The 71923-nt window shown below is 44.2% G+C and overlaps 3 protein-coding genes across 4 annotated transcripts in view; all 3 read left to right on the top strand.

The window, feature by feature from the left end:
* The window catches only part of LOC120722522 (butyrophilin-like protein 2), a 43062-nt gene extending 37022 nt beyond the window's left edge, over positions 1-6040 (top strand). Inside the window, exons 7-8 of the mRNA XM_040013535.1 lie at positions 4400-4735; positions 6009-6040. Coding sequence (XP_039869469.1) covers positions 4400-4735; positions 6009-6040 — 368 coding nt within the window. The remainder of the gene's footprint in view (positions 1-4399; positions 4736-6008) is intronic.
* Positions 6041-40179: 34139 nt separating this feature from the next.
* On the top strand, positions 40180-71327 carry LOC120722515. 2 transcript variants are annotated; one of them, XM_040013528.1, is made up of 5 exons: positions 40180-40190; positions 52801-52966; positions 69184-69525; positions 69709-69807; positions 70253-71327. In XM_040013528.1, the coding sequence occupies exons 2-5, from the start codon at positions 52930-52932 to the stop codon at positions 70657-70659; spliced, it is 885 nt and encodes a 294-aa protein (XP_039869462.1). In that variant the 5' UTR covers positions 40180-40190; positions 52801-52929; the 3' UTR covers positions 70660-71327. The 2 variants fall into 2 exon arrangements, with proteins under 2 accessions (XP_039869462.1, XP_039869461.1); XM_040013527.1 differs by lacking the exons at positions 40180-40190; positions 52801-52966 and adding an exon at positions 63733-64499.
* LOC120722504 (zinc finger MYM-type protein 1-like) lies at positions 54009-58338 on the top strand. The gene is made up of 2 exons (XM_040013515.1): positions 54009-57658; positions 58222-58338. Exon 1 carries the CDS (start codon positions 55087-55089, stop codon positions 57274-57276), a length of 2190 nt encoding a protein of 729 aa, XP_039869449.1. The 5' UTR covers positions 54009-55086; the 3' UTR covers positions 57277-57658; positions 58222-58338.
* Positions 71328-71923: the final 596 nt, after the last annotated feature.

Genomic DNA, 71923 nt, shown 5'->3' with positions numbered 1-71923 from the left:
TCCTCACAGGACAGCCACTACAAACATATGATTTTATAGAATATGATGCATTACTGCAGATTCAACACAATAGAAAGGATTTGAAATGAGCTCAGCCTTAAACATTTGCAGCAGTAATATTGATCCACAGACACTGATGGGAACATTTTTCTGCACAATAAGTACTTTGACTTTTCATACTTTATGTACAATTTGCCAGTACTGCAGTTTTGTGTGTAGTGAGGTGTTTTCATGGTGTTTTCTTGGTGCTTTTACTAAAGGAAGGCTTCTATCAAATTCTTCCAAATGTTGTCAAACTGAGCTGTGTGATGAAGTGAGTGTGACAGAAACACTCAGACTGTGTTTCTCTGCTTCATCAAGTCAAATCTGGTCCTCAGAGACTGAATAAAGTCCTGTCCCACTAACAGCAGCTCCAACAGTCTGTTCACTGCTTTCTTCCTGTCAGTCTTCATCTTTCTGCTGCGTCTCCTCTTCACACTGACCACTTTCTATCTAACAGTGAGCTCCCAGTGAAGCAGCAGCATTCAGCCTGTTAGAGTCAACACAAATGTCTCCATCCAAGCTCATGTTGTGCTTTGTTGTCCTCTCAGTCCCCCAGGTGGAGGTGGATTCAGGGGTGGAGTCTGTGCAGCTGCCCTTCAACACCACACTTCACCTGCCTGAAGACGCTAAAGTGGAGTGGATGGACAAATATGAGTTGTACTACAGGAAGGTCCACGTGTATGAGAACGGCTCTGACCAGCCTGAAGAACAGGACCAGGTTTACAGAGACCGAACAAAGATGAATGAAGACCTGCTGAAAACTGGAGACCTCAGTCTGACCCTGAAACACCCCACAGATGGAGACAACAGGACCTACACCTGCACCGTCTACAGGAAGGGAAACATCCTGCTGAAGAAACAAGTGGAGCTGAAAGTCAGAGGTCAGTGCTGTAGACACAGGGCAAAGGTCAGAGGTCATGTAGGAGTTTATTCTCTAAAAGCTTTTAGTTTGAATCTATTTTCAGTTCATTCAAATAAAATAAATTCTTTGATGTTTTGATCTAAAAGCCAAAAATGTCAGGCGGAGCAACTGTGTGTTTAAATGAACTAAGAAGACCATTAAAATGATCCTAACTTCAAAATAAAAGCCTCTGGCATGATTTGAGTTTGGATCAAATCAATAGTGTTGTTAGTTTAATCCAAATCAATGTAAATGTATAAATATCAATAGTTTTAAAGCTGCTGAGATCATTCAAACACTTTGATCCAGTCATTTGGATGTTGTCACATGTCAGGGTGGAGCAGCCATAAATATGAGGCTTTTATTGTGAAAATGCTGAGTGTGATGATCCAGAGGAGCCCATGGGGTGTTTGTGGCTGGATGCAAAGGTTTGTAGCTCTCCTTGTAAAGAGAAACAGCTTGAAGCTACAGAGGAGCGTCTGCAGAAGAAGACAGGGGAAAGAGGAAGAAGCTGAGGCCGCTGGAGAAAAGACAGGAAAAGGAAATCAGCTTCATTTGTTGGAGGCCGTTTGTTCATCACACTGAAATATTCCCACTTTAGAGACAGGAAACAAAGTGAAGTGTGGATTGATGTTTGTCTCCATGATTTGGGCCCTGGAGTCATTTCTTCATCTCCCACTTTAAGACATATTAATGTCAGCCTCACACGTCCCACAGTGGACACATTTCTATTTCTAGATGATATTTGGAGGATGCTCATGTGTTTCTATGCTGTCACAGCATTCTGCTTAAGGCATCTGACATCAAGATTCAGTTAAACAACAATTATAACTAAACAATTTGACGTAATGTTAGTTTTCATTAACATTAAATTAAGTTACTGGATTGGCAATCACACTCTATTAATATTACTCATTTTACCCCAGTTACTAAATAAGAAATTAGCATAGAAATAGAAATAGAAGAAAAAGAAATAGAAAAATATAGAAATAGAAATAAATAGAAAAAATAAAAAAATATATAAATATAATATATAAATATATAAAAAAATATATATATAATATAATAAATAAAAAAACTAGAAATAGATAAAGAAAAATAGAAAAAGAAATCGAAAAAAATATGTTGTTGGTTTTACTTAATTCAATAGTGGACAACTGCTCGCTTTAGTTGCGAAGCAAAAACGCTGAAACCGGAGAAATAAAACGTGCGAGGGGAACGATAACGACGACAAGAGTCTCCCGATCGTTTACTCTTGCTGTCCTGTGAACAACATCGGCGTGGTGTTAATTGTTTGCTGTTTTCGCGATCGCGTCGCGCATGAGGATATCACCAGGTAAACTCGCCACATTTTTAAACATTTTGTTGTTCAACAGCATCAAGACTGACGGAGTGTGTTTGAGATAACCTCAGAAGTGTCACAGATGACACATTTGGCATTTTTTTGCTGGTTTGTCGGTAGCAGCTCCTGAAACGCAAGACTGCCACACATCTGTTCGACCAACGCCAGTTGATCTAAACGCCAGTAGATCTGGAACACCGGCAGCCGAGTTCGCTAAAAGGCCTCTGGTGAACTTCAAAACATGTTGAGGAGGTAATTTAGCCATTTAAATCAGCTGTGTTGGATTAAGGACACATGTAAAACATGCAAGACACCGGCCCTTGAGGCCTGGAGTTCCCCACAATATGTTTTTCACCTTGTGGCAGAGTCGTCAAAATGGATGGTTTTACCACTTTCATAATGAGGGGTTATGGAGAAAAAATTGAGTGTTTGGACCCCTTGTGTGACAAATTTAACTTTTTGTTTTAATCTCAGTACTGAAATCACTTTGCCAAATTATTAAAGAGGACTACTGGTCCTAACCAGTCCAATGAGGATCATGTGGATAACTAAATGCATTTTTTAATGTTGCAAAGCCACAATCTACTTATGAAACACTAACCATGAACTCCTGCACCAAGATGCAGAGTACTTTTGACTCCCTTCAAGCATCAATGTCATAATAGAATAGAATAGAATAGAATTCAACTTTACTGTCATTGCACATGCACAGGTACAGGGCAACGAAATGCAGTTTGCATCCATCCAGAAGTGCTTTAGCCATGATATAGATATATTACAATATATATTAGCAATAGTATAGCTATGTAAGTATATTACAGAAATGGGTCTATTATGGTATGTTATAATGTACACGGTATGAAGTATGTTGTGAATATTCTATAACTATAAGTATGTACAGGCTGTAGTGAGTACAAGCTATGTACAGGATATGAACAGGATATAAATATGAAAAACTATACAGAATATGAAATAAATAACTTTACAGGAATCTGAGATATACAGTTATACAGAAATGGGAACTATGCAAGTTGTAAACAGTTGTAGGATTAAAAATTATCGTATGTACAGAATGATTATTTACACAGAGCTATACAGTAGTGCAGTTAAGATAAGTGAGGGTGTAGATAGTTTCTACAGAGGCTATATAAAGTGCTAGTGGTTGTGAGTGGTGGTTCAGTCCATGTTATTATTGTGTGTTTGAGGGTACAGTTGTCCATTGTGGGTGTGTGTATGTTCAGTCCATGAGTTAATGTGGGTCAGATGTCAGGAGGCAGAGTTCAGGAGTCTGACAGCTGTGGGGAAGAAGCTGTTCCGGTACCTGGTGGTCTTAGTCCGGAGGCTCCTGTAGCGCCTCCCAGAGGGCAGGAGGTTGAAGAGTCCATGTGATGGGTGACTGGGGTCTTTGATGATTTTCCCAGCCCTTTTCAGACACCGCTTCCTGTAGATGTCTTTTATGGCAGGAAGTGGTGCTCCGGCGATGCACTGGGCAGTTTTCAGGACCCTCTGCAACGCCTTCCGGTCCGAGGCAGAGCAGTTCCCGCACCAGACTGTTATACAGTTGGTCAGGATGCTCTCGATGGTGCAACGATAGAAGTTCACCAGGATGTCTGAGGACAGGTGGTTCTTCCTCAGAGTCCTCAAGAAGAAGAGGCGCTGGTGAGCCTTCTTGACCAGCTTGGAGCAGTTGGTCGTCCAGGTGAGATCCTCGGAGATGTGGACTCCCAGGAACTTGAAGCTGCTCACACGCTCCACAGCCGTCCCCTTAATGTGGATGGGTGGATGTGGGTCAGCATTCCTCCTGTAGTCCACGATGAGCTCCTTGGTCTTCTCGGTGTTAAGCAGCAGGTTGTTTCTGTCGCACCACTCAGCCAGACGATCCACCTCCTCCCTGTAGGCGGCCTCATCGTTGTCACTGATGCCACTAACAGCAGCTCCAACAGTGTGTTCACTGCTTTCTTCCTGTCAGTCTTCATCTTTCTGCTGCGTCTCCTCTTCACACTGACCACTTTCTATCTAACAGTGAGCTCCCAGTGAAGCAGCAGCATTCAGCCTGTTAGAGTCAACACAAATGTCTCCATCCAAGCTCATGTTGTGCTTTGTTGTCCTCTCAGTCCCCCAGGTGGAGGTGGATTCAGGGGTGGAGTCTGTGCAGCTGCCCTTCAACACCACACTTCACCTGCCTGAAGACGCTAAAGTGGAGTGGATGGACAAATATGAGTTCTACTACAGGAAGGTCCACGTGTATGAGAACGGCTCTGACCAGCCTCACAAACAGCACCAGCGTTACAGAGACCGAATGAAGATGAATGAAGACCTGCTGAAAACTGGAGACCTCAGTCTGACCCTGAAACACCCCACAGATGGAGACAACTGGACCTACACCTGCACCGTCTACAGCAGGGAGGGAAATATCCTGCTGAAGAGACAAGTGGAGCTGAAAGTCAGAGGTCAGTGCTGTAGATACAGGTCAAAGGTCAGAGGTCATGTAGGAGTTTATTCTCTAAAAGCTTTTAGTTTGAATCTATTTTCAGTTCATTCAAATAAAATAAATTCTTTGATGTTTTGATCTAAAAGCCAAAAATGTCAGGCGGAGCAACTGTGTGTTTAAATGAACTAAGAAGACCATTAAAATGATCCTACCTTCAAAATAAAAGCCTCTGGCATGATTTGAGTTGTGTGATTGAGAGTGAATGAAAGTGAGTGATGGAGGCAGCAGGAAACTAACAGGCTGTTTGTTCTGAGAGGTCACATGACTGTTGTTCTCAGCAGAGTCTGATGATTTGATGAGACCATGAGAGCGGCTTCAGTTCCTCATCAGAAAGAGTCTGACAGAAGCTCCTCCCTCTATACCCCAGTAGACTTCTATTAGACTGCTCCAGATTCCTGAGAGTTCACACAGAAAACTTTACAAACAGCCAAAGAAAAACTATTGAAAAGCTTCAAGATCACAAAGAGCTCTTTCACAGCACATATGAGCCATTAAGAAGTGCACATTTGTGTTTCCCACAGTCCATCATCCAATAATATCAAAGGAGAAACTGTGAGGTAAAAAGCCTTCAGCTCTTTTTGAAGGAAGCAAAAAGACTTTGGTCCTGAGAGATGGTTCAAAACACAACTCAGACCTACCAAAGTATTATTTGTGCCAAACACATGAAGCCTTCAACTTTGTATGTGTCCAGTCAGTGTGGCAATAGAAGTCACTGTGAGGATTTTCAATGTGCTGTCAAAGAGCATCCAAACAGTCAGGTGAGGATGAAGAGAATTAGTGTGGATGGACAGAAAATCCATATCCAGTGTGATTTAGGAGCAGTTCATATATAATGAGTGAAATGAAAGAAGAGCACAGACAGGAAGAACATGAGTGAGCAGACATTTTGGAGCTGCTGATCCACACAGGGCTGGATGGAAGGAGTGGGAGTCCATGATGGCTCAAAGTCTCTGATCTAACTGTTCCTGAGCCTCTCCCCCTGCCTCCTCTTTGGATCTTCTCCTCCTCTTCTTCCTTATCTGCCTCCTCCACCACTGCTCTCTCCTCCCTCATCTCCTCCTCAGCTGAACTGAAGTCAGGGCTGTAACATGAGGAAACGTGCAGAAATGACTGAGTCAGCATGTTGTTGAAGTGAGTTGAGTGATGGTGAGCAGATTAGATGTGCGAGCCTCCCTGTAGAGAAAAGCAGATCTTCTCCAGAGTTTCCCACCTCATGTTTTCCTGTGTCACAGCTGATTGTCACATCCTGGCTGTCACTAAATGAGTGGTCCAAAGGTGGAAGGAGGAGCACAGTTAGATTGTTCACCTCCTAACCTGTGAAATCAACCAGCTGAATGAAAAACACTGTGATCCTATGAGCTGCTATCAGGGCTGCTCCATTCTCAGGATTCTCATCTGGATGATTGAAGCAGATTATTGATGAAGTCAGCAAACAGCTTTCAAAATGGCTCTTTTTCCAGGGGAACTCCCTGAAATGTAAATCTCATTGGAATGAAGAAGAAGTCCAAAGGCGTGGTTAGGCCCAGACTTGTGGCTGTTTTCAATGTAAAGCCCATGTTGCAGGCAGCTGCTGCTCCTTACTGGCCCACAGTCTCCACTGATGGATGTGTCAGCTCACTTGTACTGTAGCCACGGGGAGAGCGATGGAGAGGTGAAGCTGACAACCAGAGGTGTAGTGCTATTTGTTGAAGTAGCCCAGCTGTGCCATGGAAGCACAAGTTTCCAGAGATGATTGGACTCTGAGCAGAAATGATCCATGTTGGACTGAATTGAAGAACAGATCATAAAGTCCTCTGTGTGCCCAGCCCGTCTGTCTGAGCATCTTCATCAGTGTGCAGCTGATCTACAGCTAATGTGCTGATTGATGAGCAGCCTGTTCATGGTGATGATGAGAAACAGATTGGATTCAAAGCACAAATGAGTGAAAAAGGAGCAGCAGCCATGATAGAGCGAGTCCTCTGCTGACAGAAATAGTGGAGTGAAGGATTTGTGCAGCGTTTCTCTGTGAAAACAGCTGATTCAGATCAATGAGAGGAGGATGAAGGAGAAGCAGCATGTTTCTGATAGAAGCATCACTGCTGTGCTACAAACTGCTGGAAGTAGAAGAAGTCAGAGCAGTCGATAACATGAAGTTACAGAGTAACTGTCAAAGGAAAGAAGGCAAGGCAAGGCAAGGCAAGTTTATTTATAGAGCACAATTCAACAACAAGGTGATTCAAAGTGCTTTACAGAGACATTAGAAACAAAAACAAATAAAAAGCATGATTTAAAATTGATTAAAACAAGCAAACAAACAAACTAATTAACAAACAAACAAAACAGTATATAAAATCAAAACTGATAAAATCAGAACAGTAGATAAAATCAGTAGTCAAATGTAAGTTTTGAAATTTAAGCTTAAAAGTGTGGATTTGGTGCTTTATTCAAATGCAGCTGAGAATAGGTGAGTCTTCAACCTGGATTTAAATAAACTGAGTGTTTCAGCTGATCTGAGGCTTTCTGGGAGTTTGTTCCAGATATAAGGAGCATAAAAGCTGAATGCAGCTTCTCCGTGTCTGGTTCTGACTCTGGGAACTGATAAAAGACCAGATCCAGATGACCTGAGGGATCTGGAAGGTTCATACTGGGTCAGGAGGTCACTGATGTATTTTGGTCCTAAACCATTCAGAGCTTTATAGACCAGCATCAGAACTTTAAAGTCTATCCTCTGACGGACAGGCAGCCAGTGTAAAGACCTCAGAGCTGGACTGATGTGGTCCACTTTTTTGGTCTTAGTGAGGACTCGAGCAGCAGAGTTCTGAATGAGCTGTAGTTGTCTGACTGATTTTTTAGGTAGACCTGTAAAGATGCTGTTACAGTAATCAAGCCTACTAAAGATGAATGCATGGACTAGTTTTTCCAGGTCCTGTTGAGACATCAGATCTTTTATCCTTGAAATATTCTTGAGGTGATAGTAAGCTGATTTTGTTATTGTCTTAATGTGTTTTTCTAAGTTTAGGTCTGCATCCATCACTACACCCAAATTTCTCGCCTGGTTTGTGGTTTTTAGATGTATAGATTGAAGTTCTCTGGTGACCTGTAATCGTTTTTCTTTGGCGCCAAAGACTATTACCTCAGTTTTGTTTTTGTTTAGCTGGAGAAAATTGTGGCACAGCCAGTCATTAATTTCCTCAGTGCATTTACCAAGAGCCTGTACAGGGCCTCGGTCTCCTGGTGACATTGTGATATATATTTGTGTGTCATCTGCATAGCTGTGGTAGTTTATTTTGTTGTTCTTTATAATCTGTGCCAGTGGGAGCATGTAAATGTTAAACAGAAGGGGTCCCAAGATGGAACCTTGGGGAACTCCACATGTGATACTTGTCTGCTCGGATGTGAAGTTACCTATTGATACAAAGTATTTCCTGTTTTCTAAGTATGAGAGGAGAGGACGAGAAACATTTGTTCAGTGTCAGCATCAGATGTCAGAAAAATACAGGAACCTCATACAGCGCTTAGAGAAGATGATTCATTGCATATGTAATAAAGTGTACAGACAAATGGAAACATATGAAAGTAACTTTGAAGGCAGCAGAGACGTATTTGCTCTCAGAGACGTGTCATGTTAATAAGAGACTCGGGGAGGACCAGCAGAGAGAACAGGCTGATTGTTGTACACTGGGACAGTTTAAGCTCAGCTTTTACAGCCCAAGTAGCAGACTGTCATCAGAACCAGTGGATGAAACCAGTGCAGTGAAAATAATTTGGTGTGGGGATTTTAATGGTCACAGTGAGCAGAGCAGTCAGTGAAGAATGAATGAAGTTAAAGAAGCTGTACAAGAGTAGATATTAGAGCAGGGACAGAGTCAGCAGCTGATCTCAGGATGGTCTCAGATTGGCTGTCAGGTGTTTGTTGATGGCAGGAAGTCACAGACAGGAAGTGACCTCACTCCTGTAATCAGTAGCGGTTTTAGATACAGGCGACTCGGGCGGTTGCCCGAGGCGGCATCGTGGTGGGGGGCGGCATCACGGGCATCGGCAAAAAAAAAAAAAAATGCTCGTACTCATGCTGCCCCGACGTCAGCCAGCGCGTATTGGGAATGTCACAGGCACCGATCGGTTTTCTGTCGCCCATTTGCTGGGAGTAAGGGCGCCCTTCGTTTGCGACGTACAGCAGCTTTTAGTGCTTTTAAAGAAGTGGGTTGCAGGTTGAGGGAGAATTCTTATTTATGCTTTTGGAGAGGAGGGCGGGGCGGTGGGGGAGTCTCTGACCGGCTGGAGCAGCATCTAATAACCAACTCGCAAAATAACACAAAATAAAAACAAACCAACAAACACAAAAACAGCAGACATTATAATACAGACTTATAATTTGCACCGATGTTTTTTCGAAATTCTATACACGAGAAGTGAGCGCGAGAGCCCTCGGTGCGCCTGCTCGCTGCTGAAGTCAAAGTAAACTTTATTGTCATCTCCGCTACAGACAGTCCAGCATATAGAGAGACGAGACGACGAGGCTCCAGTTACAGCAGTGCAAGTAAACAAACAATAAATATAAGAAGAGTAAGAAAATAAATATACACTTTAGGACCAGAGGCAAAGGGATCAATAACAATTTATAATTTACAGTTTGATGATTTAAAGTCTCACACACAACCCGTCGAAAGGGGAGGGGGGCCGGCTGCTTCCAAATAGAGCACATTTCATTCATAATGATGTAAATCCAAGTCCATTATGTATTCATGATTTGAATCCTGGGTTGTGTGAAATCTCAGAAATGCACCCTAGACAAAGTGAATCTGTGAACTAAGGTGTAGGTCTGTTAGATCATGTTGTGGTGATCCTTGGGTTGAGGGATGGGTGTTCATACTGGAGTGCAAAATTAAAACCAATGGAAGATGGACAAGAAATGTTCAAAGCCATCAGGTCCTCAGTTTAGAACAACAGTAACAGACTAAACTCCAAGCAATACATTATGTTACAGATTTTAATATTAATTAGTCAGTGTCAGTTGTTGATTTGTCCTGTTCTCATTGTGTGACGAATTATGATGGCTGTTTGGTAGCCATTTGCATACTATGCATACTCTCTCTCTCTTCATATGTGTGTGTGTGTGTGTGTGTGTGTGTGTGTTCGACAGCTTTATGTTAATGTACAATCCTTAATCCTTCAGCTATACAGAAATGTGAACTATGCAAGTTGTAAACAGTTGTAGGATTAAAGATTATTGAATGTACAGAATGATTATTTACACAGAGCTATACAGTAGTGCAGTTAAGATAAGTGAGATATAATTTCTACAGAGGCTATATAAAGTGCTAGTGGTTGTGAGTGGTGGTTCAGTCCATGTTATTATTGTGTGTTTGAGGGTACAGTTGTCCATTGTGGGTGTGTGTATGTTCAGTCCATGAGTTTAATGTGGGTCAGATGTCAGGAGGCAGAGTTCAGGAGTCTGACAGCTGTGGGGAAGAAGCTGTTCCGGTACCTGGTGGTCTTAGTCCGGAGGCTCCTGTAGCGCCTCCCAGAGGGCAGGAGGGTGAAGAGTCCATGTGATGGGTGACTGGGGTCTCTGATGATTTTCCCAGCCCTTTTCAGACACCGCTTCCTGTAGATGTCTTTTATGGCAGGAAGTGGTGCTTCGGCGATGCACTGGGCAGTTTTCACGACCCTCTGCAACACCTTCCGGTCCGAGGCAGAGCAGTTCCCGTACCAGACTGTTATACAGTTGGTCAGGATGCTCTCGATGGTGCAACGATAGAAGTTCACCAGGATGTCTGAGGACAGGTGGTTCTTCCTCAGAGCCCTCAAGAAGAAGAGTTGCTGGTGAGCCTTCTTGACCAGCTTGGAGCAGCTGGTCGTCCAGATGAGATCCTCGGAGATGTGGACTCCCAGGAAGTCCACATCTCCCAGGAAGGGCAAGGGATCGAAATTAGAAACCATAGAATAACTCACACAAGTACAATAATACAAACATCACAAAGAACTAAAAACGCTGGGTCAGGAGACCCAGGACCGTGACACAAACTGTGATTAAAGATCTCTGGAGGTCTGTAGCTCAGCTGTAGGGGAGGGTGGAGCAGTGACAGTGGAGGCTGGTGAAGTCACAGCAGTGAAAGATCAATATAGTTCAGATAATATTAGTGAAGAAAACAGTTATAGAATATCAGGAGTAGGGATAGGTATCGTTTAGGTTTTATCCGATACCGGTGCCAAATCGATACTTTTGAAACGGTGCCGGTGCTCAAACGGTGCTCAAACTGGTGCTTAAAGAATGGAGAACACAAAATTGGTCCAAAAACCTCTCATGTTCAGCTGGTTTTTTTTTGTAAAAAGATAACAATGTTAGCCTTTTCTGCAGCTATAGGGCATATATGGTATCACTCTTGGCTGGAAGCAGTGCTTAAACAATGGAAAAAACACAAACTTTGCGCAAAAACCTCTCATGTTTAGCTGTTTTCCACTTTTTCTTTGGTCATTTTAGCCTTTTTGGCCAGGGTGAAGGGAGTGTCTACCATCAAACAAGAAGACAGCCGCATGTAGCTATGATGATGTTTGCTAGTTCACCTTACATGAGTTAATGTAATAACGTGGTTAGCCTACTCAACGTAAATTCCACACGAACAACATTAAGCTACTCACGCAGAGAAGAACGGCTGCTGCTGCCATCATCATCCATCATCATTTCTGCTACACTGGCAGGGCTAGGGGCCAGGACTCTCCTCTTCGGGTTTTTGGGGGATGTTGCTAACTCCGGGTCTGATAACAGGCACCACACCCGCAGTAGATGTGCTCGGTGTGAGGTCTCGCAGCAAGCTATCAAATACGGTGCATTTCTCGGCTTTTAAAAAAAAACGCTATGCGTCGCCAGGTGTTTTATCGGATTTGAGGTGTTACCTCCTTTGACAGTATCACAGTATCACCTTAAAGCACTTGTTGCAGGCTGCTGAGTTTGCATCTTTTGCTGTGAAGTACAGCCAGACTTTTGACCGCTTCGCCTTGGGCATTTTTAATCTATAGCTCGGCACTAAAAGAACGTACGTACCTGGACCCGCCTACTATCCTTGGAAACGTAAAATGATTGGCTAGAAGTGTATCACAGCTTAGGAAAAAAAAGCACCGAAATAAAGCACCGAAATGTGCGCTGCTTTTCGGTCTGGTTACTACCGGTACCCATCCCTAATCAGGAGTTATTACAGCAGTGTTGGGGAGTAACTGAATACATGTACCAGCGTTACGTATTTAAAACACAAAATATGAGTAACTGTATTGTGTTACAGTCACCGTTTAAATGGGTGGTAATGAGAATACAGTTACTTGAAATAATGGATTACACGTGGTCTTTTCCAGTCTCATATGTTAGGCTATGCTCTCTCTAGTTTTGGTAATTCCACGTTGGTGGAAACCCAAACAAAACACGATTAAGAGGCTCTAATGTCTGTGTCTCAATCTCACGGCCCATGTCACCTCTGCTTGCAGCTGCATAATGACGTGAAGAAATATTTTTTAAAATTATTATTCAAAAAATCATTTAATATGAAAGCAACAGGCAGAGTCTTACAGGCATAGCCCTAAAGAATGTAGCCTCATGGGCAGTGTAGTCCGTGCTGCAGGGAGAACTGTCATACACGTTATGTGTCTGCGAGCGCGAGCAGGGAGAGAAAGGAGAGTGGAATAGTACGAGTTGCCACCGAGCAGAAACGGGAGCTGGAAGCATGTAAATATAATAATAACCACTGCAGCCAAAAACAGTGCCTGAGGAGCCCAGTTTGTAAGTAAGCTATTAAGACTCGACTGTACGCCGTGTTCGTGTTTTCCTCCGAAACAGTAAGTTCTGTTGGAGCAGCCTTTCAACACCTCTCTCTCACTAGCAAAGTTGACCCAGACAACAAAGTAAAGCTAGTTTTCAGCTACGAGCCCGACACAAACCCGATGTATTAGCCAGAGGTCCCTTTACTACGGTTCAGAGCCGCGGACCTGTTTTATATACGCGTGAAACAGTTTTCTACACGAGATCACTGCAAAAAGTGCAGCCTTACCTAATGTCCACCTACTGTTATATAAAAAAACACCCAGCACGCCCCTGCGGGCGGTTTATCCTTCAAGCTCGGGTCCTCTACCAGAGGCCTGGGAGCTTGAGGGTCCTGCACAGTATCTTAGCTGTTCCCAGGACTGCGCTCTTCTGGACAGAGATCTCCGATGTTATTCCCGGGATCTGCTGGAGCCACTCGCCTAGCTTGGGAGTCACCGCACCTAGTGCTCCGATTACCACGGGGACCACCGTTACCTTCACCCTCCACATCCTCTCGAGCTCTTCTCTGAGCCCTTGGTATTTCTCCAGCTTCTCGTGTTCCTTCTTCCTGATATTGCTGTCATTCGGAACCACTACATCGATCACTACGGCCGTCTTCTTCTGTTTGTCTACCACCACTATGTCCGGTTGGTTAGCCACCACCATTTTGTCCGTCTGTATCTGGAAGTCCCACAGGATCTTAGCTCGGTCATTCTCCACCACCCTTGGGGGCATCTCCCATTTTGACCTCGGGACTTCCAGGTTATACTCGGCACAGATGTTCCTGTACACTATGCCGGCCACTTGGTTATGGCGTTCCATGTATGCCTTGCCTGCTAGCATCTTGCACCCTGCTGTTATGTGCTGGATTGTCTCTGGGGCATCTTTACACAGCCTGCACCTGGGGTCTTGCCTGGTGTGATAGACCCCAGCCTCTATGGATCTTGTACTCAGAGCTTGTTCTTGTGCTGCCATGATTAGTGCCTCTGTGCTGTCTTTCAGTCCAGCTTTGTCCAGCCACTGGTAGGATTTCTGGATATCAGCCACCTCCTCTATCTGCCGGTGGTACATACCGTGCAGGGGCCTGGCCTTCCATGATGGTTCCTCGTCTCCCTCCTCTTTCTTGGGTTTCTGCTGCCTGAGGTATTCACTGAGCACTCGGTCAGTTGGGGCCATCTTCCCAATGTATTCTTGGATGTTCGTTGTCTCATCCTGGACTGTGGTGCTGACACTCACCAGTCCCCGGCCCCCTTCCTTCCGCTTAGCGTACAGCCTCAGGGTGCTGGACTTGGGGTGAAACCCTCCATGCATGGTAAGGAGCTTTCTTGTCTTTATGTCAGTGGCTTCTATCTCCTCCTTTGGCCAGCCTATTACCCCAGCAGGGTACCTGATCACGGGCAGGGCATACGTGTTGATGGCCCGGATCTTGTTCTTACCATTCAGCTGACTCCTCAGGACTTGCCTGACCCTCTGCAGGTACTTGGTGGTTGCAGCCTTTCTAGCGGCCTCTTCATGGTTCCCATTTGCCTGCGGGATCCCCAGGTACTTGTAACTGTCCTCTATGTCTGCAATGTTGCCTTCTGGTAGTTCAATCCCCTCAGTTCTGACTACCTTCCCTCTCTTTGTTACCATCCGACTACACTTCTCCAGTCCGAATGACATTCCAATGTCATTGCTGTATAGCCTGGTAGTGTGGATCAGTGAATCGATGTCTCGTTCACTCTTGGCATACAGCTTGATGTCATCCATGTACAGGAGGTGGCTGACAACTGCTCCGTTCCGTAGTCGGTATCCGTAGCCAGTCTTGTTAAGGATCTCACTGAGGGGGTTCAGGCCTATGCAGAACAGCAGTGGGGACAGAGCATCTCCTTGGTAGATCCCGCACTTGATGGTGACTTGTGCTATGGGCTTGGAGTTGGCCTCTAGTCTTGTACGCCACATCCCCATTGAGTTCCTGATGAAGGCTCTTAGGGTCCCATTGATCTTGTACAATTCTAGGCATTCCAGTATCCAGCTGTGGGGCATTGAGTCATAGGCCTTCTTGTAATCAATCCAGGCAGTGCACAGGTTGGTCAGTCTGGTCTTGCAGTCTCGGCTGACTGTTCTGTCTACCAGTAGCTGGTGTTTTGCGCCTCTGGTATTCTTGCCAATTCCTTTCTGTGTCCCACTCATGTATTGACCCATGTGCCTGTTCATCTTAGCCAATATGATGCCTGACAGGAGCTTCCACGTGGTGCTGAGGCAGGTTATTGGTCGGTGGTTGGAGGGGACCGGTCCCTTCTTGGGGTCCTTGGGGATCAGGACCGTCCGACCTTCGGTTAGCCATTCCGGGTGTCTCTCGTTAACTAGCAGCTGGTTCATTTGTGCTGCCAGACGCTCGTGGAGTGCAGTCAGCTTCTTTAGCCAGTAGGCGTGAACCATGTCGGGCCCTGGTGCTGTCCAACTCTTCATACTGGAGACCCTTTCTTGGATATCTGCCACTGTGATGGTTACTGGACCCTGTTCAGGGAGGTCGCTGTGGTCTGCCCTCAGATCCACTAGCCACTGAGCATTGCCGTTATGGGTTGCGTCCTTCTCCCATATGCTCTTCCAGTATTGCTCCGTCTCCAGCCTTGGTGGTGCTGTTCTCTTATTATTGTTCCCTTGCCACTGAGAGTACACCTTTGCTGGTTCTGTGGAGAACAGCTGGTTTATTCTCCTGCCTTCTATCTCTCTGGTGTACCTCCTCAAGCGGCTGGCCAAGGCTGTGAGTCTTTGCTTGGCAGTTTCCAAGGCCTCAGGTATGGACAGCTTGCTGTATTTCTTATGCACCTTCTTTGTCGCACCTTTCTGCAACTCCGTTAGTTGGCTAACCTCCCTCCGTGCTACTTTGATCTTGCCCTCTAGCCTCCTTCTCCATGGAGGGTACTGCCCCTTGTGGCTGTTCAACTTGTAGCCAAGCATCTCACTGATCACTGCTGCCGTATTGTAGATCAGCTTGTTAGTGTCGGTAATCGTGGTTGTAGGTATTGTCCGTAGTGCTGCATTAACATCATCTAGCAGACCTTCTGAGGGTACTTCACGTAATCTTGGTAACCGGCTACGGGGGATCCAGGTTTCAAGCTTGGCCATGATCCTATTTTTCAGGTCAGTTCCTCTCGCACTCAACGATCCTTCTCCTGTCGCACTTGGGGCTATGTACCCAATCTCGGGTGGGGGTGATGATATCTCCCCCCTGACCTGGCGTCCTGACTCCTCCTTGCCGTAGCATTTGTGTTGTACCTCGTCAATCTCTAGCTGTGAGAGCAGTCCCTTCTTTCGAATGTTGGAACACTGAGCTACTAGTTGTTTCGCCGTCATTGTGGATGTTGGCTATCGAAGAATCCATAGGTCCGTCATCCTATTCATGTAGCCCCTTCTGCCGGGGTTACTTGCGTAGTAGCATTCCAACAACGCCCTGTTTTCGTCTCTTGCCCACCGATGCCTTCTTGTTCCAGTAGGTGCCTTCTTGTTCCAGTAGATAGATAGATAGATATTTTATTTTTTTTTGTGTCCCGTTTGGATCTTTAGCCATCAGAATTGTTGTCTTAAGGCCAAGAAAGATGCCAAGCGGATTTATTTTACCAAGTGGATCATCATGGCCTTGCCATATTGGTCCATTTGATTGACCTTTATTATGATTATGAATTTATTTAATTTTCAGTTGCTACAAATGGGACAGACATGACTGGGGGATAGGACAGGGAGAAAGAATGAAAGAAAGAGAGGGAGAGAAAGAAAACCAAAGGGGAGAAGAGACGATGAGAAGGGGGGGAAGAAAGAAAAGAAAAAAAACAAAACAAAACAAAAAAAACAAACAAAACAAAACACCTGGATCACCTGTATGGAGAAAAAAACAGAAGAGAAAGCAAACAACAAAGAGCAACATAATAAAAAAAAAAACAGCACCATCACAACAAACTAGCTAGCAGTAGATAACAGTAGATACTAAATAATAAACGATATTGTGCAGCACGCAAGATAGACAGCGCACAATGTGCTTTGAGACAGCAGCCAAGAAAGGTGTAGTCCGCGTCTGTGAACACCCGTGTGTACACCTGTGTGCATACCTGTGTGGGTCAGCATGCTAGTATTCCAAAGGTTTCTCCATGTAACGATCTGCTAGGGAGTGTAGGGAGCCATAGCCCCGTCCACCAGGGTATGAAGCAGGTATGGAGGAGATCCAGGCCCCAGATATCCAGAGGTCCCAGAGTACAAGGACCCGAGGAGGACCACCAAAGGGGGGGGACCCGTGCCTCCCTCCTGGGAAGAGCTGAGTAGAGCCCCAAACGAGAGGTCACCCCGCAGCTACGGAGCAGAGGCCAGAGGGGGTTGCAGTGGCGTGCCCGCGGGCTCTGCCGGCAGCCAGCTGTGCCAGAGAGGACCGAGCTTCAGGCCCAGAGGCCAGAGGGCATCCCACCCCCCGGAAGGAGCCCAGCCGGGCCACAGGCGCCCGGCCCCGCCAATCGGCCACCAGGAGTGAGCCGGTACATACATGAGCGCCCAGCCCCAGACGACATGGACCACCAACACACCAACGTCTGAGGGCATCAGCCACCGGCAGGGAGTGTGGTGAAGGAGGATAGGCCTCCGTACTTTAGAGGGCCTGAGATGTACCCAGAGAGGTTGAGTCTAAGACCCAACCTGACATATAGACACAGACGAACAGGCGCACGCGGACACAGACGTGCATTCCCACCCCATATACACAACCAAATACTCAGCACTCACCCAACGTGTAGACAGACACAAATAGACACTGCACAGACAGTCGCACTCTCCAAACATACTCTATATGTCATGAATCACTGTGCGGCAGCCAGGAGTTGGACCCAAAATGCAGGACTCACAGACTCGGGGGGATGAACTCTAAACACAGCTTTATTTGCTGGTAGAACAAACATACAAATTAAACTAAACTGGGAAACCACAAACTAAGAACTCACAGAGAGACACAGGGAGATCCACACACAGCATGAGGGACGACGCGACTGTTACGCCCCTAGTCTAGGCGTGTAGGGACGCACATAAGGTTAGAGGAGAGAGAGACAAATCACCCGCCCTGGTTCCCAAGCCAAACATCCAAAACCAGTTGTAAGTAAGAAAAAAGTGATTTTATTGGAGGAAATGAAGCGTAGCTCCAGGGTGAACCCAGGCCAAAATAATAAACAAAACCAACTAAGTCCCACCAGAGAAAAACTAACTAAACCCTAGTAAAGAAAACAGAACAAACAAAAGACAATACTATCCCTCGCTCCCTAACCCGGAAAACAGGAGAAAACGGGTCCAAAGAAAAAGGCGGCTCACCCCTTCCGCTTCAGCCCAAGAGTGCCTAAGCTCTCAGCTAATGCACCAGGAGCGGCTCTCACAGTTCACGCTCACACAAATACACAATGAAAGCACAGGCTGGGAAAACCAGGGTCAGGGCCACGTCGGCGTTCAAGCTACTCGCTCCACTCTCTCTCTCTCTCTGGGGAGCTGTCAGAGCGGCTTTTTGAACGTAGTCACCCACTCCATGGTCCAATCAATGGTCCAATGCTCACTACTCTTCATTAGGGGAGGGACCTGTAAAGAGTCTTAAGCACAGTAAAGAAACACAGAAAGAAAACAGCCCACACAGTCTTCTCATGGCCACAGCCGTAACACCCCCCTTCCCAAAATCAAAGACATCCCCTTCGTAGATGTTTTGAACAGTTATATGTAAAGGAAAACACGGGATAGGGCATCCGCTAACACATTCTCGGTGCCCTTTTTATGGCGGATTTCCAAATTGAAATCCTGCACCAAGAGAGACCACCTCATCAGCCTTTGGTTCGAGTTCTGCATCCGCATTAGGAATACCAAGGGATTGTGGTCGGTATAAACGATCACAGGCGAGGGGCTGCAACCAACATACACCTCGAAATGTTGCAATGCGAACAGCAGAGAGAGGGCCTCTTTCTCAATCGTGCTGTACCCTCGCTGATGGACATTGAATTTCTTTGAGAAATAGCCGATTGGGTGATCCACACCATGATGGTCTTCCTGTAGCAATACGGCACCTGCCCCGTTTGCACTGGCGTCAACCTCTAATTTAAAAGGGCGTGCAAAATCAGGGGCAGCCAGCACTGGCGCACTGCACAGGAGAGTCTTAACAGCTAGAAACGCACTCTGACACGTAGAGGACCACACAAAGGGTTTCAACACGCTAGTGAGGGGTGCGACCACTTCCGCGAAGTTTTGACAGAAACCCTGTAGTAGCCCACCATGCCGAGGAACCGGCGAAGCTCACGCCTAGTCTGAGGGGCAGGAAAGTCCAGTATGGCCTGGACTTTGGCCAAGATAGGGCGCACTTGCCCCTGACCCACCTGTTTTCGTAAATACGTCACCATGGCTTTACCAAAATCACACTTGGCGAGGTTGAGGGTGAGGGATGCCCTTTCCAAGCGATGGAACACATCAGTGAGTATCTCCATATGCTCTGACCAGGTGTCTGAATAGACGACAATATCATCTAAATACACTTCACACTTGCAGACGCCGCCCAGCACGATATTCATGAGCCGTTGAAATGTGGCGGGAGCGTTGCGCAACCAAAAGGCATGAAAGCAGAGATTTTGGCCACACGTGATGTTAGGGGAACTTGCCAATAGCCCTTTAACAAGTCCAGCTTAGTAACAAACGTCGCAGAACCGACCCTATCGACACAATCCTCCATTCTGGGAAGAGGATAGGAGTCAGGTTTGGTCACGCTGTTCACCCTCCGAAAATCTGTACAAAACCGTGGGGTCTTATCCGCTTTAGGCACTAGGAGACACGGGGAACTCCACGCACTAGAGCTAGGGACAGCAAGACAATTTTCCAACAGATAAGAGACTTCTGTCTGGAAAAGAGCACGTTTAGTGGGATTCACCCGGTAGGCATGCTGTTTGATTGGAGGGTGGTCCCCCACATCGATATCATGTTCCAACACGGTGGTACAGGATGGAGTGTCCGAAAAAAGATTAGGATGATTCTCAATCAACCGACACACGTCATTTCGAACATCATCATCTACCTCAGTTAAATGTGACCTTAATACACGTAGGATTTCAGAATTTCTAAGTCGTGCGCAGCCCACAGCACAACCGAAAACCAAATCATCACCTACTGGGTCATACCGGGTTTCGGAACCTGGCACCCCCACAGTCGCAACTGTTGACACACCACCAGCAAAGTAGGGCTTCATCATATTAATATGACACACACGACACTTTTTCCTTCGCTCTGGGGTGTCGATGACATAATCCGTGTCACTCAATTTCGCCTGCACTGTATACGGACCACTGAACTTGGCCTGGAGGGAAGATCCAGGGACCGGTAAAAGTGTTAAAACTTTATCACCAACCTCAAATTTCCTCTGCACAGCTTTCACACCAAACTTCCTCTTCATCCTACCCTGCGTTGCAACGAGAGCATCGCGTGCGATTGCGCATGCGTTATGCAAACGCTCTCTGAAAGAACTCACATAATCTAACACATTTTCCTTAGGAGCATCAGTGTCGGACAGGAAGTTCTCCTTAAGCAGTCGCAACGGGCCACGCACTGTGTGACCGAACACCAGCTCAGCAGGGCTAAATCCTAGCGACTCCTGCACAGTTTCCCTCACTGCTAAAAGGAGCAGCGGCAACCCCTCATCCCACTCCTTTTCAGACTCAAGGCAAAATTTCCGCATCATAGATTTCAATGTCTGATGAAACCGCTCGAGCGCACCTTGCGACTCCGGATGATACGCACTAGATTTCCGATGTTTAATGCCAAGTGATTGCAAAACTTGAGCAAAAATCTTAGACATGAAATTAGAGCCTTGGTCGTTTTGGACAGCTTTTGGTAACCCGAAAGTAGAAAAGAAGTTCACCAACGCCTTAACAACTGGCTTAACCTTAAGGGTGCGCAATGGAATTGCCTCGGGAAAACGTGTAGCAACGCACATCAAAGTCAAGAGGTACTGGTGGCCCGATTTTGTTTTAGGAAGTGGACCAACGCAGTCGACGAGTATGTGTTCAAAAGGTTCCCCTAAAACTGGAATAGGGTGTAATGGAGCGGGTGGAATGACTTGGTTAGGCTTACCACTAAGCTGACAGGTGTGACAAGAACGACAATACTTAGCAACGTCATTCTTCAACCCCTGTCCCCTTCTGGCTGCCTCTGCCTCAATTTTATCCCACAACTTAGACATTCACATTACTCACACTCTCATTACACATACATATAGGATCTTGGGGGTGGGCACGATACACGGAATCCAAAGTACCATCAGGGTGTACACCCCACCCCTGGCGTCGTTGCCCACCTCTCAATGTTAAATACACGTAGACATTGAGGGCCAGCAGGAGGGACCATGCGCTTACCTGCTGCTCTCTGGCAGGTAGCTCCATGCCCTCCTGGGTTTTAAATGCACCTTAGAACACACATGCATCAACACTACAATGAGCGGGTGGAGGGAGGTTTGGAGTCTTCTCTCACCCCAGTTCTCTGCGACCTGCTGGAGCAGGGGGGCTAGGAGGAGGAGTTGGCCGTCCGACTGCGGTCTGGAGTGTGGGGCCTCCCTGCTGCTGCGGAGTCGGGGCAGTCTGCCTCCCCCCACCGCAGGGAAAAGGGTAACACCACCTGGGTCTGGGTGCAGTTCCCCCCCTCCAGGGGCAAGGGTACCTAGACCCGGGGCTTAGAGTATGCTTGGGGAGTGTGATCGTGTGTACAGCGTCTCTTTATGTCTGTCTCCACGTTGGTTGAGTGTGGAGTAAGTGTATATGAGAGCATGAGGGTGGGAATGGATGTTTGTATATGTGTGTGCCTGTATTTCTGTGTCTATATGTCAGGTTGGGTGTCAGGCACCACCTCTCTGGGGACATCTTAGGCCCTCCAAGGTATGGAGGCCTATCTCCCCCTACCACCACTTCCCCTGCCAGTGGCGGACTCCCTCAGGTGTCGGTGCGTTGGTGGTTCTTTGTGTCTGGGGGTGGGCGTCCAGGTACACACCGGCTCACTCCTTGGCGGCCGCTTATCGGGGCCTGGAGCCTGGGGCTTGCTCGGGCCACTTCGGAGGTGGGGTGCCCCCGGCCTCTCGGCCTGGGGCTCGGTCACTCAGGCACGGCTGGCTGCCGGCGGAGCTCACGGGCGCGTCACTGCAACTCCCCCTGGTTTCTGCTCCGCGGCTGCTGAGTGAGCCCTCATCTGGGACTCTCCTCAGCTCTTTCTGGGACAGTGGCGCGGCTGCCCCTCTGTTGGTCTTCCTTGGTCTCTTGTGTTCTGGGGGCCTCTGGATGTCTGGAGTTTTGATCTCCTCCATACCTGCTTCATGCCCTGGAGGACGGGGCTGTGGCCCCCCCACACCCTCTAGCAGATCATTACATGAAGGAACCTTTTAAAAAACAAAAAACAAGCGCGTCCATGCTCACAGGTGTACCACGGGTGATCACACCCACAAACTACACCCTTTTTGGCTCCTACCTCAAAGCACACTGTGTTGTGTTGATCTTATGTGCTGCACAATAATGTGTAATATTTAGTATTTACTGTCATATTCCCATATATCATTGTGATGTTGTTTATTCTATTACTCTTGTTCTCTTCTGCTTGTTTTCTTTTTTCTTTCTCAGCAGGTGACCCAGGTGACTGATATATGCATTTTTTTTTCTTTTCTTTTTCTGCTCACTCTGTTGGTTTTTGGTTTTTGCCCTTCTCCCCCGTCCCTCTTCTCAGCTGTTTCTCTTTCCCTCTTTCTTTCTCCCCTTCTTTCCCCCAGTAAAGTCTGTCCCATATTCAGTAAGTGAAAATAAAATAAACAATAAAAGGTGAATCAAATGGACCATTATGGCAAGGCTGGGATGGTCAATTTGGTAAAGTAAATCCGTTGGGCATCTTTCTTTGCCTTTAGACAACAATTCTGATGGCAAAAGAGCCAAACGGGACAGGCAAAAAAAAAAAAAAAAAAAAAGAAGGTTACAAATGATCTTCTTATGGCCTCTGACAGTGGACTCATCTTTGTGCTTGTCCTGCTAGACCTTAGTGCAGCATTCGATACTGTTGACCATAATATCCTATTAGAGCGATTAGAACATGCTGTAGGTATTACAGGTACTGCAGTGGTTTGTATCATATCTATCTAATAGACTCCAATTTGTGCATGTAAATGGAGAGTCCTCTTCACACACTGAGGTTAATTATGGAGTTCCACAGGGTTCAGTGCTAGGACCAATTCTGTTTACATTATACATGCTTCCCTTAGGCAGTGTCATTAGAAGACATAGCATACATTTTCACTGCTATGCAGATGACACCCAGCTCTATCTGTCCATGAAGCCAGATAACACACACCAATTAGTTAAACTGCAGGAATGTCTTAAAGACATAAAGACCTGGATGGCCGCTAACTTTCTGCTTCTTAATTCAGATAAAACTGAGGTTATTGTACTCGGCCCTGAAAATCTTAGAAATATGGTATCTAAGCAGATTCTTACTCTGGATGGCATTACCTTGGCCTCCAGTAACACTGTGAGGAACCTTGGAGTCATTTTTGACCAGGACATGTCCTTCAACGCACATATTAAACAAATATGTAAGACTGCTTTCTTCCATTTGCGCAACATCTCTAAAATTAGAAATATCCTGTCTCAGAGTGACGCTGAAAAACTAGTTCATGCATTTATTACTTCCAGGCTGGACTACTGTAATTCATTATTATCAGGATGTCCAAAAAACTCACTGAAAAGCCTTCAACTAATCCAAAATGCTGCAGCAAGAGTCCTGACAGGGACTAGAAAGAGAGAGCATATTTCTCCTGTTTTGGCTTCCTGTTAAATCCAGAATTGAATTCAAAATCCTGCTCCTCACATACAAGTTCTTAAATAATCAGGCCCCATCTTATCTTAATGGCCTTGTAGTACCATATCACCCTATTAGAGCACTCCGCTCTCGCTCTGCAGGCCTACTTGTTGTTCCTAGAGTATTTAAAAGTAGAATGGGAGGCAGAGCCTTCAGTTTTCAGGCCCCTCTTCTGTGGAACCAGCTTCCAGTTTGGATTCAGGAGACAGACACTATCTCTACTTTCAAGATTAGGCTTAAAACTTTCCTTTTTGCTAAAGCATATAAATGGTAAATGGACTAGTTCTTATATAGCGCTTTTCCACTCTTCTGAGCACTCAAAGCGCTTTACACAACTTGTGCATTCACCCATTCACCATCGCAAGCACAACTGACATTCACACACATTCATACTCCGATGAATGCATCGGAGAGCAATTTCGGGTTAGTATCTTGCTCAAGGATATTTGGCATGCAGACTAGGGGAAGCCGGGAATCGAACCACCAACCTTCCGATCAGTAGATGACCTGCTCTACCACCTGAGATACAGCCACCCCTATAGTTAGGGCTGGACCAGGTGACCCTGAATCCTCCCTTAGTTATGCTGCAATAGATGTAGGCTGCCGGGGGATTCCCATGATGCATTGAGTTTTTCCTTTCCAGTCACTAGTGATGTGCGATACCACTGATTTTCTTTCCGATCCGATACCAAGTAATATTCAGGGTGGTATCGGCGATACTGATCCGATACCGATACTTTGTACAAAAACTTATTTTATTTATTGTATCTCAAATTATAGCATCATAATGATTACAGGGCATCAGATTACTTGTTCTTATCACTTAATAATGCAGGGTTCATCATATAGAAATAAAAAAAAATGAAGTTGTGCTATTTGAGCATGTTGCCTGCCTGCAGCACTAAAGGACTCCGTGAGAGACGTCTGTCTCGCCCTAGCAGCACCTGACTCTCTCCTCCTCTTCAGTTCACCTCAACATACGCTCGTCATATTCTGTGATATGATTTACTCTGAGGTGTTTGACAAGGTTAGTGATGTTTGATAACTTAAAATTTTTTTTGGCTTTTTCGGTTTTATTTGTTCGTGAGTAAATCGGTTTGGCTGAGATTAAAGTTATTAGATTTGATTAAATGAAATTTGACTTTATTAATCCTTCGGAAGGGTTCCTCCGGGGTTTTCACACAGCTTAATAAACGTCAAACAGAAAATGGTTAAACAGAAGTGTGAGACGGTCGAGAGTTTACGTCAGTGCCCGGTTATATTTTAGATAGCAAGGAGCAGACAGCAGAGTTTCACTCCACCGAGGGAGCTCGTGACGTACTACCCGGCTTCCTTTAGACCGCGAAGGCCGGGTCCTCAGGTGGAAGCAGCCTCTGAATTTGGACACCCCTGCTGTTTCCAGGCCGGCCAATAATAACGGTGACATTTAACGTATTTTATCCGATAAATAAACCCTGTAAAATGTATTTAACCCCCAACAGCCCTTTTGAATGTCTCCCTAGTATGGCCACAACACCTCACTCTTGGAGCACTTTTTTTGCCACACGTATTGCAAACCACGTCTCAGCTGTGTGTGGAGGTAAAATACGTCCGCACATGACTTCAATTATGCTCAGCCATTGTTGTGAGTGCGCACGCCAAGGGGCTGCGAGACATTTATACAGCCGTATTTCGCACATGACTATGAAAGGCAGAAGAGAAAGTAGTTCCTTTGAATGTAGACAATCCGAATGTTATAGTTTCTTTCCACTGTGTTCCTGTTAATGATAAACTACAAATTTACTCTAAATTACTAAAATATCGATATTTTAATGTGAGAATCGATTCTAGAACATAAATGATTGGTATCGGAGGAATCGATATTTCAGGATCGATCCGCACATCACTACCAGTCACCTTTCTCACTCACTATGTATTAATAGACCTCTCTGCATTGAATCATATCTGTTATTAACCTCTGTCTCTCTTCCACAGCATGTCTTTTATCCTGTCTTCCTTCTCTCACCCCAACCGGTCGCAGCAGATGGCCCCGCCCCTCCCTGAGCCTGGTTCTGCCGGAGGTTTCTTCCTGTTAAAAGGGAGTTTTTCCTTCCCACTGTCGCCAAAGTGCTTGCTCATAGGGGGTCATACGATTGTTGGGTTTTTCTCTGTATCTATGAAGCGCCTTGAGGCGACTTTTGTTGTGATTTGGCGCTATATAAATAAAATTGAATTGAATTGAATTGAACTGCTTCCTCTGCTGACAGGAAGTGACATCATCCCACCTGAGGCTTTGATTCAAACAATAAAAGAACTAAACTGCTGAGTAGAGCAAAGATGGGTTTACTAAAGCAGAGGATCAGATGTCAGGTCAGGTAATGTCTTCATTTAATCCAGTAACAAACCAAAGTTCCAGGTTTGAGCTTCTTGAAGTCCTGTTATTAAGTCTGTTCATCATTTTCATTTCATTTGATAACTTCTACCAATAACAACCAATTATTTTCAAGCTGAGAGATTTAGTGTGAAAAGCAGAAGCAGGAAATGATGCTGTGCAGTATATTTGTGGAAAACAATGATGAGGCTGAAATCAACATCACACACACGTAAAAATAAACACAACATTTGTGTGTAAACACAGCAGGTGGAACATTTATTTGATGCTTTAGCTGCTACTTGTGATACTAAATGTTTGCAGTCGTGCTTCATGGTTACTGAACGTAAAACAACACAAACCCTGCTGATTGTTGGTTTGTGTGTTATTTGTGTTGTGTTCAGGTGACTATAGAAAGACTAATGACACAAATATTATGGATGGACACGTTTCCTGGGCTGCTTCAGGTTTTCCATACAAACACTTGATGTTTGGTAGTTCCAGGTCCAACATGGTGCATGGATATATCCAGCGTCCCTCTTCTGCACGTTTGCTGTTCATCAGTCTCAGCCTTCCTCTCTGTCTTTGTCCTGTAGACTCCTCAGCCTGAGCTGTCCCTGTCACCCACTCATTTCCATCCTTTCTATTCTGCTCACTTGTTCAAATCTTCTACTCTGCCACCTCCAGGTCGCCTCCTGTCTTTGTGTCATGTCTCCATCATCACAGCCTCACTAGGCTGTAAAGCTTCATGTTGGCTGTAGCTGCTGTCCTCCTGTCACAGATCACAGCTGATACATGTGTGCACCCACTCCATCCTGCTACACTGTCACTTCACCTCTTTTGGACTTTGCTGCTTTGTATGGAGGACTTCATGTCTTTAAACTGATCCACCATCACCACCTCCACTCCTTCATCTTCACTGTCGTGTCTCCAGCTTCTTCACACACACTCTTCTCTTCAGAGCATACCTCCACCTCTGCAGGCTCTCTTCCACCCACCTGCTTCCTGCTCTCACTACAGATCACAATGTCCTCAGCAAACAGAGCTGCTGAGACTCCTGCCTGAGCTCATCTGCCAGCCTGTCCATCAGCACTGCTAACAAGAAGGGCTCAGAGTGGATTTCTGATGTAATCCCAGCCCCAGCAGGAACCCATCTTTCCCTGCTGCTGCAAACCTTCCCACTGTCTCTCTGTCCTCATACATGTACTGCACCAACCATTGTTTGCATGCACACAGAAACAGTGCAGCTCCTCCTGACCTTCTCTGTACATCTGAAGAGCTTGTTCTTGTCATGAAGCTGCTGCTCACACGTCACTCTTCCAGCTTCTCAACACACTCTTTCCATGTCAGTACATTTCCACCTCTATCTGTCATCACACTAACCTGCTGTAATCCTTTCAGCTGGAGCTTCTTTGTAGACACGTCCCTACATTGCAGCCTGATTACAATGCAGACAGTCGGCTACAGTGTGGCTGGATTTCTTTCTTAGCGTGCTTTGCTGTAAAGTACCAGGATGTTAGGCTAAGGCTGAGTCGCTCCATAATATGAGCCGCGGCCCGGAAAGTACAAAGATGGAATATTGTTTGTTGTTCTGAGATTTGCCATGAAATAACCCAGCACTTAAAATGACTGAGCTGTACTTAAATGTACTGACAGTGTAATTATTTTATTCTTCCTGTACAAACCTACTTGTTACACAAACTTCCAGGTAACTACAGGCTGCTTGAGCCTTATTTGCAGGTGGTGTTATAAAGTGTTACTGAAACAGCTGCTGACCAAAGTGATGCACATTTAAAGGAGTCAAAGTCCTGAAATAATTCAACAGATTAAAACAAAGATAAGATGAGAAACCATGAGTGAAACAAACAGCATGGTGGTGCTGATCATTGTTGCCTCACAGCAACAAGTTCCTGAGGTCATTTCCACCACCTGAGTGGGGCCTTTCCCCCCACACTCCTCTCTGTGTGCTGTGAGTGTCTCTCTGTGTTAGCTGGGATAAGGAGAAGAGGAAGAGGATGGAGGGTGTTGAAGGTCTCTAATGTTGCAGTGGGTCTTTGTTCCACAGTTTAGGAGCAGCTGCAAAGCCCTGATCTCCTCTGTGTTTGAACCTGATCTGGAGACAGTGAGAACCAATAACTGAGGGCAAAATAAGGACACTGAAACTAAAAGCAGTCTACAGGGACGACTTGATGTTACAAAGACCAAAGCATGAAGCACTGGTGCAGCTGACTCACACAGACTCTCCTCCACACTGTCCTCAGTTATAAAGTGCTTTACAAACACAAACATTATGACTAACAGCTGGATTTTCCTGTTTCAGTGCAGCGAACTAACAACGAGCCAACAAGGCCTCACGTGACATCAGTCAGTGAGAGTTTCACTGCTGCAGCAGCTCTGTTCACTCACACTTATTAATATTAATGCTCATTACAAATGTTACAGCAGCTGATGCACAAATCTTTGTCTGTGTGAATAAAGTTGGATCAGTTCAAACAGTTTGTTGCTCTGCTTGAAAGCAGCAGTTTTTCTAATGCACCACCTTCATGTTTCCTTCATATTTGAATCCCCCTGTAGATGCTGACAGGTAACCATGTCACACAGAGCTCAAGCCTTTGAATCCAGCTGTGACTGTTGATTTTCTATTGAATGGACTTTTTCAAATCCAGCTGTAGGCCTGTGTTTGTGAGCTCATTAACAGCTGTTTGTTTAGAGAGACGTGGTCCTCACAGGACAGCCACTACAAACATATGATTTTATAGAATATGATGCATTACTGCAGATTCAACACAATAGAAAGGATTTGAAATGAGCTCAGCCTTAAACATGTGCAGCAGTAATATTGATCCACAGACACTGATGGGAACATTTTTCTGCACAATAAGTACTTTGACTTTTCATACTTTATGTACAATTTGCCAGTACTGCAGTTTAGTGTGTAGTGAGGTGTTTTCATGGTGTTTTCTTGGTGCTTTTACTAAAGGAAGCTTCTATCAAATTCTTCCAAATGTTGTCAAACTGAGCTGTGTGATGAAGTGAGTATGACAGAAACACTCAGACTGTGTTTCTCTGCTTCATCAAGTCAAATCTGGTCCTCAGAGACTGAATAAAGTCCTGTCCCACTAACAGCAGCTCCAACAGTCTGTTCACTGCTTTCTTCCTGTCAGTCTTCATCTTTCTGCTGCGTCTCCTCTTCACACTGACCACTTTCTATCTAACAGTGAGCTCCCAGTGAAGCAGCAGCATTCAGCCTGTTAGAGTCACCACAAATGTCTCCATCCAAGCTCATGTTGTGCTTTGTTGTCCTCTCAGTGCCCCAGGTGGAGGTGGATTCAGGGGTGGAGTCTGTCCAGCTGCCCTTCAACACCACGTTTCACCTGCCTGAAGACGCTAAAGTGGAGTGGATGGACAGTGATGATGATAACGTCCACGTGTATGAGAAAGGCTCTGACCAGCCTGACAAACAGCACCAGATTTACAGACACCGAACGGTGATGAATGAAGACCTGCTGAAAACTGGAGACCTCAGTCTGACCCTGAAATACCCCACAGATGGAGACACCTGGACCTACACCTGCACCATCTACAGCAGGGAGGGAAACATCCTGCTGAAGAGAAAGGTGGAGCTGAAAGTCAGAGGTCAGTGCTGTAGATACAGGTCAAAGGTCAGAGGTCATGCAGGACTTTATTCTCTAAAAGCTTTTAGTTTGAATCTATTTTCAGTTCATTCAAATAAAATAAATTCTTTGATGTTTTGATCTAAAAGCCAAAAATGTCAGGCGGAGCAACTGTGTGTTTAAATGAACTAAGAAGACCATTAAAAATGATCCTAACTTCAAAATAAAAGCCTCTGGCATGATGTGAGTTTGGATCAAATCAATAGTTTTGTTAGTTTAGTCCAAATCAATGTAAATGTATAAATATCAATAGTTTTAAAGCTGCTGAGATCATTCAAACACTTTGATCCAGTCATTTGGATGTTGTCACATGTCAGGGTGGAGCAGCCATAAATATGAGGCTTTTATTGTGAAAGGGCTGAGTGTGATGATCCAGAGGAGCCCATGGGGTGTTTGTGGCTGGATGCAAAGGTTTGTAGCTCTCCTTGTAAAGAGAAACAGCTTGAAGCTACAGAGGAGCGTCTGCAGAAGAAGACAGGGGAAAGAGGAAGAAGCTGAGGCCGCTGGAGAAAAGACAGGAAAAGGAAATCAGCTTCATTTGTTGGAGGCCGTTTGTTCATCACACTGAAATATTCCCACTTTAGAGACAGGAAACAAAGTGAAGTGTGGATTGATGTTTGTCTCCATGATTTGGGCCCTGGAGTCATTTCTTCATCTCCCACTTTAAGACATATTAATGTCAGCCTCACACGTCCCACAGTTTTGAGGAGCACTTGGTGAGGGCTAGTTCTTTAAGGTTCAGCAGCTAATAAGATGGTGTATCGGTCAGGATACAGGAAGGAGGACAACAGGCTTCCACCTTGCTGGATTGTCACCGCCAGCTGTTTTATTGCCACCTAGATGCTCAGTGTTGCCAGCAGTCTGTAGTAACAAACAAGTTGCCATGAGTATATATACAGCAACAGCTTCACTAAGATAAACATAAAGGATTAAATGAAATAAACCAACACATCCATCTGAATATACACATAACAGAACATATATAATTTGAACTATGCCAATCTTACATCTCTTGCTCCAAACACAGAAAGGTCACAATTAAACACAGAGAGAATGTCATACATAGCCGAAACATCCACTCTAACTGTAAACAAAGGACTTTGGCGCCATCGTGTGGCCGAATAAAATTACTACATAATGGCGGCGGCCGGCGGCACATGCTTCGAGTTACGAGATGAAAAAAATGCGGTGCTACAATGCGGTAGAATGTAACTAAAGCCACGGCCAACATCAGAATCGGAAAATAAACATATTTAAGGAAACTTACTTCCAGTCATGTACTTAACACTCGGAGCATCACCGTGAAGGATGGCAACCAGGAACACAGCTTACGAGGTAAACAGAACTCACTGAAAAAATCTCCCCTTCTCGAGTAGCATCGCGATACCCCCAACTTCTGCCTACGTCATTTCCTACGACTCTGCCGGCTTCCGGGGGATTTCCATGATGCATTGAGTTTTTCCTTTCCAGTCACCTTTCTCACTCACTATGTATTAATAGACCTCTCTGCATTGAATCATATCTGTTATTAACCTCTGTCTCTCTTCCACAGCATGTCTTTATCCTGTCTTCCTTCTCTCTCCCCAGCAGCAGATGGCCCCGCCCCTCCCTGAGCCTGGTTCTGCCGGAGGTTTCTTCCTGTTAAAAGGGAGTTTTTCCTTCCCACTGTCGCCAAAGTGCTTGCTCATAGGGGGTCATATGATTGTTGGGTTTTTCTCTGTATCTATGAAGCGCCTTGAGGCGACTTTTGTTGTGATTTGGCGCTATATAAATAAAATTGAATTGAATTGAATTGAATTGAATCACTCTCTGCCTCACACGCCCTCATCTGCTGCTTTCCTCTGATTGGCTGCTCTGACAGAGTCATGATTGGCTGCATGTTTGTATAGAAAGCAGCACGTTGCTGGTAGATCAGCCATCAGCTCATGTTTGTGACTGCAGCATGGCACCAGTTTGCTCCTCGTGTTTCAGTCCCAGACTGACCTGCAGCTCTTTAGTAAATTCAGACAGCAGCTTTGTAACTGTTAGTAAATCTGACCATGAATATCATTATGACACCTCTGACCACTCATTCTGTCTTTATTGGCTTTCATACATGAAACACGCTTAAAGTCACCATTGAATCTAAACTGGATGAAAGCAGCTGTGAGTCACTGCAGCAGCTCTGTGCCAACAACCAACCAACACCTGGGTGGAGTCCCAGCTGAAGCTGAGAGATACTCAGAGATCAGAGACAGAAGCAGCTGTATGGAAGCGTTCTACAGGACGGCGTACACAAAGCTGATGCTACTGATGTCTCCTAGATAGATCTCATGGACCAAAGGCTCTCTGTGTCATCTCGGCTCCAGCTGAACTAAACTGAGAGTGAATTTGGGCTTTCAGGGAGGGGTGAAAGCAGAGCGCTGTAAAGGAAAGGGCTGTGATTGGTTCAGAACACGTCAATGAGAAGAAAGGAAAGCTTCAGAGCAACATGAATGAAACAAAGTGTTTTGATGACGACTGAAAGCCAAAACTGTCCCTGAAATCAGAATCCAGTTCATCTCCAGCCCTGTCAGCAGTTCCAGCTGTAGTGCTGTTACAATAATAGTCATCACTTCTAGTTTCACAGCAGCAAACTGGGAACATTCAGCGTCTCAAAGATTGACCTGTTAGCACCTGCAGACATTGTTGAGCTGGCTCTGCTGATCTTGTCTTCATTTCTCCACTATTTGGAGAAGCTTCAGCAGGATCCACAGTCAGAGTCAAAGTGGAGTTCTAGCATGGACGTGACGCTTCAAGAAGCTTCAGACAGACAGTGTTCTCCAAAAGTTCTGCTCTAAAAGGAAACTTTGAGCTGGCTCTGTGATTGTTGTAGTCAGAAGGATGGAGGCTGGATCTTTGATGAGTGCTTGCACACAGGCTGTCTTTAAGTATTCTGGGACACAGCCAGAGGACAGACAAGTGTTCATTATTGGAAGCAGCCGAGGGGCAGGGACATCCCAAACTTCACTCAGGAACTTTGGAGGAATCATATCTACACAGCTTGATGAGCGTTTCAATTGTGCCACAGTCCTTCAAAGCTCCTCCACAGAGACTGGCACAAAAGAAGATCAGATATGGTGGCTGGGGTCGGGACATCAAGAAAAGAATCAGGAGCTGCTGTTTTGGATTTCCTCTCATTCATTTGATGCTTCAGAAAGTTTAGAAAGTGAAGACGTTCCTCACTCGATGCCGTAATCTGATGAAAACTTGCAGGATTTCAAAGACGCTCCACTGAGCTCCAAAGAGCTCTGGGCTGTGCTTATTAGAATGAATTAAAGGAGAGAAATAGCCTCGCCTCGTTCACCTGTTCATTGAAAGCAGTCGTTCATGCTTTCATCTCTTGATGACGCAGCTGAAGATTCACCTTCTTCCGTCTCCTTTCTGCCCTCCGGCATTGTCTTTTCAGACTGTGAATGTCTTTGTGGATCCAGGGCAGCGAGCGAGCACCACGTTTAGTCCTGATCTTAAAGGTGCAGTTGAATCTAAAGTGGATGTACAAAGGAGGTTCAGATCATTCAGAGTGTTTGTGTGTGTGAGGGAGGAGGAACACCAGTGGTGGTAGAAACACTGATGAACATGTTTCTCCTGCTTCCTCATGAAAAGAGCGTCAGCGTACTGACACAGCTGCTTTTGCCTGATCACTTGGAAAAATGATCTCAAACAGAATCCATCAATGATCAGAGAGAAACACATCAGCTCAAAGCCTGGAGTTCATACTGAAGCCCACAGTTATATGTAGGCCAACAACACGCTGTTTGAAACCAATGAATTTACTGCACTGAGGAACTCAAATGAGTCAGTAAGATCATCAACATGGATCTTAAAATCAGCAGCTCAGATCATGTGATCACACATAAGAACCATGGAGCAGGAAACATAGTGAACCAAGGTGGATGGAGGCAGCAGAGAAACTGTAGGGTGGAGCTGAATGCTTCATCAGTGGGATGATGCAGCAGATTTTCTCCACCTTGCACAAACTGTCCTGTTAGTTATTATAACTGGAACATCCAAAATGTCTCCAGAGGCTCCGAGTCCAGCTGAACATGTATTAGTGTTTAGAGTGGAACTGAGGTGATAGGGACTAGGACCTGGGGGACGTCAGTCAGTGACGGAGCAGTCAGCAGGTGTGGGCAGGTGTGGACAGGTACTTGATGGAGTGTTTCCTGCTGGACTCCATATGATATGTTAGCAGAGAGGATCTGGCTCCTGATTGGTTGAAGTGGAGCCCATCTGCTGCAGAAAGATGCCTCCTGTCCCAGAAAACATTGAAGTTGTCTCTAAAGCCCAGGCTGTGGGAGTCACACACAGAGGAGAGCCAGGTGTGGAGGCCGAGCAGCCGCCCAAACGCCCCACGGCCACAGGTGGGAGTGGGGCCGCAGATACAAACACTACGGTGGGCTTGTTTCACAGCCTCACAAAGACACACAAAGTCCAGTTTGAGGAAGTGGGAGCGCTGTTTGGAGTCCGGTTGGTGCCCATGTGGATAAGGATGGTGTCGGCCTCCGGACGGGATCGTATTCTGCCAGGAAACTTGTCTAAAATGTCCCAGAGCGTCGGGCCGGGAAAAGACAGAGCGCACGCCTCCTTTATTGTGAAATTCCTCACCATGGTAACTGAACACATCAGCTGGTCTGCAGCAGGTTCAGAGTTTGAGGCTCAAAGTGTCCCATTTTCACTGATTGTTTCCCGACGACATGCTTCAAGTGTGATATGGATCCTCTGCTGAAGGAATCTGCTTTCTATCCACAACCTGTTGATCCGTGTCTGACTAACAGCAGCGCAGGAAGCCCTGCAGTTACAGAGAAACTGTCTGAGTCGCATTGTTGCTGCAGTTTACCTGCAACTGCTGTGAAGAAAAAGTCTCACTGTGTTTGTGTTTGGTCCTAATCTGCTGCCTGTCTGTTTGACATGCTGGATTTCCAGCTGATAGATGACAGATTAGAAACTGATCAGTCTATTGATCACACAATATTCCATCAATAGAACTGATTTGACTTTGATTTGTGTAACAAAGTGATTTCCACGTCTCCTTCATGATGTGACAGTGTCAGAGCTGAATGCACTTGTAGAGTATCATGTTTTTATGGCTCACATTTAAAGTGTTGCAGCTCTAATGTACAGCTGTCATATTAGAAATAGAAGCAGCTCTGATTTTAGTGCTCAAAGAAATCTATGAAGTTATGAATTCACACATGAACAGTTTTCTGCAGCGTTCCTCTCGGCCTTATTTGCAGCTCCACTCTTGTTTTTGCTCTAATAATTATTTCTCTCCATGAGCTGTTTCTCTGCCTGAAGGAGGCGCCACTCCATCGCTTCATTTAGTGCAGAACAAGAGTCACATGATGCTGCTCTGAACACCAATCACACTTTGTACAGCTCATGTTGTGTTTGTTGTCCTCTCAGTGTGTCAGGTGGAGGTGGAGGAGGGGGCGGAGTCTGTCCAGCTGCCCTTCAAAACCACACAAAACCTGCCTGGAGATGCTGAAGTGAAGTGGTGGCATTATGATCCATTAATGAAGGTCCACGCGTATAAGAACGGCTCTGACCAGCCTCACAAACAGCACCAGGTTTACAGAGACCGAACGAAGATGAATGAAGACCTGCTGAAAACTGGAGACCTCAGTCTGACCCTGAAACAGCCCACAGAGAGCGACAGTGGAGGATACAGCTGTGGAGTCAAGAGCAAGATCCCGATCCGATACAAAACAGTGCTGCTCAAAGTCAAAGGTTTGTTTATATATCTCTGTGTGTGTGTGTGTGTGTGTGTGTGTGTGTGTGTGCGTGTGTGTGTCTCTGACTCTGTGTGTGTGTGTGTGTGTGTGTGTGTGTGTCTCTGACTGTGTGTGTGTGTGTGTGTGTGTGTGTGTCTCTGACTGTGTGTGTGTGTGTGTGTGTGTGTGTGTGTGTCTCTGACTGTCTGTGTGTGTGTGTGTGTGTGTGTGTCTCTGACTGTCTTGTGTCTCCTCTGCAGGGAGAGTTCAGGTCCAGGATCAAACAGGGGACATCAGGAACAGAAGCAGCTCCATTGATCCGACTCCTCTGATGGCTGATCAATCAGTTTGATCTGTGTGTTCTTTGATTATTGATCAGTGATGTCAGAGTGGAGTCAGTGTGATGTTGTTGTTGTGTGTTTGAGACTTTTAGTGTCCATGAAGGTCTCTGCTGCCGTAGATCCTCTGAACTGTGACAGAGGTCTCACTCTGGAGGAAACTCTCAGCACTTTCCAGCAGCTCCTCCATCATGGAGGACGTTCCCTCACTGTAACAGGTGGAGGAGAGAGGAGAGGAAGCACAGGTGGATCCTCTGAGGAAGAGGAGCGTTCCTACAAACCACATGATGACATGACCAGAGGACAAGCATGTGCAGAAACACATTAAAGTCAGCCTGTAAACACGTTTGTGTAAATTCTAGTCGTGTTTTTCTGTCACATTCAAATAAAAGCAGAGAAAGCAGAACAAATGCTGAAGCTGTCTGTGTGGAATAAAGGAGTTAAAGTACTCACACACACACACACACACACACACACACACACACACACACACACACACATCTGTCTCCAGCAGCTGTCTGAGCTGCAGTCTGTATTGTGTGTGTAATATCTTCATGTTTCTAATATTACAGTTTTATCTTCAGGTGTAAAATCAGCTGCTCTGCTGTCTTCTCTCCTGATCCTGTGTGATTGATTAGATCCTGCAAACGCCACAAATTTCATTCCAGCTTTGATTTGAAAGCCAGCGAGTAAAAGGATCAGCGATAGTTTTCAGAGCGATGCCAAAGCTTGGGTTCCTCTCCTACAGCAGCTTTTCTTTCTTTCTCTCCCTGTGAAATACAGCAGCTGGACCTTTAGCTGCAACACACTGTGAGGCAAACTGCACACAAACAGTTTGTGTGTTTGCTGATGTTTGTTGAGCTGATAGAAACGCTGCATTTGAAATTAGCTGACACTTCAAAAACGTTCCTCCCTTTATGCTCGCTGCTCTTCAGCAGGGCTAGCTAGATGCTAAAGTAGCGCTAACACAACTTACCTGCAGTCGTTCAGGTGTCGTCCCAAAAACATATCAAATAAAAACATGGCCCACTTTAAGCCCTGACTGTGACTCACAGTTTGACTCTTTGGTCTCTTTTATGTGATTAATGAATGAACAGGATTTCCTTTCATGTGTTTCTGTTCAGGCTCAAATCACTTTGATGTTTGAAGGCTCGCACTGATGGAATAATAACTCCCCTCAAATGTGTTAAAGCTAAAGTAACCAGCCTGTTTGAACATGTAAGGAGTAGAAAGTACAGATACCTGTAAATCCTACTGAAGTACAGTAACAGAGTATTTGTACTTAGTTACTTCCCACCTCTGGCCCTACCGTTTTATCCCATATGACTAAAGCCAGGTAGGGGCTGGCTGGATTCAGCAGAGCAAACATCTAATGTAGTCGTGGGCTCACAAGTTTCTCTCTGAGTGCTGTCATGGTGTAGTTGCCATGGTGACAGAAGGTTTGGCCCTGACCAAAGCGCTCGGCACAGACATGGTAGAGAAGGCCGTCACTAAATGATGGAGGCGGGGAAGCGAGACTCAGAGGGGTGAGGTATCCTGGTGTTACTGAGGAGAACTCTGCTCTCTCTTTCTAGTCCCTGTTATTTACTCACACTGTCCCATTTAAAGCAGCTGAATCCTCTGTGATGCTGTTCACACTAATATGGTTGGATCACGCTCAGACTGACTCTGACTGTCAGCTCACTCTTGAACACACTGAGTTTCTGGGAGTCTGGCAGGTATAAGACCCTCTTCAGGAACTGACTCAAAGAAGAAAAAGTGGATGTTTTCATTTGATCGTCATTTTTCACTGGACGTGGGTGAAACTCCTGGACATCAAAGACATTCTGAGCATCACTGAAGTTAAACGGCTGAAAGTTTAAAGAGAATTGTAAAATGATAAGATGATGATTGACTAATAAGATTATCTGACAGGTCCTTAAAGTGGCCCCTTGGTGGAGCTCAGCAGGACGACAGGTGGCTGTGAGCTCATTTTAAAATCATCATAGAATAAACAGAAACATTAGCAGATGACGTTTGAAGGCTTTACATGTGCTGGATATGAATGTTTGGAGCCCAGATCATCATTGGTCTGGTTTCAGTGTGGATGCTTTTCTCCATGTTGGCCTGAGGGTGGTGCTGTTTGGCCTGTACTGAGTATTTGTCACTATGCTGTGGGTGGAGTCAGTGATTGGCTGAAGGTGCCTTCTTTAAAGCGGGAACACTGGCTCAGCTTTCCTACCTCCTTCCTCCCAGCTGGACCACGCTGCATCAACAAGTGATTGTCTGTGTGTGGAAGAGTGATGCCATTGGACACACTGTAAATATCTTCTTCAGCTGTGTGGGTGGAGAAGCTTTTCTGTCAGGGAGGCGGTGTCCTTCTCACCTTCACACATGAGATTAGAAAGCGAGAGAGTTCAGATCACAGTGCAGATATGAATGAATGAATCCGTGCTCGTCCTCACGGCTCCTGCATGCTTTTAAAAAAGTGTGTGTTCAGCTCTGATCTCCAATCTGTTCTTTTCTCTCTTTGTTTCCTGGGTTCATGATCATCATCACACCGTCTGAGGCTCCTAAATATCCACGTTTGCTTGTTTCACTTTCACACTCTGGGAGTCAAAGATGTTTCAGCTCCAAACTCACTGAGAGCTCCTCGTGCCCACCACGTGACCACAAACATCTTTGTGCTCACGTGCTGCTCGTGTCTGAGACGCTTTAGTTTGAAGGAGACAAACTGCAGACGCAGCATTTCCTGTTCCTGAGTGTAAACCTGAGCATTTGAAATGAGCTCCACAGGGAAGCTGTAGGTGACAGAGATGCTCACAGACTCACTGACGTTACAGTCTGTCAGCATCACGCAGTATCACAGACACACGGGAAGATTTAGTGCAAGTGCTGAGAGACACACAGCAGACATGTTGACTGGAAACATGTCAGACTGAAATAAAGCAGAAGCACATGTTAGCACATGCTAATATGATGTGGATGTGTTTAGTGTGGGAGCAGGACTCACCTGAGACACACCTGTGTGGATGCTGCTGCTTCCTGCTCTGCTCTTTCTGCTGATTCAGCTTCTTCATCACGTCTGAGGCTCTGTCACAGTTTGTTTGTTAACATCATCATGGACACAACACAAGCACATCTATGTGACATTTCCTATGATTGTGATTGATGTGGATGTAGAACATGTCACTATCTCATTGTTTAATAAAGTCAATGTTCCATTAGAAACACAGACAGTAGAATTATAAACAGAGTTTGAAACACGAGACATTTGATGGAAGTTTGACCTTATTTGACCTTGAAGAGCTCAGAGCTCCAAAATGGCTCTAAAGAGCATTATTATCACTTTGACCTTCAGATCCATCTGTTGACCTTGAAGTGAGGTCAGAGGTCAGATGTGAGCTGATATCTTCATGTGCTCCTTTCTACATGTTGATGATCCACAGCACACTTGTTCCAATCCTGGTTTCTAAGTTTGAGGCTTTTCTCAGTTTCCATCAATAAATCATGAAGTCGACCTTGAAGACTTGGGTGGATGTGAGCCAGATGTGAACAGATGGTTAACATGAGCCCGCTCTACACCCCTACAAAGTTTGATCAGAGTTCATTCACAACTATTCGAGCTGTCGTGTTCACACACAGAACGACACGCACACACACGCTACCACAAACATAACCTCTGTTTTCAAGGTGAGCTAAAGCTCCAGGTGTCACATCAAACACTCACAGGGAAAACACCAATCACAGCACGCACACATATACTGAACATGACAGAGAGAGTTATTAGAGACCAGCTTTTATCACATTTATTCTTCCTCAAAGTTCCAACAGAGCCGAACAACCCAGAGGGAAATGTCCGGGTCCTCCCAGCAGCCAGTGAGCTTCTGTAGAGAGGACACGTGAATAAAGCCGCAGTGATCCACAAACACACACAGCTCTTTGCTGCCTTTGACTCCTTACTTGATGCAACAGCTGATGCTGTCAAACAAAAACAAGCTTCATGTTGACGATCAAACTGATCTTTATTGTCTTTCTTGCAGAAAGTTTCATTATTTCATGGGCAGCTGAAAGAAGTAAGAAGTGCAGAATATGACAGGAAATAAGTGGAAGAACAAAATCTTCATTTCCTCCAAGTCTTCTGGGCCTGGATGTGATGGAAACACTCACTGAGTCCACTGCTGTGCTCATCACTGAAGCTCATAATGCAGCAGGTAGTATTGCACATTTGCAGGACTGAAACATGTTGGAAACCTTGGAGGATTTCCTGCTTCTTCTCCAGGTCATTGAAGCAAACTGCTGGGCCTGAGCGGGCAGTTTCCCATCGAGTGTCCAAAACTCTTTAACATGGTGGAGATTTCATAGCCACGCTGTAACCACGCTGTAAGAACACGAGGATGATCCACCGTCACCGTTCTCATAGGGGGGTCGTCTGATTGGTGGAGTTTCTCTGTTGTTGTCGAGTCTTTACTTTACAGCAGAAACTCCTGCAGGTGACTGTTGTTGTCATTTGCTGCTGTAGAAATAAAACTGAAGGAGTTTTGCAGGTAGAAGATATTTGATTTACAGCTTCTCACACACGAGACCAGGCCTGCAGCTAGCCATTATTTTAGTGTGTAAACAGACTCCGCCTCTCTGCGTAAACAGACTTTTTTTAGAAAGAGCCTGTTTCTGTTAATATCATATCAAAAGTCTGTGATGGTGTTCGGTCTCGTGTTCCCAACATTAACCTGTGAAATGTTCATATTTATGTACCAGTCAAAGGTAAAACATGTTTTCTAATAAACTGTGTTTGTAAAATCTGCTGGTTGTAAGAAGAAGTGTGTAAATGTCCCCAGTGGCTGCTGTGGTTTACATGGTGAGATAACATGTGAGAAATAATTCAGATACTGAGGCTACAGACTGTTAGTTAGTGCTGCTGTGGAGACGGATAAAGAACATGTGATGGTGATAAAACTAAGAGCTGAACTCCTCCAGCTAACATTATCTGGGCTGAACCATTAAAATAGGTGGGGCACTTCCTGTAGGGAGTATAATAGACATTACAAACCTCCATGTGTCCACACATCAACTGTCACTGCAGCCTCAGAGCAACAAAAGTGTTTAGACCCACTGTGTCCTTAACCCACAGTTACTCCATGAGCATTTCTACTGCTGAACACAAGCCTGGTGAAACTTCAGCTGCCCAACACACTGTTAGTGACTCACAGATTCTTCCTTTGTTCTCTGTCAAAGCTGATGTTCCCACTTCCTTGTGATCCTCCCTCATGTGCTCCTGGTTCCTCTTTTGTATTCTTTGGACTTCTGTATACAAACCAACACAAGATGAGTTTATAATGTTGACCTTAATCTAACCTTTAGGTCCAGTCCCTGCTCTGTCACTACAGGATGCTCTGAGCAGTCATGGATCCAGCAGATTCACTGTGTTCAAAGACTTTAGCTCAGACTGCACAGAAGCAGCTTTGTGGAGGATCCATGAGGAGACTCTGGAACAATGATGGCTTGTAGATGTTTTGCTGCTGTGGCTCAGGGACTTGGTGAGTTCTCACTCTCCAGCTTCTTCTGACCAGGACTCCATTTCCCAGTTTCCTGTTAAACACAACACTTTCCAGTTCAGTGAAGTCCAGTGGATGGTGCTGCCTCTGCTGGTCCCTTATACTGCAGTGTTGCTGGAATACTGCTCTGCTCTCACCCACCTCCTCCTCGGCCTCCTGAAGGTCTCCACCTCCACTGCTGCCTACAGACTCTCAGCCTGTCCATTCTCCTGAAGTGCTCCTCTTCTTGGCTCCACCTTGTGGATGCCCTCCTGAACTGTTTCTGCTCCCCTCTGAGTTTTTATTTCTAAGTTCCTGTCTGTTGGTCGTCTGCTTCCACTCCTGGACTCTGAAGCTTCTTCTGTTTTCTCTGATTTTCACTTTGTTCCCCTGGAGATGTTTGTGCTCTTTGGACGTCTGCATGAAACCTGATAAACTGTTGGTGTGTTTGTTTAGACTGTGTCAGGTTTGAATTTGGTTCCACTCATTCCTGGATCATAACAGTTTGATTTAGAAGAGGTCAGAGTAACATGTTAAACATGTTCATATATCTTATTTTTAAATGATACTTCTCTTAAAGCTGTTCCCACTGGTTTGAATCCAACACAACACATTTATAATAAAGACAAATAAACCAGTTTTTAAAAAGCCAAAACATTTGTACCATTTGTACCAATTACAGCCCAAATGAAGACTTCAGATGCAAAAAGCTCTGAGTCAGTTTTACCCTCTTTGCTGTGAATGAGGCTCCTATCTGAACGATCTGGGTCCTTACCTGAACTCTCTCCTCTGAAGACCGGAGGCTCACATCTGACTGCAGGACTAACTCTGCTGGGTCAGGTTGGGGTCAGTGGGCTCACTGGGTGGCTGGTTCACTGCTCTGAGCTTGTGTGTCCCTGTCATCCCTTTCTTTCTTCCCCCTTTAAATGATCCATGATGGTCTGTCCCACCGGCTGAGCCGTTTGTGTTATCAGCTCATTTAAAAGTAGAGAACAGAAAGCTGCACTATGACCTGGTGCAACAGGTGACCCTTCAGCTGACCTCCCCACAGCAAAGCTGAAACAGTGCCTTGCTTCACTTTGTCAGACAGCTTGTGTCTAAGTGATCTCGTGATTCAGCAGGTCTGCAGTGATCAGGCCTGAGTGTGGCTGCTGACACTGAACTCAGCTTTCTAAAAATGTGTTTCATTACAGTTAATTCATGTAGGTTTGGATTATTTCTCCCTGAAGAATAAACACCTTCATTTAGAAACTGCATTTTGTGTTTGTTTGTGCTTTCTTTGTCTGATATTTACATTTGTTTGATGATCTGAAACATTGAAGTGTGGCAAACATGCATAAAATAGGAAATCAGAAAGGGGTTCATGAAGAAAACCAACTGCAGAGACGTGACGGAGTTCTTTACTTTCACTAATCTTCCTTCAGACCACTGGAGAAACTGATGGATTCAACAATGGGATGATCAGTGCATGATGGGTCGTCCTCACTGAGCTATCAGAGGAGCTCACCACGACACAAACGAGACGTCGACTGGAAGGTTTCCCAGCTGCAAACCCCGATCACTGAAGCAGGGGAAGGGCCGACCAAAGCCACAACTGGACCACAAGAACAAATCAGACAGCAAAACAAAGACAACAAGATTTCAATCCAAGTAACAAAGATGGTAAAGTCAGCAGTCGGTGTGAGAAATGTGGTGAAGCTGTGAACAGCTGGAAACGTTTGTCTGTGTGTGGAGGACACAGAACAATCCACACCAAACATTGAATTCACTGTTTTCATCCGTTCAGAGACCAAACACTGTGGTTCATAACATTTAACTGCTCACAGTGACACCGAGTGGGAAATCCACAGTGTTAAAAAGCTTCCCACATGTTTGCTCCATGTTTCTATCTAATGGAAGGCCCAACACGTCCGTCCATCTACCAGGTTTCATTTGTATTATCGTTCTTCTGGGTTCAGAGCAGCACAAGAAGGGCCCTGGACTCACTGGAGCTTTTTCATTTATGATCCTTTTTGAATCTTTCTGACAAACAGTGAAAATGTGTTTCTTTAATCTCCGTCTATATTTTCATCATGAAAACTCCACATGACTCTGAGCCCTTATGATCCCTGCACAAACTCATCTCTAACCCTCTGCTGATCTTTGCTCCATGGATTTAACTCTTCAATGAACTGGACGTCCACAGTGTTCAAATCCCTGCAAGCAGGATGAAGTCCAGCCAGCCAATCACAGGACAGTGATCAGCTGACACAGTGATTTGAAGCTGTCAGGGTGAGGCTGCTTCATGCAGGTGTGAAACTATGAGGAAGCTGAACGCCTCCTCTTTCCTCAGCAGTGATCTGTGGCAGTCTGCCATCATGTTTGGCTGCTCACACTGAATGTGACTCACTGAAAGCTGAACCATGTTTTTGATGATCACACTTTAATTTAACAGCTGAACAATGAACTTTTAGAAAGAGTCAAATCTGACAAACAAACGTTTTTTCTTCATGTTGTTGAAGTTTCACATGTTCAAATATTTCTGTTGTTTCAATGAACAACATAAATGTTGATGTGATGTCCAAGTAAAACACAGAGTTGAGATTGATCTAAAAACGTCTGTAATCCAGATGATTCCAAACAAAGTGTAAAATAAGAGCAACATTTCATTGAAGCTGTGGCTTCATTTATCACAGTGTCACAAAGAGTTTCCTGTTTCCAGCCTGTCAGCTCTCACAGTGTTATATTGCACATGTGCTGTGAGTAATAATGTAAATAATAATAATAGAAATGAATAAATAAAGAGATAAACAGCACCAACAGGAGCCTGCAGAGAGTTTCTGGTCTTGCAAAGACAAACATGTTTGTTCCAACAGAACATTCAGATCATAATTCAGATGTGAAAAGCTGTCAGACAGGACAGCTTATATAAACACAGTGTTTAGTTTGTGAGAGCAGGTAAAGGCAAAGAACCAGGAATGAACTGTGGGGACCTGATTGGACGCTTTGGATTTCCTGATCTCACAACCACGAGTGCTGCTGCTGCGCCCTGCTGGGGCCAGTTTCCCCCCAACTGTCCCCTTGAACCACCTGGAGGTGTGAGCGCTTAATGTTAGGCGTTAGTTATTAATGTTACTGATGTTCTTCTGTGTTTTGGGAACTAATTACTAAAGTGGGCTTAACTTTATCATTGACCTGCTGGCGTTCGGTTTATTTCCATATAGTCTAGTTTGATGCACGTTCATGTCACAAGCTTCAAAATGTTTGTCACACTGGGAGTGAACTATGACCCTAAAGCTAAATGCAGCTTTCATTGAACATGAGCTCACTGCACAACAATGACTGCAGATCTACACACAGACACACACACACAGGCTGTGTGTTGAGGTGAATAACAGGCTTTTAATTTGCTTCTTAGGAATAAAAATGCTTCCCAAATATTTCATATGAATAAAAATGTAGAAACATCTGGAGCACAGATGTGTAAAGATGCTGTGATATTCAATCAGAGTCAAAATGAGGAAAGAGGAACAGACGGTTTCCAGATCAGCACACATGACCCTGCAGCAGAGTTCACTATAGTGCACGGTGGTTGTAGATGGACTGGAGTAAGAGCACATCTGAGATGGAAACAAGGAGCACAGGCTGTATGTAGCAGATGGATGAAGCCTCCAGTCACTCACACAGTCCCATCTTAAAGCCTCCAGCCTGGTGTTTAGAAACTGGCGAGAGGGAAGCGAGGGGACGCTGACGCAGCAGTAACGTGTGGCTACAGCATGAACATTGTTGTGTTGGAGACCAGAAACCCATCCATCTCTCAGCAGAGTGGGCTTGTTTATTTAGAGGTGCAGTTACTGCAACGCTAAGGAAACACTGCCTCCGTCTTTCACACAAAGCCTGGAGTTCCCTGCGTGAGAGCAGGCATGGATAGACCTGACTGTTGGGAACATATCCACCGACTTCTGAGCGTTGAAGTGTTGACCGGTCTGCAGGCTCAGGCAGCAGCTGACTGTTAGCCTGATGCTGCAGAGGAAGCTGTCAGCAGCTCCCACAGAGCCTGACTGACTGTGAGAGGACAGAGGGACTTCAAATCCAGCATCGCTTCAGCCTGTGAGGAACTATTCGCCGTGGTTATTTGTAGTACGATGAATCCTGTCTGCAGATCAAAGCGTGACTGTGAGATAATCACAGGCAGTGGCTGAGATACAGTATGGTGGCATTAAGTGCAGATTCCTTCAGAGCGCCATGCTTAAGCTGGACAATGTCAAATCCAATTTTTCCAGAAGGAATTCAGGAGAAATTTCTGTCCTTTAAAAAGATTTAATTTGCTGCAGCAGTTGAAATGACAAGTTCACAGCACTGGAGCGCAGTGTGACACAACAGTCTGCCTCACACCAAGGATGGCCCTCATTGGGCCGTACAGCTCATGTGACAGTAACAAAGATCATTATGGCCGTCTTCTCCCAGAACCACACAGTCTGCTGTGACTCCTCCCCGTTCAGTCTGACCTCGCCTGGTTTCTGCTCCTTCTTCTGTGAGAGACAGAAAAGAAAAGCATCTCCCTCCATGGCCTCCATTAGATCCACAGTGTAGTTCAGGATATGTTGTTGGGACGTCCTGACCCAGAGACTATTCTCACCATTATTATGTTATATTAGCTCTGGCTGCTCCGTACCCAGCAGGGCGGGGCCTGTGTCGTACCCAGCAGGGCGGGGCCTAAGCCTAAGGCGAGCAGTGCAACAACATTTCAGAATCAGCAGAGTACCATGTCCACAAACACGAGCCTGCAGGTCTGTCTGCACTCACAGCTAAATACACATAAAAGCATTTTACTGGTGGACATCACTGAAGGTTTCCTTCATGAATATAAAGAAATACTTAAAAAATAACAAACATTGAATAGAAGTGATTTGATTTCATGAGGTTTTATTTAATAAGCTGTTTTCTTTTGGAAACGAGGACCAAACAGATTTATGGAGCAGGAAGTCCAATAACGTCGGTGCTGCTCACAAGTTTTCCAGCTCACTGCATCTTCGCTTATTTCCTTATCTCTGACCTTTGACCTCAGCTTTGTCCCTGATTTTTTCTCTCTTTTGAAACAGTTTTTAGGAGGCAGTGAATTCTTTGAAGCTGATGTTTGGTGCGCCCTCACCAGCCCAGAGAGATAAGAGGAGCCGAGACTCTGTGATAAGATTCAGCGATTAAACCAAAACTTCTTTTCTTTGTTTGTTCGCTGATGTTGAGTCTGAGAAATGCCGACTCCCTGAATACTTCTGTGGTCACATGACCATCGAGGTCTGTTTCAGAAGGACACAGTGGAAACATGTGGGAGTGGGGGTCACAGAGAGATCTGGAGGGGATCTGATGGGAGCATCAGTTTGATGTTGCACGCAGGTTTATCTTCAGTATGTTTCACCTGAGCTCATATTTGAGCTGCTGTGTGTGAATGAATCACTCTGCTGCTCAGACGTCTGTTTATTCTGAGATTCTTACCACACGTCGCTCCTGGTGACGTCTGCTTTTTGATGCTCGTCCTTTCATCGGCTGCTGGAGGAAGAACTTGAGATCAGTGAAGTCTCTGTGCTGCTGTGTCCAGACCACATAGCCAGTGTTTCTGTCACCGGGCCTTTTCACAGTCCCAGTGGAAGAACTGCTTCCATCGAAGTGCAGCCCAGAGGAGCAGTTAAGATGCTCCTCCTCTTCCACTTTCCGAGCTCCTTTCTTTTTCTGAAAACATGTTTGCATCAAACAGCGGCACAAACACTGCTGCTGACAGTAGGCCTGCTGTGACTCTGCTGTGGCAGACTGAGGGTCCACACTCTGGTGGGTTTCACACACATCTCCCTGGAAGCTTCACACAGTCTCAGCTGGCACACGCAGATGAAGCTGATTAGCATCTTTGTGCTGCAGGTTGAAGGTGATCCTTCTATAATAACTTGTTTGCAGCGATGCTGAAACTGGGAGCTTTAGCATTAGCAGCAGCTCGCTCTCTGACCTTTCACCTCTAAGCCTCTAAACAGAAGCTGTGCTAGCACAAACACGAGGCAGAGGGTGGCTGTGAGACTGTAGCTGGATCGTGTTACACTTTATCCTGTTCATCACATATTTGAACATCTCACACTGAACCTTCAGCTGATAGCACAGTTTGTGTGACGGTCACGGCTCCTTGCTGTCGAGCACACTGCTGCACAAACACGTGGTCAGTGCTAATCACTGTTTTCTGTTGCCTTGTTTTTCAGGCTGTCATACTAAAGAAGACGTCCTGATCACTGGGGGTAAGTCTGATAACTGACTTTCATGGCTGACTGAGAGACACGGCTCCCATCACCCCTCTGTCTGCGTCTGTCTCAGCAGAAACACCGTTTAACCCCAAACCATGGATTTAATCAGCGCTCAGGTTCTGTTTGTCTGAATTCTTTTACATTTTTGAGATTTTTTTTAACCTCCACCTTCCTGTATCACTGGACCCTCCTCTCTCTTCTTCCCTTCCTGTTAACAAACTTCATTCTTCAGCTTTTGTTTCACCACCGTCTCCTCTGCAAAACTCACAACACCGAGAAACTGAGACACAAACGTTTCCTGAGCTAAAGCTGACGGACTGACAGCTACAATGAGTGACTCTCTTTATCCTGCTGAAACCTGAGGAGGACACACACACACACACACACACACACACACACACACACACACACACACACACACACCTGTGATGCCTGGTTGATCACAAACAGGTTTTTAGGGTTAAAATAATGCCTGAAAAAATGCTGTGGTTTGGTTTATCTCTCGGTCTGTGCCAGGTGGGTGGAGCCTGTGTGATGGGGGACGTTTCAGATGCAGCGGAGCATTTTAAAAATGACAGCCTCAACATGGCATTTAATCTGTTATTAGACTCAATTGGTTTCTCTCAAAATGTAAAAGAACCCACCCACCACTTTAATCACACTCTAGACCTTGTTTTAACATATGGCATAGAAACTGAACATTTAACAGTGTTTCCTGAAAACCCTCTCCTGTCTGATCATTTCCTGATAACATTTACATTTACAATAATTGATTACACAGCGGTGGAGAGTAGACTTTATCAAAGTAGATGTCTTTCTGAAAGCGCTGTAACTAAGTTTAAGAATATAATCCACCCACTGTTATCATCTTCAATGCCCTGTACCAACATAGAGCAGAGCAGCTATCTGAACGCTACCCCAACAGAAGTCGATTATCTTGTTAATAATTTCACCTCCTCACTACGTACGACTCTGGATACTGTAGCTCCTGTGAAAACTAAGGTCTCTAATCAGAAGTACCTGACTCCGTGGTATAATTCTCAAACACGTACCCTAAAGCAGATGACTCGTAATCTGGAGAGGAAATGGCGTGTCACAAATCTAGAGGATCATCATTTAGCCTGGAGAAATAGTTTGCTGCTTTATAAGAAAGCCCTCCGCAAAGCCAGAACATCTTACTATTCATCACTGATTGAAGAAAATAAGAACAACCCCAGGTTTCTCTTCAGCACTGTAGCCAGGCTGACAAACAGTCAGAGCTCTGTTGAGCCAACCATCCCTTTAATGTTAACTAGTAATGACTTCATGAACTTCTTCACAAATAACATTTTTATCATTAGAGAAAAAATTACCAGTAATCATCCCACAGATGTAATATTATCTACAGCTACTCTTAGTACCATTGATGTTAAGTTAGACTCTTTTTCTCCAATTGATCTTTCTGAGTTAACTTCAATAATTACTTCCTCCAAACCATCAACGTGTCTTTTAGACCCCATTCCTACAAAACTGCTCAAAGAAGTCCTGCCATTAATTAATTTTTCGATCTTAAATATGATCAACCTATCTCTAATGATCGGCTATGTACCACAGGCCTTCAAGCTGGCTGTAGTTAAACCTTTACTCAAAAAGCATCTCTAGACCCAGCAGTCTTAGCTAATTATAGGCCAATCTCCAACCTTCCTTTCATATCAAAAATCCTTGAAAGAGTAGTTGTCAAACAGCTAACAGATCATCTGCAGAGGAATGGCTTATTTGAAGAGTTTCAGTCAGGTTTCAGAGCTCAGCACAGCACAGGAACAGCTTTAGTGAAGGTTACAAATGATCTTCTTATGGCCTCTGACAGTGGACTCATCTCTGTGCTTGTCCTGCTAGACCTCAGTGCAGCATTCGATACTGTCGACCATAATATCCTATTAGAGCGATTAGAACATGCTGTAGGTATTACAGGTACTGCACTGCAGTGGTTTGTATCATATCTATCTAATAGACTCCAATCTGTGCATGTAAATGGAGAGTCCTCTTCACACACTGAGGTTAATTATGGAGTTCCACAGGGTTCAGTGCTAGGACCAATTCTGTTTACATTATACATGCTTCCCTTAGGCAGCATCATTAGAAGACATAGCATACATTTTCACTGCTATGCAGATGACACCCAGCTCTATCTGTCCATGAAGCCAGATAACACACACCAATGAGTTAAACTGCAGGAATGTCTTAAAGACATAAAGACCTGGATGGCCGCTAACTTTCTGCTTCTTAATTCAGATAAAACTGAGGTTATTGTACTCGGCCCTGAAAATCTTAGAAATATGGTATCTAACCAGATTCTTACTCTGGATGGCATTACCTTGGCCTCCAGTAACGCTGTGAGGAACCTTGGAGTCATTTTTGACCAGGACATGTCCTTCAATGCACATATTAAACAAATATAAATAAATACAACACGGACACAAGAACATTTCACTGCATGTTGTACTCTGTGTGATCCTGTATGTGACAGATAATAAAGCTGGATTGTTGTTGTGTTAAAAACACTCTGTGCATATGATGCTTTGTTGTCCTAAACAAGGCGTGTGTGTGTGCGATATATATCAGATTTATGATTTTTTAAATGTCTCCTCTCTGTAAGAAAAGGTTTTTGTATAAGTGATGAAACAAATGAAAAATAAAAGTTGTCAAAATATTTTCCCCATTTCTTTCTGTTACTCCTGTTTTGTTTTGTTTTTACTATGAGACTTCTTTTTCAGCTCAAAGAAGAGAACAGCCAATCAGAGTCTGCATGTGTCCCAACCATCCAATCACAGTGTGTGGGCCTGCATGCCTGTGATTGTAGCTTGCCATCACCTATGTGTGAATGGGTGGATGACTGAATGTAGTGTAAAGTGCTTTGGGGTCCATAGGGACTAACTAAAGCGCTATACAAATACAGGCCATTTACCAATAAAAGAATATTTAACATTAATTGTACCAATGTTGTTGTGTACTAAGCACAGATTAGTTTAAAAAGTTTTAATGGTGTATTAGGTTGTAATTGCACAGAAATGTACGTTTAAAGATATAAAGAAGTATATTTAATGACAGTGAAAAGAAGTGCTTAGAAATAATAATATAAACAGAACTTTCAAGTTTTCTATTAACGGAAAATATAATTTAATGATACAGAAAATATCCTGTGAAGGTGAGAATGTTCTGTTTTATCATTTACAGAAAAGTCCGTCAACTTAAAAAAAACGAAAATGTACCAGCAGAAAATTACCAGGACATTTTCTGTTTTTCTGTGGAATTTTTTTCACAGTGTACATTGGAGAGACCAAACAGCCACTTCATGAACCCACAGCATAGAAGAGCCACCTCCACAGGACAAGACTCGGCTGTCCGTCTGCATCTAAAGGTCAAAGGTCACTCTTTCAAGCATGCCGATGTTCACATTTTAGACAGAGAAGACAGATGGTTTGAAAGAGGAGTGAAAGAAGCATCTATGTTCACTGTGAACGGCCATCTTTGAACAGAGGCGGGGCTTATGACACCAACTGTCTGCCACCTACAATGCAGCCTGAGATCCTTCCCAGACGCCTCAACACCCACTCACAGTCAGGTGACCTCAGCAGGTCACATGTTAGGGTGAGGCAAGTCACACCTGTGATGGTAATGACCCACGCCATGTTTCACATGTTGGTTATGTGATGAGTCACATGACCAGTAGTCTGTCAATAACCCTCAGCACCACCTCCAAGGTGACAGCCCCTCTAGGAGTCACACACCTGAGACTCTCCAGGTATCACATGACAGAAACATCTTCCAAGAACCAACAAAGATCCTTCTTTAAGGTTTTACTACGCTGTCACCATCTTGAAGTCCAGGTGGAGCTTCTCTGGTTTTCCCAGCTGGAAATCTGACTTCTGACACTGAAATCTGACATTGAGACTGTGGACAGCTACAGGTACCTTGGTGTTCATCTGAACAACAAACTGGACTGGACTCATAATTCAGACGCCCTCTACAGGAAAGGGCAGAGCAGGCTGTACCTGCTGCGGAGACTCAGGTCGTTTGGAGTGAAGGGCCCACTCCTGAAGACCTTCTATGACTCTGTGGTGGCCTCAGCTATCTTTAACAGTGTGGTCTGCTGGGGTGGCAGCATCTCTGCTGGGGACAGGAAGAGACTGAACAGGCTGATCAGAAGGGCCAGCTCTGTTCTAGGATGCCCTCTGGACCCAGTGGAGGTGGTGAGTGACAGGAGAATGGTGGCTAAGCTGTCATCCCTGTTGGACAACATCTCCCACCCCATGCAGGAGACTGTGACAGCACTGAGCAGCTCCTTCAGTGGCTGCAGCACCCACAGTGTGGGACGGAGAGATTTCACAGGTCTTTCCTCCCCACTGCTGTCAGACTCCACAACAAAGACTTTAACTGATCAAACACACACATCCACACATGTGCAATAACACTAAGTGCCATACTCTCTCTGGCATCGTTGTATTATACTCATATTGTATATAGCATTTGTATTCTATTTTATTCGATTGTATATAGTATTTTTATTTTATTCTGTTCTATTGTGTACAGTATCTTATGGATATATTATTCCAGTGTTTTTTCTTTAATTTTTCTATGCAACTTTGCACTGTCCACTGCTGTAGCAAAACAAATTTCCCATGTGTGGAACTAATAAAGGTTATCTTATCTTATTATCTTATCTTATTATCTTATCTTCCCATTTAAGCTGCAATGAAGCATGTGTGCTGCTGGTTCAATGACTGCTCACAGGCTCTGATACACAAACACAGGATCTACCAGTAATCACATCACACTCATAAAAAGCATATGACTACAATTTCATAGTTTTTATTATGTTTTTTTTATTGATTAAAAAATAAAAGTAAAATAAACAAAAATCACAAAGCAGATTCCCACTGATGTCAACATCTCCCATTGTTACTACTTAAATGTTTATCAGAGTAAATTTTGATGGTTTCAACACAGACAATTAAAAAGTCACATTTTCCTTCTTTTCTCATCAGTACATGAGCATCTATATCATAAACCACATATTAGGTTATGTCAGATCCCAAATTAATGAAAGGTATGATTTAAGTGAAGTTAATGAAAGGTGATGATATTACTCTTAATTTATTGAGGCTCTTCCATAACTCACATAATGTTATTAATCTGTTGCAGATCTTATTACTGCCTCATGAATCAGATTTTAACAGGATGTGTTCAGTTTAACTCTCTCACCACTATAAAGGCTGAAGATTTAAATTATAATATAACAATGTTTTAATTTTATAAAGCATATTTTAAATGGAAACACTTTTATGATTTCACCATAACAAAGTTCACTTCCTGCATGAAGGTGATCACAGCTCCATGAACTATTCCCACAAACATCACTGAGCCTCAGACTTTCTTTAACAGGCCTGTCAGACCACAATGATCCAGCTGTTTGTGTTCATGTGGCGCATTTATACGTTTTATTTCAAATCTACTTCACATTTTATTATCTGATATCTGCGACACACGGAGACTTCCTGTTAAACAGAAAGTAACCTTTGTGCGTGGGCGTGTTTGGAGCTGCAGGTGTGTCCAGGTGTGGGTTCGTTGGGTCAGCAGAGGATTTAACGGGACTTTGTGTCGGTTTGTTTTTAAAGGAGGATGAAGACGCTGGTGGTGTTCCTGCTCCTCATGAACGGTAAGAAAGTCTCTGTTTAACCTGCAGCAGCTCTGCAGACAGTCCTCTGTGAGCGGAAGTGCTACACTCAGGCGCAGCTCGCGCCTCTGACGTCATGGAAATTCACACAGTGTTGGAAATACAGATTTAATGATGAGGCTTTAATAGTAAAAGTATGAGGGAAGGTTAGAAACAGACCAGACTAACAGACTGTGGACTTTGTAGCCACAGATTGGCACTGGCGTGCACAGATAGAGACGAGGTGGTGCTGAAGCACTTGCCCTTTTGCCCTCAGTCCAAAAAAGTGCCCTTTTGAAAGACGTGATTTTTTATTTATTTTTTTTAAAGCTGCGCGATTTAAAAAGGTGTGAAAATAATGGCTTGATTTGTGCCCCTTCTTCAAAGACACCCGAACCCTGTCGCTTTTTCACTGTCACCGTGTCACGTGAACACGCTTGCAGTTCATTTGTTGTGAGGCGTGTAGCAGCGGCATGACATAGGACTACTTGGAGTAGGCATAGTAGGCTAACTATAGCGACTGGGAGCCACGGCGGACAACACGGCAGCTCTTTCCCTTCCCAACCAGTCAGGTAACCCATGAATCGAGTGAAATTATTCTGTTTGCCCTCTAAGACCAACCTGCAATTGTTTTGTTGTGAAGTAGCCTGTCAGAAACTGCACATGACAAACTTTGCCAGCTTGCCCCCTCCATCCATCCATATGGATAAACAAAAAAACGACACATTTAAAATGTAACCTAAACCATTTAGGCAACCCCACTCTCCATCAATTCCGACCTTTTTGCATACACTATTGAAAATATCACGTTATGCTATAGGCTACATGCCGTTAGGCAGAGGGCTCTTTTGAGCCCATTTTTCGTTACAAATTTTAGGATGATCTCACGGAAATCTGTGAATAAATACAAAGTTTTCAAACTGAAGTCAGTGACGGGAAGACATCACACTTTTTAGAGATGGAACTGCAGAAAAACCTAAAACCTTGACATGATTATGAATAATAGAATTATGGACGTTTTCTCCGTTTTTGTGGATTAGCCTTTCCATAACTAACGTCAACTACTGTCCTACTTTGGTAAGATTGAAATTAATGTCTTTGACTGTCTTTAGTAGGTGTCTCCTGTGAGAAAGTTAGAACACCGTCCAACTGTCTAAAGATGCAGTCTTTAGCCTAACTGGTTGTTACTGACTCAGCGATGCTCGCAGACATTTACGCACTGTGTTGTGACCTGATTGTGACAGAACAGTGACGTTGTTATTGGTAGTTTGAAGGGTACGGTGTTGGTGCATGTTAAAAGTTTTGAGAAGCACTGGTTAGACATGTTAATTTTTTTTGGTGTAACATATTGGCAACATTAACACATTAATTTGCTAAAGGAAAAATAGGCAGTTCCCAATTGCCTGTGAAAACGACCATTCTGCCCTGTTCTTGTAATGACCACAGTCAGTCTTATTCGTTCTCATACATTTTGGTCTATTTATTTACTAATTTCAGCAAGCATAATGCCTAGGAAAGAGAGGCTGAGAAAGGAGAAAGAAAGGGATCTACAACAGGCAGCCCAGGGAAGCAGTTCTCTGCTCTCCTGGATGAAAGCAAAGGAAAATGAAGATGAAAGGTCAGAGTCAAGGGCAGAGTCAGGTTCTATTTTAATGTTTTAATGTAACCTGCTCCTTGCAGTTAATTCTATTGAAAAATCTTAAAAGCTGTTCACACTTAGTTTTTAATGAACTTAATCAGCAGGCATTGAGCTAACTATTATTTTGTACCTACGAAAGTTATTTCTATGTTACAAGACTTGCAGTATGGGTTATTATTAAAACTATCTGTTTAAGCTTATTATTATGATAAATAATAATACTATTATTATTATTATTGTTCCATTGTAGTCAGTCACAGCAGGGAAGCAGCTCTATGCCATCTACCAGCATAGCAGAAGAGGGAGATATAGAAACAGATGAAGCCGCGACCAATGCAGCAACAGGTTCAGTTAGGCCTACAGACACTGATGTAGTGCTCTCTGAAGACCACAATGAGGAAGAACAGATCGATCACATAATGTCAAAGTTAGCAGCTTTACCCAACAGATCCAACACACATCCATACATTTAAAATAAAGCGCAATGACAGATACGTTTCAATGTGCTGCAATGTGGGCCCATGTCAGCCTGATATACCTTACCCAAAAACTGAGGGGAGATCATTCCAGAAACAGTGGTTTTCTGCTAATGTGTGGCTGGAATACTCACCCACTGCTAATTCAATGCATTGTTTTAGTTGTCGGCTTTTCCTCTCGGATGAAAAATATAAAAGCAGAACAGCCTGGACAACTGATGGCATCAGAAAGTGGAGTACTGCTCTTGAAAAGATCAAAACAACACTCCAGCGCAGAGATGCACATGACAAGCATGGTTAGATGGATCAATTTCCAGAAAAAGGCCCTTCAGTCTGCATTTGATGTTTCAGACGTAAAAGGGGTGGAAGTTAGAGAGCGAGAGAGGCAGACAAACAAAGAAATCCTGACAAGATTAATTGACCTAACAGTGTATCTTGCACGTCAGGGACAAGCATTCCGAGGTCATGATGAGAGTGAGTCCAGTGATAACCGTGGCAATTTTCGTGAATTAGTCAATGTATTTTCCCGCTACGATAGTGTGCTGAAAATGCATTTGGAAAAAATTGCCACAGTTAAAGCCACCAAGACAAGGCCCCAGGTGTCACTGCTTTCCAACAGAAGTCAAAATGACATCATTGCAGCACTAGGAACTTACATCAGGAAGGAGATACAACGTGAAATAAAAGAGGCTGAAATGTATTCCATTCTACTTGATGAAACCTCTGATGTTTCACACAAAGAGCAAGTGTCATTTGTTGTGCGATATTTTCATCATATGCAAATAAAGGAGAGATTCATCGAAGTGTGCAATGTTGATACAACTACAGGCCAGGAGCTGGAGAATACAGTGTTCTTGCTTCTGCAAAAGAATGGCCTAGAGATGAAGAACATGTATGGTCAAGGCTATGATGGAGCAGCCAACATGAGTGGCATGTATAAAGGTCTCCAAGCTAGAATCCGTGCACACAATGAGAAGGCCCTCTATGTGCTCTGCAAAGCCCATTGCCTCAATTTGGTACTAGTGGAGGCATCAAAGTCCAGCAAGCATTTTGTGACATTTTTCAACTTGGTGGAGAAATTGTATGCCTTTTGCTCAGGCTCCCCAAAGCGTCATGCTGCCTTGGTCAAATTTCAGGAGTCTCTCTTTCCTGGACAACGTGTTATGGAGCTCCAGCAGCTGTCAGATACGCGATGGGCTTGCAGGGAAAAAGCACTGAAGGCACTTCAGAGAAATTTGAAAGCCATTTTGATGCTCCTTGATGACATCAGTGACAGTGACCCACCTAACCTGGCCCAAGGTGATGCTCAGATGTACAGAAATGCCATTAATTTTATGTTCATTCTCTGCATGGAAATCACCACACCAGTATTCGAAGTCACTGCTTTGGCATCAGATTCTCTGCAGGAAGAAGGGTTGGACCATTCCACTGCCTACAAGGTAATTGATGGTGTGCTTCACACATTGCAAACCATGAGGTCTGAGGAGAAATTTGGAGAGATATTTAGATGTGCATCAGAGAAGGCAGAGAGTTTCAACATTCCAGTACCTACCGTGGTGCCTGGTCAGGAGAGAAAGCGGAAAGTTCCAGTGCGTTTCCAACACAGCACCACAGTGTCTCAAGTAGGTGCTCAGTTTGAGTCAGTGGAGGCATATTTCAGGAGTGGTGTATATTTCACCTTTCTGGACATCATGACTGGGGAACTGAACAGGAGGTTCAAAGGGGACAATACTGGAAGCCCAACGGCCAGAATCATTCAGTCCTTCCAGCCCTTAACTGTGCATGCTAACTGGGTAGGCCCACCAAACCCAGAAGCCATTGAAGCTGTCCACATCCTCTGTGAATTCTATGGAGAAGATGAGGACCAGCTCAAAACAGAATTAAAGGTCTTCCACTCCAGCTTTAGTTCAAAAGACCTCAGAGAAATATTTCTGATACTGAGGGAAAACAATGGCCAGCTGATCTTTCCTGCCTTTGTCAAAATGATTCAGATCTACGCAACACTACCAGTGACAACTGCGACAGTTGAAAGATCCTTTTCAAAGCTAAAAATAATCAAAAATAAACTAAGAAGTTTGTGTGGAGAAGAAAGGTTGTCTGATCTCCTCTTGTTGGCCATTGAGAAAGATGTGGAGATCAATTACAACGAGGTCATCAACATCTACAAAGACATGGCACCAAGAAGGATGCTTCTTTAGAGCAGTACACTCCATTTAATGGACACTTGAGAATATGTATGTATATGGTTTAGAGTTGGATACAGATTTTATCTTTTTGTGGTGTGATTTTTGATTTTTAGAGAATGTTTTGAAATAAAAGTCAAATTGCATTTAACCTGTGCGATTTTTTTATTATAAAAAGAAAAGGTTTTCCACATATGCAAAAAGTGCCCTTTTTTCCCCCTGGAGCACTTGCCCCCCAAAATGTCTGTGCACGCCACTGCAGATTGGTATGGCAGAGCTAGCTAACCATGCTAACGTAGCCTCGTGTCTGCGCTGTTTCCGGTCTGAGCCGAGCTCATTCAGCCCTCTGAGCTCCGTTTCTCCGCACTAAACACAGCACAGGTGCACCTGATCAACGGTGACAACAAACCGGAAATAAACACGGTGATATTTGGAAATGTAAATCTGTCTGTAAGCTCCAGCTGAACAGAAATGTCAAATACAACTTAATAAACCAGGTGAACAATTAAATAAAAACACTAAAAGGCATAAATATGAAAGAAAGCAAATAATAATAATCAGGAATGTCTGTGAAGGTTCTCAGTCATCCTAGTCTAAGGAGCTTGGAAAGAAAAACTCTGGACGTCTTTAAGTTTACTTGAAGACGTTTCACCTCTCATCCGAGAAGCTTTTTCAGTTGTTATGATGATAATAATAATAATAATAATAATAATAATAATGAATGTAATTTTTAAAGATACCATTATATTCAAGGAATTAAAAAAGACAAATGTGGTATAAAAATGTTCTGCTGTTTGAGTCCCAGCTTCATTTGAGTTTTAAAAATGTATTCTCAACAATTATTTACACACGGATCACTATATATATGATCTATTTAACCTTTGGTGCATTAGGGAATTCTAAATAATCAAGTTACTCTTTACTCTCATGAGTATCTGTGAACAATACACAAGAACAAAGTGATGCAGGATTTAGACATTTATACCACAGCTGCATCTACTGGGAGGCTGAGGGGAGCACTGGTGGCTGTCAGTATTTTTCAAAATATAATAATGTTTTTGTGTTTGTCTGATTTTCCAAAAGAAATACAAAATGATGCTGATTAATAGTTCTGATTATATCCAAAGAATGAGCTGGATCAATGAGTCTGAAAGATCTTCACTTGATTAAATTTCTCTGTTTTCCATCCATGGAGATCAGGACCCTGGGTGTTTAACTTCATGTCTCACTGGTGGACCCTTAGTCCACCTGTCCAGGGCTGGGTGCTCGGGTGTGTACTGAGTCACTCCTGGCATCTGCTTGGTGTGGCCTGCTGGCTCGTTGCCGGGGCCCCTGGGGCTTCTGCACTGTGTCTGCTGGCTGACCCCATCCAGGGGTCTGCTTTGGTCTTTTCTGAGTAGGTAGTGCGATTCCCCCTGCGGTGAGCCTCTTTGGGCTCTCGTACTCTGGGGGTATCTAGATATCTGGGGCCTGCATCTCCTCCATGCCTGCTTCATCTCCTACAGGGGGGGGGGGGGCGGTGGCTCCACATACCTAGTATTAGACATTTACATGGTGAAACCTTCTGAACACAAGCGCGCACACACAGGTGCACACACACGTACTCACAGACACACTATAGAATAGCCTTTATTGTCATTGTACAGAGTACAACGAAATTGGAGTGCCACTCCCTTGGTGCAAGTTTCAATAATACATATAAATGTAAAATATAAAAAGTACAAAAAAACAATCGTAAGTACTCAAACAATAGTATGTACAATATATACAGGATAGCAGCATTAATATAATGACAGTGACGGTATGGAATAGGTTCAGTTGTTTTTGTGCTTATTTACTACGGTGATAGCTCTGGGAAAGAAGCTATCCCTGAATCTGTTTGTCCTGGTTTTATGTGACCTGTACCGTCGGCCTGACGGTAATAGTTCAAACAGTTGGTTGCTGGGGTGAGAGTGGTCCTTGATGATATTGCCAGCTCTGCTGAGGTACCGAGAGTTTGCAGTGACCTCCAGGCTGGGCAGAGAGCAGCCAGTGATCTTCTGGGCTGTGTTGATGACCCTCTGCAGTACTTTCCTGCCCGCAGCTGAGCACCCTGCATACCATGTTGTTATGCCGTACGTTAGGATGCTCTCTATGGTGGCTCTGTAAAATGTCACCAGCAGCCTCTCCTCCAGGTTGTTCCTCCTGAGCACTCTCAGAAAGTGGAGACGCTGCTGGGCCTTTTTAACCACCGCCGTGGTATTTGCAGTCCAGGAGAGGTCATCAGATATCTGCACGCCCAGAAACCTCATGGAGTGTACCCTCTCCACACAGCTCCCGTGAATGTAAAGTGGGGCCGGGTCTGCTCTGCCCTTCCTGAAGTCCAAGATAAGTTCTTTAGTTTTCGTGGTGTTCAGTTGGAGGTTGTTAACTGAACACCACTCAGTCAGTCTGTTGACCTCATCTCTGTAGTCCGACTCATCCCCCCTTGAGATGAGTCCAACCACTGTGGTGTCATCCGCGAACTTTATGATGGTGTTTGAGAGATGGGTAGGGGAGCAGTCGGATGTGTAGAGCGTAAACAGGAGGGGACTCAAAACACATCCTTGTGGAGACCCGGTGCTGAGTGTGATGGTGCTGGACAGGTGGGGGCCGAGTCTGACAGACTGTGGTCTATTTGTCAGGATCTTGGTTGGCTGCTGCCTCTAAACATATCATGTAGTCCTGTGTGCTGCTCAGTAACATTTAATGTTATCATTTACTGGTACTTGTACATATCTTGGTTGTTGCCACGGTTTCTCTCTTGTTGTTTTGTGTGTGTGTGTTTTACGCAGGTTTGGAGCAGAGCCTCAGTGTTTTCTCTCTCCCTCTCCTTCTGTAAACATCTTCACCAGTTTCTTTCTTTTTCTTTTCTTCAGACGCTCTTCTCTGTTCTGATAGTAATAACTCAAAATAAAAAATTCAAATAAATTTCTAATAAAATATGACCATTATAGCCAAAGCAATAATGATGCACTTGGAAAAATAATTCTGTTTTTTTGGCCTTCAGACAATAATTCTCGTCCTGTCCTGTCCTGCTACACTGCCGGACGGGACAGGCAAAAAAAAGAATATAATAAAAATAATCAGGGCTGTCAGTGTTAACACATTAAAATGGGCAAATTCACATTAACAAGTTAACACAGATCAATCCGTATAAGGAGTTACTCAGCGTTAACGCATTTAAGCCACATTAACACGTTAATGCCATCATCATGACTAACACAATTAACAATTAATCCATCTGGAGCGCAGACTGACTCAAAATCCCTGAAATGTCTCTGTCACTGCATTTTGGGCAGTTTGTCCAAAGTTTGTCCTTCCTGCAGAAGCCCCCCTGCTGGCTGAGCCCATCCAGGGGTCTGTTTGGTCTTTGCTGAGTGGCTAGTGCGTTAACGTGGGCTAATTCATGTTAACGCGTTAACACTGACAGCCCTAATAATAATACATGTAAAAACCAAACAGTATGTCAGGTTGTTATCCTGGTATTCAGTCTGTGCTGCTCTCACTCAGAGATCAGAGTTCATGTTCAGTAACCACACTGACAGCAAGAGGAGGAAACGATTGGTTTAGTTTAAAAGAACAGTCTGAGCTGTGGATTAAAACAATGAGAAATATATAAGTGAGTCACATATCAAACACAGACCATTAACCTCCTAGGACCTGCCGTCCACATATGTGGACATCACATTTTGGGTTATTTAGACCAAAATACTCAATTTTGCTCTACAAGGGCCTGATATCCACTTACGAGGACATTATACTGCTACTGTTCCATCAAAATTTTAAACGAATTTCCTCATATGTGGCTCCTATTTTTCTTAAAAACAAAAATAAGGTAAAAAAAAATCTGGTAATTCTTTGTTTTTACATTCATCAGGCCCCAATATTCCCAAATATCAAAGAGAAATTAAAAATGCTGCTGTGGAAGAGTTCAGGTCTTAGGAGGTTAAGTGTAATAAGAAGCAGAATAAAAAGCTGAGTGTGAGGGTCAGGCTGCTGTCTCACTGCAGAGGCTTCAGGATGAATCCTGCTGAGCTCACAGTCAGACTCACCTGTGCAGCTTGGACAGGTAAACACATCAGGACATGAGGAGAGTTGGCAAAGTACAGACATTCAGTACTTAAGTCCACAAATAGACTTTGTAGACATAAGTCTACAAATACTACTATTAAAAATACTCCAGTAAAGGTAGAAGTACTGATTCAACTTCTTTACTCCAGTAAAAGTAAAAAGTAGAGGCTCTGAAATGTACTTGAAGTAAAAGTAAAAAGTAGCTCTTTGAAGGATGTTTGTAAAATATATTTATACTGGGGACACAAGTCTGGTCTAAGTCTTCTGTCAGAGAGACTGCAGCAGTCCAGGAGTTTGTTAATTGTCTTTAATTAAGTCCCACAAAAGATTTGTTTACATGAAAATGTTTGTGAGGCTTAATCTGAGTTCGGTGCAGCCAAACTTGAACTTCTTGTTTTATAGTAAACAGCACGTGTGACTATAAACATGGTTTTCTGGAAACAGAAATGGGCAATTTTATAATTAGCAGAGTCATAGATAACTAGGAAAACAATCACAACACATCATCTACTCAACACAAGCAACATCTCACAATGTCCACAAGGGGTCACTGCAGACCTAAATTGGCTAAATAGCGCATGTCTTACAAGTTGCTAATAGTGAGGCATAAATATGGCAAGCTAGCAACAGTTAAAGGAAACCATAGAAAAGTCCTTTATTCCTCATCCTGTGTTCAGCCCTGCATCAGCAGCTTCATTCTTATACAGACCTTTCTACTCTGTGTGTTAAACTGAGCTCTATGTTTGCTACATAGCAGTCAATGAATCCAGTTTTTACACCACAGTTAAGTTAATGTAGTTAAATCTGTGTATTTGTAGCTCAAACATTCAGTGTTTTAAACAGAAACCTGACTCTGACATATTTAAGTTGGTATGAACACAGTCAGAGCTGCTGCTGCTTTTATTGTTCTGTTGCTTTTTCAAAGCTTTCTGTGCAAATCAATAGAAATATTTATTGTTGCATCTTAAAGCTGCCAGCACAGCAGCAGCATGAGGAGAAGAGTGTTTGCTCAGGAAATACACGGGTCCCTGAAGAGTTCAAACAGGAAATATTCCTGCATTAAATCTGCAGTTCAATCATCAGCAGATTACTGTCAGTGTCATCTGTCACCAGGCAGGTTTTAACAGGCGCCACATATTATTAGAACACCCTTTTATATTTGGATGATAAACACATTTAGTTGTGTTTGGTCTTTAACTTGTGCTCAGTTTCCACAATGAATTCATGATGGAAATCTCTAATAAACTATCAAAATAGACACTATTTCCCCCCAACACTCTCTGTTGGTGGCTGGTGCCCCCATCCTCTGGTGAGTTGGTGGTTCTTGGTGCTTGGGTGTGTTCTGGTTAATGGCTGCTTGGAGGGGCCTGGCCCCCTGGCTCTGTCAGGCCCCTGCTTGGAGGTGAGGGGATCCTTGTTGGGTTTTTGTTTATTTAGGCAGGTTTGCAGCAGATCCTCAGTGTTTTTCTCTCCCTCTCCTTCTGTAAACTTCCTCACTAATTTCTTTCTTTCTTTTTCTTTTCTGTTCTGATTCTAATATCTCAAAATAAAAACTCCTAATAAACTTCTAATAAAATATGACCATTATAGCAAAAGCAGTAATGATGCACTTGGGAAAATCACAACACATGTAAGAAGTAGAAAGTTCAGATATGTGTTTAAAATTGTAGGGAGTAAAAAGTAGTTAAAAAAAACTACTCAGGTAAAGTACAGATACCTGAAAATTGTACTTAAATACTTACTGCTACTTTTCTATGCGCTTGCACCTTTCGTCCACACGTAAACGCCGTTTTCGATCACTGAAAACTGAGATTTTTAAAACTCAGTTTTTGCTTTTACGTGTTGACGAGGAAAACAGAGATTTAGTCACGCAACGTCAAAGGTGTGCGCCTTTTGTGATGTGCTGCTGTGTATCTCATGTTGTTTAGATGAGATGAATTTCTACAATGGTGGATATACACAAAATACTGTTGCTGTTAATCTATCTGCAGTTTTACACACGTACATGTACACACACAGTTACTGTCCCTCCATTTACAAAGACGTCAGAGTGAACAGAGTCAACACAGACGCTCTCACAACCTAAATCCAGACGCCACGTCGTTGTCGGTTTTTAATGAATTTAATTTGTATTTAATTTAAATTTATGCATGTTGTATGTATTTGTTCATTCCTAAGTTGTGAGTCTGCAGCAGCCAGAGTACTGTTTTTGGTTATTAACATTTGAAATGATGAAGGCACTTAAAAACACAAAAACTTTTCAGAAGTACTTCAGGTTTGCATCAAACCTGCTCACTCTTTCCCTCCCAGGCTTCTAGACTCCTGATTGGCCAACATTTCTACACGGCGTGGATTTGACATGTTCTTTAAAAACAAAACAGAAAATCTCAGTTTTCCAAAGTAGGTGTGGACGTAGCCTTAGTGTGAGCAGCCAAACATGATGGCAGACTGCCACAGATCACTTCTGAGGAAAGAGGAGGCGTTCAGCTTCCTCATAGTTTCACACCTGCATGAAGCAGCCTCACCCTGACAGCTTCAAATCACTGTGTCAGCTGATCACTTCCTGTCCTGTGATTGGCTGAGCTTCAGGCCTTCTCTCAGTCAAACTGGAAACAGGGATTGAGACAGTGTGAGGGTTTGTGGAGTGCCACAGTGCTGTAATGAATACTGTAGTGGAAGAAGTTCTTTCACACTCTTCATCCTGGAGCTGCTTTATGTCCATGATCTGCATGGAAACACATCTATGGAGAGGAAATCCAGCTGCTGAGGGTCACATCTGCATCATTGTAGCTACAGTGGATGTTTCAGTGTCAGGACTGGAGGCGGAGCTTTGTGCGTGTCAGGGTGAGGCCGCAGCAGCCGCCTCCACCCGGAGCGCTCGGGCATGAAACTATGAGGAAAGCCGACGTCCTCCTCTTTCCTCAGAAGTGATCTGTGGCCGGCCGGACTTCATTCCACAGATGTGCTTTAACAAAGTGTGAAGCTGAACTCTGAGCTGTGACAGTGAAGCAGTGTGAGAGTGTCAGTAGATGATCAGCAGAGGAAAGTGAAGCTGCTGTGAGCTGATGTCCTGAAGGGCTTTTAAAGAGTCTCTGAGTTTGACAGGAACATGAAGATGTTTGTGGTGTTTGTGATCCTCCTGCACGGTAAGTACACCTTCCTCTCTCTGCTCTCATCATCAGCTTTTCTTTCATCTCTCTCTCTTTAATGTGTTGAAGTGCAGCAGGAGGAGATTTCCATCAAACACTGGATTCTGATTCAGATCAAACTAACAATCCAAAGCAGCAACTTTCAAATCTCTGGATTCTTCTTGGTGGCTTTCAGATGAGCTCATGTTACAATCAGCTGCTGTGTGTGTTGTTGTGTAGCTGAAGCTCTGACTCACATTTCATATGTGACCAAAGGAAACTTGGTGCTGTGTGACACACTTTAGATTCTCTGCTGCTGCTTTGAACTCTTCAAACTAAAGAGCCAAACTGATGATTGACTGTGCAGCTCTGACATGGCACCAAATGTCCCTGTTATCAGCTGCTGGATGGACGTTATCAGAGCTTTTTAGTGCCACACGGATCACCAGGAGCTCCTCCTCTGTCTGCAAACAGGCTCAGCAGCTCTGATCATTGGAGTCAGCACAGAGTGTGGGGACATCTAGTGGTCGTGGAGAGAAGTGCATGTAACGTGTGTGTGTTGTGTTAATCAGCATGAGTAGTTAGGGGGACGTGCCTCCCTGTGCCTGATGGGAGTCCTTGTAATTACCCAGCATGCTGTGCTGTGTGTTTCATTTCTAACACTGGTTTCACTGAAGAGCTTTCTGAGCTTCTTTCATTGATTCTGACCAACATACATGTTTGCTGTGGATCCACATCTGCTCTTACTGCTGATGTCATGAAGCTGTTTGAGTGGTGAGCAGTCAAAGCAGCAGGTCCTAACAGGGACATAGCAGGATATTCCTGCCTGTAAATGAGCTGTAACTGCACATATGAGCACAGCTGGTCTGCATGTAGTGAACACAAAGAGTCTGTGTGAGCTGAATTTACACCAGTCTGGTTGTGTTCCTGCTATTTTGGCCCTTTGACAAACTCAAATGTATTTTTAAGCTTAAATGAAAGTGCATTTATTAAAATGCTGTAAAATCACAGTCCTGCTGACACCAAACATTTTTATCTGCAGGTGACGCTCTCTTTTTTTCTCAGTGTTTTTCGGTTGAGACTGTGCAGAAATATATAGACTGCTGCGACAACACCTACTAGCTCTGTAGATAATGTTCACTTGTGTAAAAAGAGCGCATTGTGTGTGATGTCTTCTTTTGCTCATGCGGGCTGCTTTTAAGGCCGTGAACTGTTCACACTAGAGCGCGTTTGCTGTCACATTTTACTTGTAGTGTGAACAACCAGACAAAAAAAAAATCGGATTCAGTCAAAAACCTGCAGTGTGAATGTAGCCATAGATTCAATTCAGTTCAATATGTACATGGAAATCTGTCCTTGATGACATCGCCCCTTTGAAGGTGAAACATCAGAAATATAATGTCCTCCATGGCTCAGTGATCACAGCAGAGATATAGAAACACAAAGCAGAAGAGCTGAGAGGACCTGGGAGGAAGATGAACGACCCCAGGGTTTTATTCCAGGTAATAAGACCTTCTGGATCCTCCTGGATCCTGTCTGAGCTCATCTTATACTTCAAACTTCCTGTTTTTATCTCAAACTTTAGAAAAGTCTGCTGCTTCTCAGTTAATCCTTCACATGAACAGCAGAAATATTTCTAGAAATCTCTCAGCTTCGTTCCCCACAGCACAGAAACAGCTCTGATCTCTGCTGATTCTTCTGGATCTCAGTTCTGGATCTGATGTGGTCCACCATGATATCCTTCCATCTTTCCTGGTTTCTCTCCTCCTCATCGTCAGCCTCCCTCTCATGTGGAGTTCATCAGTTCTTAGTCCCAATTTCTTCTCTCTTCTTTGACTGGCTCAGATAATTTGTGTGGTATTCTGTAAATACTGTGTTATTTCCACTCTTATGTGGATGATACACAGCTGTATGTTTCACTGATGGCAGTAACGCAGACTTAATCTGAATCTGATGCTCTGTCTCTCTGATGTTAAATGCTGGAAGCTACAAACTCTCTTCAGCTCAGATTTCAGCTCCTTTTTGTTGCCCCCAAACATTAAATTTGAAAATAACCTTGAAAATCTGTCTTCCAACATCAGGACTCACAGAGTCTGGGTATGACCTTTGACCACGAGCTGTGTTTGGACACGGTCCTATTTTCTCCAGTTAAGAAATATTGCAAATATCAAAAAGTCTACTCGGCTCTCATCCAATTGTGTCCCCTTCCAGCTTGTCCACAACTAACCTGACAGATTTTTAATAAACTGAAAGAGACAAGGCCTCATCACTCTATCCTCTCTGCACCATAATAAAAATGGCTCTAAACAATGACCTATGGACCTGCCATATCTCATTCACACCAGAGTGGTTCCGAAACCCAGGAGGTGGCACGGCGGGTCCTTACTGGAGCCAGGGAGGGGAGGAGCTGGCCTAGATGGTGGCCAAAATGGCAAAAACCTTTTAAAGAGAATTTGAATTTAAGCATATAACATTCTTTGTGTTTATTCTGCATTTACTTCATTATATTGCTTAAATATAAACCAGGCTATTGATCAAGTAATAGCGATTATTTGGGATTAATTACAGAACATTTTGAGATTAATTAGTTAATTTTTTTACATTTATTGACAGCACTAATATATATACATATATTACTGTATACAAGTATATATGATTACATAGGGCCAATGTTTGGACTAACATGTTACAGTAACTACGTTATTATTGTGGTAAGGAGCACAGTAACTAGTTATTATGCCAAAATCAGGAACGCGTTACTCGTTACTGGGATTTAGATAGGCTCGTTACTTCGTGTGGTGGCTATCGCGAGCTTCCACAGATTCAGTAACATTAGCAAGTGGTGGAGGCCAGCAGGTGGATGAAGGAAAGGGGAGGCAGGAGGAGCAGAGACCCGAGGCGGCCGCTGGTCCGAGTGTGAACTGAACTTCAGGTAAGAAGTTCTGACCTGCAGTCTCTCTGGGTCAGATATGAACCAAGTTTAGGTGGAGTTTATTTTCGTTATGCTGACTTTTTCCGTACTGCGTGCTAGCTAGCATGACGGAGTTTCTATACAGCTGGGTGGTGCTATGATGTTACTGATAGTGAAACTGAATCGTCTGGTATTCAGAGAAAATATTACGCGTTTCTTATTGAGGTGAAAAGGAACAGTTTGTCCCGTAATTCAGCTACAATGAAAAAGACACAAAGCTGGAGTTATTCTGTGTCTTTGCTGCACAGCTGCCTCTTCTTCTTTCATTCTCCCCCCTCCCTCTCCCGTTTCTACTTCAATCATTAAACTGATCAGTGATCAGCTGATCGGCTCTCTTGTTTGTTTATCGTTCACTTTGCGCCGAAAGAGGAAACCAGCGGATGTCGCGCTAAACAACAGCAGCACGTTTAAGCTTGATCAGCTGTTGTTAGAATTTATTTAATATTAATTTCTAGTATCAGCTGATGCTTGCTGGAGCCACAGCTGTAAAGCTGCTGGTTTGTATATCTGGTGAGAGGGAAACATGAAGATGAAACCAGGAGATGTCCTTACTGGATCATCAGAGCTGAACAGGTGATGGAGAAACAGGTTTACCTTTTAGGTGACATGAATGAGTTGAAGTTATGAACTGTTTCTGAGAGACAAATAACACCAGGATCCTTTTTTAGGTAGCTGACAGCTGGTAACTGTGCAGGGGCGGGTCTAGCAAAGTGTTGCCAGGGGGCAGGTGGGGCATTAACAGGGAGAGGGGGGCACAAAGAAATACTTTTCTTTCTTATTCTCATTTAAAATGTCTCGCTTTTATTAAATAATTATCTGAATCTTAGAACAAACGATTGATAGATTGATACATATATACCATCAGAACAGTGTACATCACTGTCACAACAGTGTTTGTTTTCATTCAAAGGCTTTATGATTTTTCCTATAATGGTGGGCCGGTCTCTAGTCAACATGCCCGGGCCAATTTTCTGTCCCAGTCCAGCCCTGTATGCAGCTCATCTGCAGTCTGGTGTTACCTACATCTTCCTATTCAGAAGGCAGAATTTCCGAGTTCTGAGTACAATCAAAGCACCACGACTGCAGTTTTTGTGTTGGATGTAAAAAGCGCACATGACGCTGTGACGTAGGCTAGAATCATGGCAGCAGTCAATGACGGTCCAGGCGTGGGATTTCTCTCGTGGAAATGTGCACATTATCTTTTCCTGTCTATTGGTAGGAAGCACAGTGCACTTGTGGCAAGTAAGCAAGCTAGAAGACTGGCAAAGTTATGGAAGCAACACATTAACAAGAGAATTCTGAGTAAAACCAAAGTTACTTTCCCTGGTAACTAGTTACTTTGAAAGTAACAAGTAACTTGAAGTAACTGAGTTACTTTTGATAGAAGTAACTAGTAATGTAACTAAGTTACTAATTTTGGTAACTTACCCAACACTGCATAGGGTATATATAATTGGTGTGTCGCTGCTGTGTGTGGGTAAAGGCTCTACACTGGGTTCAGTTTGCTTCGCTTTAGTTTGCTATGCTTCTTTGTGTGTCCTGCTATATTATACCGTTTTTTTGCTGTTTAATAAACTCTGTTTTAAGAGTTCTACTCTTTTCCAGAGGATCTTTCTGAGTCCATTGATTTTAATTGGATCTAAAAAAGCTGGCCCTCCACAGCATTGATGGGATAAGGTTATCATGTTGGCTTCAAAATTAGCTACCACAAGTCTCTGTCTGTGTCCTCAGTTTCCCAGCATGCCTCAGCTGTCGAGCTGTATGAGGGGGACTCGTTCATCCTGCCCTGTCAGTTTGACACTTTCGCTCTGACTGACCCCACAGTGGTGTGGAGTCGCTCCAACCTCAGTCCTCCAACCGTCCACCAGCGTCAGCGTCAAGGAGACAAACTGAAAGATCAAAACCAGCGTTACAGAGGCCGAACATCCATGAAGACTGACGCTCTGGAAACTGGAGAGCTCAGCCTGAACCTGACCAACCTCCAACTGTCTGACAGCGCCACCTACACCTGCTCCATCAGAGACAAGAGGATAGGACAAAGTAGACTGACAGATGTACAACTGGAGATCAAAGGTCAGCAACAAACATGGTGTAGATACATCTGACATCACTCAGATAAAACTTTGTTATTTTAACACTGTCAGCATGTCAACTATGCTGGCTCTATGATTGAAGTATAGGCCTGTAAATTCATTATTTCCATTCATTCAGAGGTCAAAGGTCAAAGGTCATGTTGTTCTTTGTGTTTCTCCACAGAACGGTTTCCATCCTGGGCCAAAGCTCTCCTGGTTCTCCTGGTTCTTCTTGTGGTTTCTGGAGGTCTTTTATTTCATTTCCGGCACTATTTCATGTCAGGTGAGTGTCTCCTACTACACTACCCATAATGCCGATGGTTAGCAGGTGTCCTCTGGTGGCTCCTTGACTGTGGCTCACACAAACTTGTTCCAGAAGCTGAAAGAGTTGAGAGTTACAAACAGCTGATACAGAGAGCTGAAGAGAAACTTCCAGGTTTGTTCCAGAAGTCAGAAAACCTCCTTCAGACTCAGTCATTGATCAGTGAAACAGCTCCACAACATGACTTTACTAAACAGTGTGTGTGCTTCACTGCATTGATCTGACACAGAGGCTGCATGTGGACAAGCTGTTCTTCTTCTGTGGTGGTAAACAGCAGCTGACATGGAAATATGTGCTGACAGTAAATGTTGAGGCGCAGCACAGAAATAAGTTTACTGTAAGGAGCCATCAGAGGATCATTATTAACTTTTACTACAGCTCATGTTGTGCTTTGTTGTCCTCTCAGGTTATAAGGTGGGGGTGGAATCAGGGGTGGAGTCTGTCCTGCTGCCCTGTCAAGCCATAGTTTGCCTGCCTAAAGGTGCAAAAGTGGAGTGGATGGACAATACCATATATGACAGGAAGGTCCACGTGTATAAGAACAGCTCTGACCAGCCTGAAGAACAGGACCAGTTTTACAAAGGACGAACAAAGATGAAGAGAAACTTACTGGAACCTGGAGACCTCAGTCTGACCCTGAAACCCCCCACAGACACAGAAACCTACACCTGCACCGTCTACAACAGGGAGGGAAACATCTTGATGAAGAAAGAAGTGCTGCTCACTGTCAGAGGTCAGTGCTGTAGATACAGGTCAAAGGTCAGAGGTCAGACTCATGATGGTGGTTCAGTCTCAGTGGGCTCCATCCAATAATGTTACAGTGTTAGCATGTCTGATGTTTGTGGCTGTTTTGGTTTTTATTTGATTTCCAGCCAAATGTAAAAGCTTCAGCAGATGAACTGTAGGAGCAAAGTTCATGTGTGAGACTTCATCTGAAAGGTAACATCTTCTAGTTTCTGAACATGTGTTTGTTTAGCATGTGGCTAAAACACAGGCTAAGCTAAGTCAGCTCCAATCTCAGTAACAACCTTCTTTGGTCCTCATCTATAATCAGTCATATCTGAGTCACAATAACTAGAAGATGATTTCTAGCAGAAGTGTGAACATCTCCACATCCTTTCTCCATGTTATCATCCAAAGCTGTGTGAAGTTTCAGAGCTCTGCAGCTAACAGAGACTTTCAGTTTGCTGCTCTCTTCCTCTGACAGCTCCATTCTTAGGGAGCGTTAGTTCTCTGTTTCACTTTATTCCACTTATTCAGTCTGATGTTCTCTGATCTGTTTCTCTTGTTTAGTGTCTTAAAGGCTGCCAGTGCCTCTCTTTGCTGTAACCAACCTTTCTCTTTATTTCTGAGCTTTTTAAGGACTTTAACTGATGCATCAACCTTTGAAAATGGAAAGAAATCAGTCAGATTCATGGCTGCATCACAGTGTCACATGTAGTTCTCCACATCAGCTGGATTATATCTATAGCAGCAAACAGCAGCTGATGCACAAATCTTTGTCTGTGTTAATAAAGTTGGATCAGTTCAAACAGTTTGTTGCTCTGCTTGAAAGCAGCAGTTTTTCTAATGCACCACCTTCATGTTTCCTTCATATTTGAATCCCCCTGTAGATGCTGACAGGTAACCATGTCACACAGAGCTCAAGCCTTTGAATCCAGCTGTGACTGTTGATTTTCTATTGAATGGACTTTTTCAAATCCAGCTGTAGGCCTGTGTTTGTGAGCTCATTAACAGCTGTTTGTTTAGAGAGACGTGGTCCTCACAGGACAGCCACTACAAACATATGATTTTATAGAATATGATGCATTACTGCAGATTCAACACAATAGAAAGGATTTGAAATGAGCTCAGCCTTAAACATGTGCAGCAGTAATATTGATCCACAGACACTGATGGGAACATTTTTCTGCACAATAAGTACTTTGACTTTTCATACTTTATGTACAATTTGCCAGTACTTGCAGTTTTGTGTGTAGTGAGGTGTTTTCATGGTGTTTTCTTGGTGCTTTTACTAAAGGAAGGCTTCTATCAAATTCTTCCACATGTTGTCAAACTGAGCTGTTGAGTGAAGGGA

This window comes from Simochromis diagramma, unplaced genomic scaffold (genome assembly GCF_900408965.1).
Source record: "Simochromis diagramma unplaced genomic scaffold, fSimDia1.1 OVJJ01000641.1, whole genome shotgun sequence".
NCBI classification, from domain to species: Eukaryota; Metazoa; Chordata; class Actinopteri; order Cichliformes; family Cichlidae; genus Simochromis; species Simochromis diagramma.
Note: the sequence above shows the minus strand (reverse complement) of the source record. Positions and strands in the feature narration are given on the sequence as shown.

What these genes read in the sequence shown, in the direction of transcription:
- LOC120722515 (XM_040013528.1), top strand. Translation starts at nt 52,930, where the DNA reads ATGAAGACGCTGGTGGTGTTCCTGCTCCTCATGAACG. An exon ending in TGTACAACTGGAGATCAAAG is followed by an intron (nt 69,526 to 69,708) that starts GTCAGCAACAAA and finishes GTTTCTCCACAG; the next exon opens with AACGGTTTCCATCCTGGGCC. An exon ending in CCGGCACTATTTCATGTCAG is followed by an intron (nt 69,808 to 70,252) that starts GTGAGTGTCTCC and finishes TTGTCCTCTCAG; the next exon opens with GTTATAAGGTGGGGGTGGAA.
- LOC120722504 (XM_040013515.1), top strand. Translation starts at nt 55,087, where the DNA reads ATGACAGATACGTTTCAATGTGCTGCAATGTGGGCCCATGTCAGCCTG.